Below are 72,089 nucleotides of genomic sequence, written 5' to 3'. Positions count from 1 at the left end.
TGTAATCTGTGGACTATCAGAGGGTTGATGAAACACAGAAATTGCTTCGGGATTGAATACAACAGTCACCATGCGCACTATCCTAGATGGGATTAATGTCTGAAACAGTCTACGCTTTGATCGTTCCCGGGAAGGCCAGTAGTAGTTTCTGATGCACATCTCGTGGCATTCTGTAATCTGTGGACTATCAGAGTGTTGATGAAACACAGAAAATGCCACGGGATTAAATACAACAGTTACCATGCGCACTTTCCTTCATGTGAGTTTTGTCTCAAAGAGTTTACGCTTTGATCGTTCCCTGAAAGACCAGTAGTAGTTTCCGATGCACATCTGGAGGCATTCTGTAATCTGTGGGCTATCAGAGTGTTGATGAAACACAGAAATTGCACCGGGATTGAATACAACAGTCACCATGAGAACTTTCCTCCATGGGAGTAATGTCTCAAACAGTCTACGCTTTGATCTTTCCCTGGAAGACCAGTAGAAGTTTCCAATACACATCTGGAGGCATTCTGCAATCTGTGGACTATCAGTGTGTTGATGAAACACAGAAATTGCATCGGGATTGAATACAGCAGTCACCATGCGCACTTTCCTCCATGGGAGTAATGTCTCTAACAGTCTACGCTTTGATCGTTCCCTGGAAGACCAGTAGTAGTTGCCGATGCACATCTGGAGGCTTTCTGTAACCAGTGGACTATCAGAGTGTTGATGAAACACAGAAATTGCATCGGGATTGAATACAACAGTCACCATGCGCACTTTCCTCCATAGGAGTAATGTCTCAAACAGTCTACGCTTTGATCGTTCCCTGTAAGACCAGTAGTAGTTTCCGATGCACATCTGGAGGCATTCTGTAATCTGTGGGCTATCAGAGTGTTGATGAAACACAGAAATTAGATCGGGATTGAATACAACAGTCACCATGAGAACTTCCCTCCATGGGAGTAATGTCTCAAACAGTCTACGCTTTGATCGTTCCCTGGAAGACCAGTAGAAGTTTCCAATACACATCTGGAGGCATTCTGTAATCTGTGGACTATCAGAGTGTTGATGAAACACAGAAATTGCATCGGGATTGAATACAGCAGTCACCATGCGCACTTTCCTCCATGGGAGTAATGTCTCTAACAGTCTACGCTTTGATCGTTCCCTGGAAGACCAGTAGTAGTTGCCGATGCACATCTGGAGGCTCTCTGTAACCAGTGGACTATCAGAGTGTTGATGAAACACAGAAATTGCATTGGGATTGAATACAACAATCACCATGCGCACTTTCCTCCATAGGAGTGATGTCTCAAACAGTTTACGCTTTGATCGTTCCCTGGAAGACGAGTAGTAGTTTCCGATTAAAATCTGGAGGCATTCTGTAATCTGTGAACTATTAGAGTGTTTATGAATCACAGAAATTGCATCGGGATTGAATACAACAGTCACCATGCGCACTTTCCTCCATGGGAGTAATGTCCCAAACAGTCTACGCTTTGATCGTTCCTTGGAAGACCAGTAGTAGTTTCCGATGCACATCGGGAGGCATTCTGTAATCTGTGGACTATCAGAGTGTTGATGAAACACAGAAATCGCATCGGGATTGAATACAACAGTCACCATCCGCACTTTCCTCCATGGGAGTAATGTCCCAAACAGTCTACGTTTGGATCGTTCCCAGGAAGACCATTAGTAGTTTCCGATGCACATCTCGCGGCATTCTGTAATCTGTGGACTATCAGAGTGTTGATGAAACACAGAAAATGCATCGTGATTGAATACAACAGTCACCATGCGCACTTTCCTCCATGGTAGTAATGTCTCAAGGAGTTTACGCTTTGATCGTTCCCTGGAAGTCCAGTAGTAGTTTCCGATGCACATCTGGATGCATTCTGTAATCTGCGGAGTATCAGAGTGTTGATGAAACACAGAAATTGCATCGGGATTGAATACAACAGTCACCATGCGCCCTTTCCTCAGTGGGAGTAATTCTCAAACAGTCTACGCTTTGATCGTTCCCTGGAAGACCAGTAGTAGTTTGCGATGCACATCTGGAGGCTTTCCGTAATCAGTGGACTATCAGAGTGTTGATGAAACACTGAATTTGCATCGGGATTGAATACAACAGTCACCATGCGCACTTTCCTCCATGGGAGTAATGTCTCTAACAGTCTACGCTTTGATCGTTCCCTGGAAGACCAGTAGTAGTTTCCGATGCACATCTGGAGGCTTTCTGTAATCTGTGGACTATCAGAGTGTTGATGAAACACAGAAATTGCATCGGGATTGAATACAACAGTCACCATGAGCACGTTCCTCCATAAAAGTAATGTCTCAAACGGTCTACGCTTTGATCGTTCCCTGGAAGACCGGTAGTAGTTTCCGATGAACATCTGGAGGCATTCTGTAATCTGTGGACTATTAGAGTGTTGATGAAACACAGATATTTCATCGGGATTGAATACAACAGCCACCATGCGCACTTACCTCCATGGGAGTAATGTCTCAAACAGTCTACGTTTTGATCGTTCTCTGGAAGACCAGTAGTAGTTTCCGATGCACATCTGGAGGCTTTCTGTAATCTGTGGACTACCAGAGTGTTGATGAAACACAGAAATTGCATCGGGATTGAATACAACAGTCACCATGCGCACTTTCCTTCATGGGAGTAATTCTCAAACAGTCTACGCTTTGATCGTTCCCTGGAAGACCAGTAGTAGTTTCCGATGCACATCTGGGGGCATTCTGTAATCTGTGGACTATCAGAGGGTTGATGAAACACAGAAATTGCTTCGGGATTGAATACAACAGTCACCATGCGCACTATCCTAGATGGGATTAATGTCTGAAACAGTCTACGCTTTGATCGTTCCCGGGAAGGCCAGTAGTAGTTTCTGATGCACATCTCGTGGCATTCTGTAATCTGTGGACTATCAGAGTGTTGATGAAACACAGAAAATGCCACGGGATTAAATACAACAGTTACCATGCGCACTTTCCTTCATGTGAGTTTTGTCTCAAAGAGTTTACGCTTTGATCGTTCCCTGAAAGACCAGTAGTAGTTTCCGATGCACATCTGGAGGCATTCTGTAATCTGTGGGCTATCAGAGTGTTGATGAAACACAGAAATTGCACCGGGATTGAATACAACAGTCACCATGAGAACTTTCCTCCATGGGAGTAATGTCTCAAACAGTCTACGCTTTGATCGTTCCCTGGAAGACCAGTAGAAGTTTCCAATACACATCTGGAGGCATTCTGCAATCTGTGGACTATCAGTGTGTTGATGAAACACAGAAATTGCATCGGGATTGAATACAGCAGTCACCATGCGCACTTTCCTCCATGGGAGTAATGTCTCTAACAGTCTACGCTTTGATCGTTCCCTGGAAGACCAGTAGTAGTTGCCGATGCACATCTGGAGGCTTTCTGTAACCAGTGGACTATCAGAGTGTTGATGAAACACAGAAATTGCATCGGGATTGAATACAACAGTCACCATGCGCACTTTCCTCCATAGGAGTAATGTCTCAAACAGTCTACGCTTTGATCGTTCCCTGTAAGACCAGTAATAGTTTCCGATGCACATCTGGAGGCATTCTGTAATCTGTGGGCTATCAGAGTGTTGATGAAACACAGAAATTAGATCGGGATTGAATACAACAGTCACCATGAGAACTTCCCTCCATGGGAGTAATGTCTCAAACAGTCTACGCTTTGATCGTTCCCTGGAAGACCAGTAGAAGTTTCCAATACACATCTGGAGGCATTCTGTAATCTGTGGACTATCAGAGTGTTGATGAAACACAGAAATTGCATCGGGATTGAATACAGCAGTCACCATGCGCACTTTCCTCCATGGGAGTAATGTCCCAAACAGTCTACGCTTTGATCGTTCCCTGGAAGACGAGTAGTAGTTTCCGATTAAAATCTGGAGGCATTCTGTAATCTGTGAACTATTCGAGTGTTTATGAATCACAGAAATTGCATCGGGATTGAATACAACAGTCACCATGCGCACTTTCCTCCATGGGAGTAATGTCCCAAACAGTCTACGCTTTGATCGTTCCCTGGAAGACCAGTAGTAGTTTCCGATGCACATCGGGAGGCATTCTGTAATCTGTGGACTATCAGAGTGTTGATGAAACACAGAAATCGCATCGGGATTGAATACAACAGTCACCATCCGCACTTTCCTCCATGGGAGTAATGTCCCAAACAGTCTACGTTTGGATCGTTCCCAGGAAGACCATTAGTAGTTTCCGATGCACATCTCGCGGCATTCTGTAATCTGTGGACTATCAGAGTGTTGATGAAACACAGAAAATGCATCGTGATTGAATACAACAGTCACCATGCGCACTTTCCTCCATGGTAGTAATGTCTCAAGGAGTTTACGCTTTGATCGTTCCCTGGAAGTCCAGTAGTAGTTTCCGATGCACATCTGGATGCATTCTGTAATCTGCGGAGTATCAGAGTGTTGATGAAACACAGAAATTGCATCGGGATTGAATACAACAGTCACCATGCGCCCTTTCCTCAGTGGGAGTAATTCTCAAACAGTCTACGCTTTGATCGTTCCCTGGAAGACCAATAGTAGTTTCCGATGCACATCTGGTGGCATTCTGTAATCTGTGGTCTATCAGAGTGTTGATGAAACACAGATATTTCATCGGGATTGAATACAACAGTCACCATGAGCGCTTTCCTCCACGGGAGGTATGTCTCCAACAGTCTACGCTTTGATCGTTCCCTGGAAGTCCAGTAGTAGTTTCCGATGCACATCTGGAGGTATTCTGTAATCTGTGGATTATCAGAGTGTTGATGAAACACAGAAATTGCATCGGGATTGAATACAACAGTCACCAAGTGCACATTCCTGCAAAAAAGTAATGTATCTAATAGTCTACGCTTTGATCGTTACCTGGAAGACCAGAATAAAATTTCCGATGACCATCTGGAGGCATTCTGTAATCTGTGGACTATCAGAGTGTTGATGAAACACAGAAATTGCTTCGGGATTGAATACAACAGTCACCCTGCGCACTTTCCTCCACAGCTGTAATGTCTCAAACAGTCTACGCTTTGATCGTTCCCTGGAAGACCAGCAGTAGTTTCCGAAGAACATCTGGAGGCATTCTGTAATCTGTGGACTATCAGAGTGTTGATGAAATACAGAAATTGCATCGGGATTGAATACAACAGTCACCATGCGCACATTCCTCCACGGGAGTAATGTCTCAAACTGTCTACGCTTTGATCGTTCCCTGGAAGACCAGTAGTAGTTTCCGATGCACATCTGGAGGCATTCTGTAATCTGTGGAGTATCAGAGTGTTGATGAAACACAGAAATTGCATCGGGATTGAATACAACAGACACCATGCGCACTTTCCTCCATGGGAGTAATTCTCAAACAGTCTACGCTTTGATCGTTCCCTGGAAGAACAGTAGTAGTCCCCGATGCACATCTGGAGGCTTTCTGTAATCTGTGGACTACCAGAGTGTTGATGAAACACAGAAATTGCATCGGGATTGAATACAACAGTCACCATGCGCACTTTCTTTCATGGGAGTAATTCTCAAACAGTCTACGCTTTGATCGTTCCCTGGAAGACCAGTAGTAGTTTCCGATGCACATCTGGAGGCATTCTGTAATCTGTGGACTATCAGAGTGTTGATGAAACACAGAAATTGCATCGGGATTGAATACAGCAGTCACCTTGCGCACTTTCCTCCATGGGAGTAATGTCTCTAACAGTCTACGCTTTGATCGTTCCCTGGAAGACCAGTAGTAGTTTGCGATGCACATCTGGAGGCTTTCCGTAATCAGAGGACTATCAGAGTGTTGATGAAACACTGAAATTGCATCGGGATTGAATACAATAGTCACCATGCGCACTTTCCTCCATGGGAGTAATGTCTCTAACAGTCTACGCTTTGATCGTTCCCTGGAAGACCATTAGTAGTTTCCGATGCACATCTGGAGGCTTTCTGTAATCTGTGGACTATCAGAGTGTTGATGAAACACAGAAATTGCATCGGGATTGAATACAACAGTCACCATGAGCACGTTCCTCCATAAAAGTAATGTCTCAAACGGTCTACGCTTTGATCGTTCCCTGGAAGACCGGTAGTAGTTTCCGATGAACATCTGGAGGCATTCTGTAATCTGTGGACTATTAGAGTGTTGATGAAACACAGATATTTCATCGGGATTGAATACAACAGCCACCATGCGCACTTTCCTCCATGGGAGTAATGTTTCAAACAGTCTACGTTTTGATCATTCCCTGGAAGACCAGTAGTAGTTTCCGATGCACATCTGGAGTCTTTTTGTAATCTGTGGACTACCAGAGTGTTGATGAAACACAGAAATTGCATCGGGATTGAATACAACAGTCACCATGCGCACTTTCCTTCATGGGAGTAATTCTCAAACAGTCTACGCTTTGATCGTTCCCTGGAAGACCAGTAGTAGTTTCCGATGCACATCTGGGGGCATTCTGTAATCTGTGGACTATCAGAGGTTTGATTAAACACAGAAATTGCTTCGGGATTGAATACAACAGTCACCATGCGCACTTTCCTGGATGGGAGTAATGTCTGAAACAGTCTACGCTTTGATCTTTCCCGGGAAGGCCAGTAGTAGTGTCTGATGCACATCTCGTGGCATTCTGTAATCTGTGGACTATCAGAGTGTTGATGAAACACAGAAAATGCCACGGGATTAAATACAACAGTTACCATGCGCACTTTCCTTCATGTGAGAAATGTCTCAAAGAGTTTACGCTTTGATCGTTCCCTGAAAGACCAGTAGTAGTTTCCGATGCACATCTGGAGGCATTCTGTAATCTGTGGACTATCAGAGTGTTGATGAAACACAGAAATTGCATCGGTATTGAATACAACAGTCACCATGCTCTTATTCCTCCATAAAAGTAATATCTCAAACAGTCTACGCTTTGATCGTTCCCTGTAAGACCAGTAGTAGTTTCCGATGCACATCTGGAGGCATTCTGTAATCTGTGGGCTATCAGAGTGTTGATGAAACACAGAAATTGCATCGGGATTGAATACAACAGTCACCATGAGAACTTTCCTCCATGGAAGTAATGTCTCAAACAGTCTATGCTTTGATCGTTTCCTGGAAGACCAGTAGAAGTTTCCGATACACATCTGGAGGCATTTTGTAATCTGTGGACTATCAGAGTGTTGATGAAACACAGAAATTGCATCGGGATTGAATACAACAGTCACCAAGTGCACATTCCTGCAAAAAAGTAATGTATCAAATAGTCTACGCTTTGATCGTTACCTGGAAGACCAGAATAAAATTTCCGATGACCATCTGGAGGCATTCTGTAATCTGTGGACTATCAGAGTGTTGATGAAACACAGAAAATGCCACGGGATTGAATACAACAGTCACCCTGCGCACTTTCCTCCACAGCTGTAATGTCTCAAACAGTCTACGCTTTGATCGTTCCCTGGAAGACCAGCAGTAGTTTCCGAAGAACATCTGGAGGCATTCTGTAATCTGTGGACTATCAGAGTGTTGATGAAACACAGAAATTGCATCGGGATTGAATACAACAGTCACCATGCGCACATTCCTCCACGGGAGTAATGTCTCAAACTGTCTACGCTTTGATCGTTCCCTGGAAGACCAGTAGTAGTTTCCGATGCACATCTGGAGGCATTCTGTAATCTGTGGAGTATCAGAGTGTTGATGAAACACAGAAATTGCATCGGGATTGAATACAACAGACACCATGCGCACTTTCCTCCATGGGAGTAATTCTCAAACAGTCTACGCTTTGATCGTTCCCTGGAAGAACAGTAGTAGTCCCCGATGCACATCTGGAGGCTTTCTGTAATCTGTGGACTACCAGAGTGTTGATGAAACACAGAAATTGCATCGGGATTGAATACAACAGTCACCATGCGCACTTTCTTTCATGGGAGTAATTCTCAAACAGTCTACGCTTTGATCGTTCCCTGGAAGACCAGTAGTAGTTTCCGATGCACATCTGGAGGCATTCTGTAATCTGTGGACTATCAGAGTGTTGATGAAACACAGAAATTGCATCGGGATTGAATACAGCAGTCACCTTGCGCACTTTCCTCCATGGGAGTAATGTCTCTAACAGTCTACGCTTTGATCGTTCCCTGGAAGACCAGTAGTAGTTTGCGATGCACATCTGGAGGCTTTCCGTAATCAGTGGACTATCAGAGTGTTGATGAAACACTGAAATTGCATCGGGATTGAATACAACAGTCACCATGAGCACGTTCCTCCATAAAAGTAATGTCTCAAACGGTCTACGCTTTGATCGTTCCCTGGAAGACCGGTAGTAGTTTCCGATGAACATCTGGAGGCATTCTGTAATCTGTGGACTATTAGAGTGTTGATGAAACACAGATATTTCATCGGGATTGAATACAACAGCCACCATGCGCACTTTCCTCCATGGGAGTAATGTTTCAAACAGTCTACGTTTTGATCATTCCCTGGAAGACCAGTAGTAGTTTCCGATGCACATCTGGAGTCTTTTTGTAATCTGTGGACTACCAGAGTGTTGATGAAACACAGAAATTGCATCGGGATTGAATACAACAGTCACCATGCGCACTTTCCTTCATGGGAGTAATTCTCAAACAGTCTACGCTTTGATCGTTCCCTGGAAGACCAGTAGTAGTTTCCGATGCACATCTGGGGGCATTCTGTAATCTGTGGACTATCAGAGGTTTGATTAAACACAGAAATTGCTTCGGGATTGAATACAACAGTCACCATGCGCACTTTCCTGGATGGGAGTAATGTCTGAAACAGTCTACGCTTTGATCTTTCCCGGGAATGCCAGTAGTAGTTTCTGATGCACATCTCGTGGCATTCTGTAATCTGTGGACTATCAGAGTGTTGATGAAACACAGAAAATGCCACGGGATTAAATACAACAGTTACCATGCGCACTTTCCTTCATGTGAGAAATGTCTCAAAGAGTTTACGCTTTGATCGTTCCCTGAAAGACCAGTAGTAGTTTCCGATGCACATCTGGAGGCATTCTGTAATCTGTGGACTATCAGAGTGTTGATGAAACACAGAAATTGCATCGGTATTGAATACAACAGTCACCATGCTCTTCTTCCTCCATAAAAGTAATATCTCAAACAGTCTACGCTTTGATCGTTCCCTGTAAGACCAGTAGTAGTTTCCGATGCACATCTGGAGGCATTCTGTAATCTGTGGGCTATCAGAGTGTTGATGAAACACAGAAATTGCATCGGGATTGAATACAACAGTCACCATGAGAACTTTCCTCCATGGAAGTAATGTCTCAAACAGTCTATGCTTTGATCGTTTCCTGGAAGACCAGTAGAAGTTTCCGATACACATCTGGAGGCATTTTGTAATCTGTGGACTATCAGAGTGTTGATGAAACACAGAAATTGCATCGGGATTGAATACAACAGTCACCAAGTGCACATTCCTGCAAAAAAGTAATGTATCAAATAGTCTACGCTTTGATCGTTACCTGGAAGACCAGAATAAAATTTCCGATGACCATCTGGAGGCATTCTGTAATCTGTGGACTATCAGAGTGTTGATGAAACACTGAAAATGCCACGGGATTGAATACAACAGTCACCCTGCGCACTTTCCTCCACAGCTGTAATGTCTCAAACAGTCTACGCTTTGATCGTTCCCTGGAAGACCAGCAGTAGTTTCCGAAGAACATCTGGAGGCATTCTGTAATCTGTGGACTATCAGAGTGTTGATGAAACACAGAAATTGCATCGGGATTGAATACAACAGTCACCATGCGCACATTCCTCCACGGGAGTAATGTCTCAAACTGTCTACGCTTTGATCGTTCCCTGGAAGACCAGTAGTAGTTTCCGATGCACATCTGGAGGCATTCTGTAATCTGTGGAGTATCAGAGAGTTGATGAAACACAGAAATTGCATCGGGATTGAATACAACAGACACCATGCGCACTTTCCTCCATGGGAGTAATTCTCAAACAGTCTACGCTTTGATCGTTCCCTGGAAGAACAGTAGTAGTCCCCGATGCACATCTGGAGGCTTTCTGTAATCTGTGGACTACCAGAGTGTTGATGAAACACAGAAATTGCATCGGGATTGAATACAACAGTCACCATGCGCACTTTCTTTCATGGGAGTAATTCTCAAACAGTCTACGCTTTGATCGTTCCCTGGAAGACCAGTAGTAGTTTCCGATGCACATCTGGAGGCATTCTGTAATCTGTGGACTATCAGAGTGTTGATGAAACACAGAAATTGCATCGGGATTGAATACAGCAGTCACCTTGCGCACTTTCCTCCATGGGAGTAATGTCTCTAACAGTCTACGCTTTGATCGTTCCCTGGAAGACCAGTAGTAGTTTGCGATGCACATCTGGAGGCTTTCCGTAATCAGTGGACTATCAGAGTGTTGATGAAACACTGAAATTGCATCGGGATTGAATACAATAGTCACCATGCGCACTTTCCTCCATGGGAGTAATGTCTCTAACAGTCTACGCTTTGATCGTTCCCTGGAAGACCAGTAGTAGTTTCCGATGCACATCTGGAGGCTTTCTGTAATCTGTGGACTATCAGAGTGTTGATGAAACACAGAAATTGCATCGGGATTGAATACAACAGTCACCATGAGCACGTTCCTCCATAAAAGTAATGTCTCAAACGGTCTACGCTTTGATCGTTCCCTGGAAGACCGGTAGTAGTTTCCGATGAACATCTGGAGGCATTCTGTAATCTGTGGACTATTAGAGTGTTGATGAAACACAGATATTTCATCGGGATTGAATACAACAGCCACCATGCGCACTTTCCTCCATGGGAGTAATGTTTCAAACAGTCTACGTTTTGATCGTTCCCTGGAAGACCAGTAGTAGTTTCCGATGCACATCTGGAGTCTTTCTGTAATCTGTGGACTACCAGAGTGTTGATGAAACACAGAAATTGCATCGGGATTGAATACAACAGTCACCATGCGCACTTTCCTTCATGGGAGTAATTCTCAAACAGTCTACGCTTTGATCGTTCCCTGGAAGACCAGTAGTAGTTTCCGATGCACATCTGGGGGCATTCTGTAATCTGTGGACTATCAGAGGTTTGATTAAACACAGAAATTGCTTCGGGATTGAATACAACAGTCACCATGCGCACTTTCCTGGATGGGAGTAATTCTCAAACAGTCTACGCTTTGATCGTTCCCTGTAAGACCAGTAGTAGTTTCCGATGCACATCTGGAGGCATTCTGTAATCTGTGGGCTATCAGAATGTTGATGAAACACAGAAATTGCATCGGGATTGAATACAACAGTCACCATGAGAACTTTCCTCCATGGAAGTAATGTCTCAAACAGTCTATGCTTTGATAGTTTCCTGGAAGACCAGTAGAAGTTTCCGATACACATCTGGAGGCATTCTGTAATCTGTGGACTATCAGAGTGTTGATGAAACACAGAAATTGCATCGGGATTGAATACAGCAGTCACCATGCGCACTTTCCTCCATGGGAGTAATGTCTCTAACAGTCTACGCTTTGATCGTTCCCTGGAAGACCAGTAGTAGTTGCCGATGCACATCTGGAGGCTTTCTGTAATCAGTGGACTATCAGAGTGTTGATGAAACACAGAAATTGCATCGGGATTGAATACAACAGTCACCATGCGCACTTTCCTCCATAGGAGTAATGTCTCAAACAGTCTACGCTTTGATCGTTCCCTGGAAGACCAGTAGTAGTTTCCGATTAAAATCTGGAGGCATTCTGTAATCTGTGAACTATCAGAGTGTTTATGAATCACAGAAATTGCATCGGGATTGAATACAACAGTCACCATGCGCACTTTCCTCCATGGGAGTAATGTCCCAAACAGTCTACGCTTTGATCGTTCCCTGGAAGACCAGTAGGAGTTTCCGATGCACATCGGGAGGCATTCTGTAATCTGTGGACTATCAGAGTGTTGATGAAACACAGAAATCGCATCGGGATTGAATACAACAGTCACCATCCGCACTTTCCTCCATGGGAGTAATGTCCCAAACAGTCTACGTTAGGATCGTTCCCAGGAAGACCATTAGTAGTTTCCGATGCACATCTCGCGGCATTCTGTAATCTGTGGACTATCAGAGTGTTGATGAAACACAGAATATGCATTGTGATTGAATACAACAGTCACCATGCGCACTTTCCTCCATGGTAGTAATGTCTCAAGGAGTTTACGCTTTGATCGTTCCCTGGAAGTCCAGTAGTAGTTTCCGATGCACATCTGGATGCATTCTGTAATCTGCGGAGTATCAGAGTGTTGATGAAACACAGAAATTGCATCGGGATTGAATACAACAGTCACCATGCGCCCTTTCCTCCGTGGGAGTAATTCTCAAACAGTCTACGCTTTGATCGTTCCCTGGAAGACCAATAGTAGTTTCCGATGCACATCTGGTGGCATTTTGTAATCTGTGGTCTATCAGAGTGTTGATGAAACACAGATATTTCATCGGGATTGAATACAACAGTCACCATGAGCACTTTCCTCCACGGGAGGTATGTCTCCAACAGTCTACGCTTTGATCGTTCCCTGGAAGACCAGTAGTAGTTTCCGATGCACATCTGGAGGTATTCTGTAATCTGTGGATTATCAGAGTGTTGATGAAACACAGAAATTGCATCGGGATTGAATACAACAGTCACCAAGTGCACATTCCTGCATAAAAGTAATGTATCAAATAGTCTACGCTTTGATCGTTACCTGGAAGAACAGTAGAAATTTCCGATGACCATCTGGAGGCATTCTGTAATCTGTGGACTATCAGAGTGTTGATGAAACACAGAAATTGCTTCGGGATTGAATACAACAGTCACCCTGCGCACTTTCCTCCACAGCTGTAATGTCTCAAACAGTCTACGCTTTGATCGTTCCCTGGAAGACCAGCAGTAGTTTCCGAAGAACATCTGGAGGCATTCTGTAATCTGTGGTTTATCAGAGTGTTGATGAATCACAGAAATTGCATCGGGATTGAATACAACAGTCACCATGCGCACATTCCTCCACGGGAGTAATGTCTCACACTGTCTACGCTTTGATCGTTCCCTGGAAGACCAGTAGTAGTTTCCGATGCACATCTGGAGTCTTTCTGTAATCTGTGGACTACCAGAGTGTTGAAGAACACAGAAATTGCATCGGGATTGAATACAACAGTCACCATGCGCACTTTCCTTCATGGGAGTAATTCTCAAACAGTCTACGCTTTGATCGTTCCCTGGAAGACCAGTAGTAGTTTCCGATGCACATCTGGGGGCATTCTGTAATCTGTGGACTATCAGAGGGTTGACTAAACACAGAAATTGCTTCGGGATTGAATACAACAGTCACCATGCGCCCTTTCCTCCGTGGGAGTAATTCTCAAACAGTCTACGCTTTGATCGTTCCCTGGAAGACCAATAGTAGTTTCCGATGCACATCTGGTGGCATTTTGTAATCTGTGGTCTATCAGAGTGTTGATGAAACACAGATATTTCATCGGGATTGAATACAGCAGTCACCATGCGCACTTTCCTCCATGGGAGTAATGTCTCTAACAGTCTACGCTTTGATCGTTCCCTGGAAGACCAGTAGTAGTTGCCGATGCACATCTGGAGGCTTTCTGTAATCAGTGGACTATCAGAGTGTTGATGAAACACAGAAATTGCATCGGGATTGAATACAACAGTCACCATGCGCACTTTCCTCCATAGGAGTAATGTCTCAAACAGTCTACGCTTTGATCGTTCCCTGGAAGACCAGTAGTACTTTCCGATTAAAATCTGGAGGCATTCTGTAATCTGTGAACTATCAGAGTGTTTATGAATCACAGAAATTGCATCGGGATTGAATACAACAGTCACCATGCGCACTTTCCTCCATGGGAGTAATGTCCCAAACAGTCTACGCTTTGATCGTTCCCTGGAAGACCAGTAGGAGTTTCCGATGCACATCGGGAGGCATTCTGTAATATGTGGACTATCAGAGTGTTGATGAAACACAGAAATCGCATCGGGATTGAATACAACAGTCACCATCCGCACTTTCCTCCATGGGAGTAATGTCCCAAACAGTCTACGTTAGGATCGTTCCCAGGAAGACCATTAGTAGTTTCCGATGCACATCTCGCGGCATTCTGTAATCTGTGGACTATCAGAGTGTTGATGAAACACAGAATATGCATTGTGATTGAATACAACAGTCACCATGCGCACTTTCCTCCATGGTAGTAATGTCTCAAGGAGTTTACGCTTTGATCGTTCCCTGGAAGTCCAGTAGTAGTTTCCGATGCACATCTGGATGCATTCTGTAATCTGCGGAGTATCAGAGTGTTGATGAAACACAGAAATTGCATCGGGATTGAATACAACAGTCACCATGCGCCCTTTCCTCCGTGGGAGTAATTCTCAAACAGTCTACGCTTTGATCGTTCCCTGGAAGACCAATAGTAGTTTCCGATGCACATCTGGTGGCATTTTGTAATCTGTGGTCTATCAGAGTGTTGATGAAACACAGATATTTCATCGGGATTGAATACAACAGTCACCATGAGCACTTTCCTCCACGGGAGGTATGTCTCCAACAGTCTACGCTTTGATCGTTCCCTGGAAGACCAGTAGTAGTTTCCGATGCACATCTGGAGGTATTCTGTAATCTGTGGATTATCAGAGTGTTGATGAAACACAGAAATTGCATCGGGATTGAATACAACAGTCACCAAGTGCACATTCCTGCATAAAAGTAATGTATCAAATAGTCTACGCTTTGATCGTTACCTGGAAGAACAGTAGAAATTTCCGATGACCATCTGGAGGCATTCTGTAATCTGTGGACTATCAGAGTGTTGATGAAACACAGAAATTGCTTCGGGATTGAATACAACAGTCACCCTGCGCACTTTCCTCCACAGCTGTAATGTCTCAAACAGTCTACGCTTTGATCGTTCCCTGGAAGACCAGCAGTAGTTTCCGAAGAACATCTGGAGGCATTCTGTAATCTGTGGACTATCAGAGTGTTGATGAATCACAGAAATTGCATCGGGATTGAATACAACAGTCACCATGCGCACATTCCTCCACGGGAGTAATGTCTCACACTGTCTACGCTTTGATCGTTCCCTGGAAGACCAGTAGTAGTTTCCGATGCACATCTAGAGGCATTCTGTAATCTGTGGAGTATCAGAGTGTTGTTGAAACACAGAAATTGCATCGGGATTGAATACAACAGACACCATGCGCACTTTCCTCCATGGGAGTAATTCTCAAACAGTCTACGCTTTGATCGTTCCCTGGAAGACCAGTAGTAGTTTCCGATGCTCATCTCGTGGCATTCTGTAATCTGTGGACTATCAGAATGTTGATGAAACACAGAAAATGCATCGGGATTGAATACAACAGTCACCATGCGCACTTTCCTCCATGGGTGTAATGTCCCAAACAGTCTACGCTTTGATCGTTCCCTGGAAGTCCAGTAGTAGTTTCCGATGCACATCTGGTGGCATTCTGTAATCTGTGGTCTATCAGAGTGTTGATGAAACACAGAAATTACATCGGGATTGAATACAACAGACACCATGCGCACTTTCCTCCATGGGAGTAATGTCTCAAACAGTCTACGCTTTGATCGTTCCCTGGAAGACCAGTAGTAGTTTCCGATTAACATCAGGAGGCATACTGTAATCTGTGTACTATCAGAGTGTTGATGAAACACAGAAATTGCATCGGGATTGAATACAACAGACACCATGCGCACTTTCCTCCATGGGAGTAATGTCTAAAACAGTCTACGCTTTGATCTTTCCCTGGAAGACCAGTAGTAGTCCCCGATGCACATCTGGAGGCTTTCTGTAATCTGTGGACTACCAGAGTGTTGATGAAACACAGAAATTGCATCGGGATTGAATACAACAGTCACCATGCGCACTTTCTTTCATGGGAGTAATTCTCAAACAGTCTACGCTTTGGTCGTTCCCTGGTAGACCAGTAGTAGTTTCCGATGCACATCTGGAGGCATTCTGTAATCTGTGGACTATCAGAGTGTTGATGAAACACAGAAATTGCATCGGGATTGAATACAGCAGTCACCTTGCGCACTTTCCTCCATGGGAGTAATGTCTCTAACAGTCTACGCTTTGATCGTTCCCTGGAAGACCAGTAGTAGTTTTCGATGCACATCTGGAGGTTTTCCGTAATCAGTGGACTATCAGAGTGTTGATGAAACACTGAAATTGCATCGGGATTGAATACAACAGTCACCATGCGCACTTTTCTCCATGGGAGTAATGTCTCTAACAGTCTACGCTTTGATCGTTCCCTGGAAGACCAGTAGTAGTTTCCGATGCACATCTGGAGGCTTTCTGTAATCTGTGGACTATCAGACTGTTGATGAAACACAGAAATCGCATCGGGATTGAATACAACAGTCACCATCCGCACTTTCCTCCATGGGAGTAATGTCCCAAACAGTCTACGTTTGGATCGTTCCCAGGAAGACCATTAGTAGTTTCCGATGCACATCTCGCGGCATTCTGTAATCTGTGGACTATCAGAGTGTTGATGAAACACAGAAATTGCATCGGGATTGAATACAACAGCCACCATGCGCACTTTCCTCCATGGGAGTAATGTCTCAAACAGTCTACGTTTTGATCGTTCCCTGGAAGACCAGTAGTAGTTTCCGATGCACATCTGGAGGCTTTCTGTAATCTCTGGACTACCAGAGTGTTGATGAAACACAGAAATTGCATCGGGATTGAATTCAACAGTCACCATGCGCACTTTCCTTCATGGGAGTAATTCTCAAACAGTCTACGCTTTGATCGTTCACTGGAAGACCAGTAGTAGTTTCCGATGCACATCTGGGGGCATTCTGTAATCTGTGGACTATCAGAGAGTTGATGAAACACAGAAATTGCTTCGGGATTGAATACAACAGTCACCATGCGCACTTTCCTGGATGGGAGTAATGTCTGAAACAGTCTACGCTTTGATCGTTACCGGGAAGGCCAGTAGTAGTTTCTGATGCACATCTCGTGGCATTCTGTAATCTGTGGACTATCAGAGTGTTGATGAAACACAGAAAATGCCACGGGATTAAATACAACAGTTACCATGCGCACTTTCCTTCATGTGAGAAATGTCTCAAAGAGTTTACGCTTTGATCGTTCCCTGAAAGACCAGTAGTAGTTTCCGATGCACATCTGGAGGCATTCTGTAATCTGTGGACTATCAGAGTGTTGATGAAACACAGAAATTGCATCGGTATTGAATACAACAGTCACCATGCTCTTATTCCTCCATAAAATTACTATCTCAAACAGTCTACGCTTTGATCGTTCCCTGTAAGACCAGTAGTAGTTTCCGATGCACATCTGGAGGCATTCTGTAATCTGTGGGCTATCAGAGTGTTGATGAAACACAGAAATTGCATCGGGATTGAATACAACAGTCACCATGAGAACTTTCCTCCATGGAAGTAATGTCTCAAACAGTCTACGCTTTGATCGATTCCTGGAAGACCAGTAGAAGTTTCCGATACTCATCTAGAGGCATTCTGTAATCTGTGGACTATCAGAGTGTTGATGAAACACAGAAATTGCATCGGGATTGAATACAGCAGTCACCATGCGCACTTTCCTCCATGGGAGTAATGTCTCTAACAGTCTACGCTTTGATCGTTCCCTGGAAGACCAGTAGTAGTTGCCGATGCACATCTGGAGGCTTTCTGTAATCAGTGGACTATCAGAGTGTTGATGAAACACAGAAATTGCATCGGGATTGAATACAACAGTCACCATGCGCACTTTCCTCCATAGGAGTAATGTCTCAAACAGTCTACGCTTTCATCGTTCCCTGGAAGACCAGTAGTACTTTCCGATTAAAATCTGGAAGCATTCTGTAATCTGTGAACTATCAGAGTGTTTATGAATCACAGAAATTGCATCGGGATTGAATACAACAGTCACCATGCGCACTTTCCTCCATGGGAGTAATGTCCCAAACAGTCTACGCTTTGATCGTTCCCTGGAAGACCAGTAGGAGTTTCCGATGCACATCGGGAGGCATTCTGTAATCTGTGGACTATCAGAGTGTTGATGAAACACAGAAATCGCATCGGGATTGAATACAACAGTCACCATCCGCACTTTCCTCCATGGGAGTAATGTCCCAAACAGTCTACGTTAGGATCGTTCCCAGGAAGACCATTAGTAGTTTCCGATGCACATCTCGCGGCATTCTGTAATCTGTGGACTATCAGAGTGTTGATGAAACACAGAATATGCATTGTGATTGAATACAACAGTCACCATGCGCACTTTCCTCCATGGTAGTAATGTCTCAAGGAGTTTACGCTTTGATCGTTCCCTGGAAGTCCAGTAGTAGTTTCCGATGCACATCTGGATGCATTCTGTAATCTGCGGAGTATCAGAGTGTTGATGAAACACAGAAATTGCATCGGGATTGAATACAACAGTCACCATGCGCCCTTTCCTCCGTGGGAGTAATTCTCAAACAGTCTACGCTTTGATCGTTCCCTGGAAGACCAATAGTAGTTTCCGATGCACATCTGGTGGCATTTTGTAATCTGTGGTCTATCAGAGTGTTGATGAAACACAGATATTTCATCGGGATTGAATACAACAGTCACCATGAGCACTTTCCTCCACGGGAGGTATGTCTCCAACAGTCTACGCTTTGATCGTTCCCTGGAAGACCAGTAGTAGTTTCCGATGCACATCTGGAGGTATTCTGTAATCTGTGGATTATCAGAGTGTTGATGAAACACAGAAATTGCATCGGGATTGAATACAACAGTCACCAAGTGCACATTCCTGCATAAAAGTAATGTATCAAATAGTCTACGCTTTGATCGTTACCTGGAAGAACAGTAGAAATTTCCGATGACCATCTGGAGGCATTCTGTAATCTGTGGACTATCAGAGTGTTGATGAAACACAGAAATTGCTTCGGGATTGAATACAACAGTCACCCTGCGCACTTTCCTCCACAGCTGTAATGTCTCAAACAGTCTACGCTTTGATCGTTCCCTGGAAGACCAGCAGTAGTTTCCGAAGAACATCTGGAGGCATTCTGTAATCTGTGGACTATCAGAGTGTTGATGAATCACAGAAATTGCATCGGGATTGAATACAACAGTCACCATGCGCACATTCCTCCACGGGAGTAATGTCTCACACTGTCTACGCTTTGATCGTTCCCTGGAAGACCAGTAGTAGTTTCCGAAGCACATCTGGAGGCATTCTGTAATCTGTGGAGTATCAGAGTGTTGTTGAAACACAGAAATTGCATCGGGATTGAATACAACAGACACCATGCGCACTTTCCTGCATGGGAGTAATTCTCAAACAGTCTACGCTTTGATCGTTCCCTGGAAGACCAGTAGTAGTTTCCGATGCTCATCTCGTGGCATTCTGTAATCTGTGGACTATCAGAATGTTGATGAAACACAGAAAATGCATCGGGATTGAATACAACAGTCACCATGCGCACTTTCCTCCATGGGTGTAATGTCCCAAACAGTCTACGCTTTGATCGTTCCCTGGAAGTCCAGTAGTAGTTTCCGATGCACATCTGGTGGCATTCTGTAATCTGTGGTCTATCAGAGTGTTGATGAAACACAGAAATTACATCGGGATTGAATACAACAGACACCATGCGCACTTTCCTCCATGGGAGTAATGTCTCAAACAGTCTACGCTTTGATCGTTCCCTGGAAGACCAGTAGTAGTTTACGATTAACATCAGGAGGCATACTGTAATCTGTGTACTATCAGAGTGTTGATGAAACACAGAAATTGCATCGGGATTGAATACAACAGACACCATGCGCACTTTCCTCCATGGGAGTAATGTCTAAAACAGTCTACGCTTTGATCTTTCCCTGGAAGACCAGTAGTAGTCCCCGATGCACATCTGGAGGCTTTCTGTAATCTGTGGACTACCAGAGTGTTGATGAAACACAGAAATTGCATCGGGATTGAATACAACAGTCACCATGCGCACTTTCTTTCATGGGAGTAATTCTCAAACAGTCTACGCTTTGGTCGTTCCCTGGTAGACCAGTAGTAGTTTCCGATGCACATCTGGAGGCATTCTGTAATCTGTGGACTATCAGAGTGTTGATGAAACACAGAAATTGCATCGGGATTGAATACAGCAGTCACCTTGCGCACTTTCCTCCATGGGAGTAATGTCTCTAACAGTCTACGCTTTGATCGTTCCCTGGAAGACCAGTAGTAGTTTTCGATGCACATCTGGAGGTTTTCCGTAATCAGTGGACTATCAGAGTGTTGATGAAACACTGAAATTGCATCGGGATTGAATACAACAGTCACCATGCGCACTTTTCTCCATGGGAGTAATGTCTCTAACAGTCTACGCTTTGATCGTTCCCTGGAAGACCAGTAGTAGTTTCCGATGCACATCTGGAGGCTTTCTGTAATCTGTGGACTATCAGACTGTTGATGAAACACAGAAATCGCATCGGGATTGAATACAACAGTCACCATCCGCACTTTCCTCCATGGGAGTAATGTCCCAAACAGTCTACGTTTGGATCGTTCCCAGGAAGACCATTAGTAGTTTCCGATGCACATCTCGCGGCATTCTGTAATCTGTGGACTATCAGAGTGTTGATGAAACACAGAAATTGCATCGGGATTGAATACAACAGCCACCATGCGCACTTTCCTCCATGGGAGTAATGTCTCAAACAGTCTACGTTTTGATCGTTCCCTGGAAGACCAGTAGTAGTTTCCGATGCACATCTGGAGGCTTTCTGTAATCTCTGGACTACCAGAGTGTTGATGAAACACAGAAATTGCATCGGGATTGAATCAACAGTCACCATGCGCACTTTCCTTCATGGGAGTAATTCTCAAACAGTCTACGCTTTGATCGTTCACTGGAAGACCAGTAGTAGTTTCCGATGCACATCTGGGGGCATTCTGTAATCTGTGGACTATCAGAGAGTTGATGAAACACAGAAATTGCTTCGGGATTGAATACAACAGTCACCATGCGCACTTTCCTGGATGGGAGTAATGTCTGAAACAGTCTACGCTTTGATCGTTCCCTGGAAGACCAGTAGTAGTTTCCGATGCACATCTGGAGGTATTCTGTAATCTGTGGATTTTCAGAGTGTTGATGAAACACAGAAATTGCATCGGGATTGAATACAACAGTCACCAAGTGCACATTCCTGCATAAAAGTAATGTATCAAACAGTCTACGCTTTGATCGTTACCTGGAAGACCAGTAGAAATTTCCGATGACCATCTGGAGGCATTCTGTAATGTGTGGACTATCAGAATGTTGATGAAACACAGTAATTGCTTCGGGATTGAATACAACAGTCACCCTGCGCACTTTCCTCCACAGCTGTAATGTCTCAAACAGTCTACGCTTTGATCGTTCCCTGGAAGACCAGTAGTAGTTTCCGATGAACATCTGGAGGCATTCTGTAATCTGTGGACTATCAGAGTGTTCATGAAACACAGAAATTGCATCGGGATTGAATACAACAGTCACCATGCGCACATTCCTCCACGGGAGTAATGTCTCAAACTGTCTACGCTTTGATCGTTCCCTGGAAGACCAGTAGTAGTGTCCGATGCACATCTGGAGGCATTCTGTAATCTTTGGACTACCAGAGTGTTGATGAAACACAGAAATTGCATCGGGATTGAATTCAACAGTCACCATGCGCACTTTCCTTCATGGGAGTAATTCTCAAACAGTCTACGCTTTGATCGTTCCCTGGAAGACCAGTAGTAGTTTCCGATTAACATCTGGAGGCATTCTGTAATCTGTGAACTATCAGAGTGTTTATGAATAACAGAAATTGCATCGGGATTGAATACAACAGTCACCATGCGCACTTTCCTCCATGGGAGTAATGTCCCAAACAGTCTACGCTTTGATCGTTCCCTGGAAGACCAGTAGTAGTTTCCGATGCACATCGGGAGGCATTCTGTAATCTGTGGACTATCAGAGTGTTGATGAAACACAGAAATCGCTTTGGGATTGAATACAACAGTCACCATCCGCACTTTCCTCCATGGGAGTAATGTCCCAAACAGTCTACGTTTGGATCGTTCCCAGGAAGACCATTAGTAGTTTCCGATGCACATCTCGCGGCATTCTGTAATCTGTGGACTATCAGAGTGTTGATGAAACACAGAAAATGCAACGTGATTGAATACAACAGTCACCATGCGCACTTTCCTCCATGGTAGTAATGTCTCAAGGAGTTTACGCTTTGATCGTTCCCTGGAAGTTCAGTAGTAGTTTCCGATGCACATCTGGATGCATTCTGTAATCTGCGGAGTATCAGAGTGTTGATGAAACACAGAAATTGCATCGGGATTGAATACAACAGTCACCATGCGCCCTTTCCTCCGTGGGAGTAATTCTCAAACAGTCTACGCTTTGATCGTTCCCTGGAAGACCAATAGTAGTTTCCGATGCACATCTGGTGGCATTCTGTAATCTGTGGTCTATCAGAGCGTTGATGAAACACAGATATTTCATCGGGATTGAATACAACAGTCACCATGAGCACTTTCCTCCACGGGAGGTATGTCTCCAACAGTCGACGCTTTGATCGTTCCCTGGACGACCAGTAGTAGTTTCCGATGCACATCTGGAGGTATTCTGTAATCTGTGGATTATCAGAGTGTTGATGAAACACAGAAATTGCATCGGGATTGAATACAACAGTCACCAAGTGCACATTCCTGCATAAGAGTAATGTATCAAACAGTCTACGCTTTGATCGTTAAATGGAAGACCAGTAGAAATTTCCGATGACCATCTGGAGGCATTCTGTAATCTGTGGACTATCAGAGTGTTGATGAAACACAGAAATTGCTTCGGGATTGAATACAACAGTCACCCTGCGCACTTTCCTCCACAACTGTAATGTCTCAAACAGTCTACGCTTTGATCGTTCTCTGGAAGACCAGTAGTAGTTTCCGATGAACATCTGGAGGCATTCTGTAATCTGTGGACTATCAGAGTGTTTATGAAACACAGAAATTGCATCGGGATTGAATACAACAGTCACCATGCGCACATTCCTCCACGGGAGTAATGTCTCAAACTGTCTACGCTTTGATCGTTCCCTGGAAGACCAGTAGTAGTGTCCGATGCACATCTGGAGGCATTCTGTAATCTGTGGAGTATCAGAGTGTTGATGAAACACAGAAATTGCATCGGGATTGAATACAACAGACACCATGCGCACTTTCCTCCATGGGAGTAATTCTCAAACAGTCTACGCATTGATCGTTCCCTGGAAGACCAGTAGTAGTTTCCGATGCACATCTCGTGGCATTCTGTAATCTGTGGACTATCAGAATGTTGATGAAACACAGAAAATGCATCGGGATTGAATACAACAGTCACCATGCACACTTTCCTCCATGGGAGTAATGTCCCATACAGTCTACGCTTTGATCGTTCCCTGGAAGTCCAGTAGTAGTTTCCGATGCACATATGGTGGCATTCTGTAATCTGTGGTCTATCAGAGTGTTGATGAAACACAGAAATTGCATCGGAATTGAATACAACAGACACCATGCGCACTTTCCTCCATGGGAGTAATGTCTCAAACAGTCTACGCTTTGATCGTTCCCTGGAAGACCAGTAGTAGTTTCCGATTAACATCAGGAGGCATACTGTAATCTGTGTACTATCAGAGTGTTGATGAAACACAGAAATTGCATCGGGATTGAATACAACAGTCACCATGAGCACATTCCTGCATAAAAGTAATGTCTCAAACGGTCTACGCTTTGATCGTTCCCTGGAAGACCGGTAGTAGTTTCCGATGAACATTTGGAGACATTCTGTAATCTGTGGACTATTAGAGTGTTGATGAAACACAGATATTGCATCGGCATTGAATACAACACCAACCATGCGCACTTTCCTTCATGGGAGTAATTCTCAAACAGTCTACGCTTTGATCGTTCCCTGGAAGACCAGTAGTAGTTTCCGATGCACATCTGGGGGCATTCTGTAATCTGTGGACTATCAGAGGTTTGATTAAACACAGAAATTGCTTCGGGATTGAATACAACAGTCACCATGCGCACTTTCCTGGATGGGAGTAATGTCTGAAACAGTCTACGCTTTGATCTTTCCCGGGAAGGCCAGTAGTAGTGTCTGATGCACATCTCGTGGCATTCTGTAATCTGTGGACTATCAGAGTGTTGATGAAACACAGAAAATGCCACGGGATTAAATACAACAGTTACCATGCGCACTTTCCTTCATGTGAGAAATGTCTCAAAGAGTTTACGCTTTGATCGTTCCCTGAAAGACCAGTAGTAGTTTCCGATGCACATCTGGAGGCATTCTGTAATCTGTGGACTATCAGAGTGTTGATGAAACACAGAAATTGCATCGGTATTGAACACAACAGTCACCATGCTCTTATTCCTCCATAAAAGTAATATCTCAAACAGTCTACGCTTTGATCGTTCCCTGTAAGACCAGTAGTAGTTTCCGATGCACATCTGGAGGCATTCTGTAATCTGTGGGCTACCAGAGTGTTGATGAAACACAGAAATTGCATCGGGATTGAATACAACAGTCACCATGAGAACTTTCCTCCATGGAAGTAATGTCTCAAACAGTCTATGCTTTGATCGTTTCCTGGAAGACCAGTAGAAGTTTCCGATACACATCTGGAGGCATTTTGTAATCTGTGGACTATCAGAGTGTTGATGAAACACAGAAATTGCATCGGGATTGAATACAACAGTCACCAAGTGCACATTCCTGCAAAAAAGTAATGTATCAAATAGTCTACGCTTTGATCGTTACCTGGAAGACCAGAATAAAATTTCCGATGACCATCTGGAGGCATTCTGTAATCTGTGGACTATCAGAGTGTTGATGAAACACAGAAAATGCCACGGGATTGAATACAACAGTCACCCTGCGCACTTTCCTCCACAGCTGTAATGTCTCAAACAGTCTACGCTTTGATCGTTCCCTGGAAGACCAGCAGTAGTTTCCGAAGAACATCTGGAGGCATTCTGTAATCTGTGGACTATCAGAGTGTTGATGAAACACAGAAATTGCATCGGGATTGAATACAACAGTCACCATGCGCACATTCCTCCACGGGAGTAATGTCTCAAACTGTCTACGCTTTGATCGTTCCCTGGAAGACCAGTAGTAGTTTCCGATGCACATCTGGAGGCATTCTGTAATCTGTGGAGTATCAGAGTGTTGATGAAACACAGAAATTGCATCGGGATTGAATACAACAGACACCATGCGCACTTTCCTCCATGGGAGTAATTCTCAAACAGTCTACGCTTTGATCGTTCCCTGGAAGAACAGTAGTAGTCCCCGATGCACATCTGGAGGCTTTCTGTAATCTGTGGACTACCAGAGTGTTGATGAAACACAGAAATTGCATCGGGATTGAATACAACAGTCACCATGCGCACTTTCTTTCATGGGAGTAATTCTCAAACAGTCTACGCTTTGATCGTTCCCTGGAAGACCAGTAGTAGTTTCCGATGCACATCTGGAGGCATTCTGTAATCTGTGGACTATCAGAGTGTTGATGAAACACAGAAATTGCATCGGGATTGAATACAGCAGTCACCTTGCGCACTTTCCTCCATAGGAGTAATGTCTCTAACAGTCTACGCTTTGATCGTTCCCTGGAAGACCAGTAGTAGTTTGCGATGCACATCTGGAGGCTTTCCGTAATCAGTGGACTATCAGAGTGTTGATGAAACACTGAAATTGCATCGGGATTGAATACAATAGTCACCATGCGCACTTTCCTCCATGGGAGTAATGTCTCTAACAGTCTACGCTTTGATCGTTCCCTGGAAGACCATTAGTAGTTTCCGATGCACATCTGGAGGCTTTCTGTAATCTGTGGACTATCAGAGTGTTGATGAAACACAGAAATTGCATCGGGATTGAATACAACAGTCACCATGAGCACGTTCCTCCATAAAAGTAATGTCTCAAACGGTCTACGCTTTGATCGTTCCCTGGAAGACCGGTAGTAGTTTCCGATGAACATCTGGAGGCATTCTGTAATCTGTGGACTATTAGAGTGTTGATGAAACACAGATATTTCATCGGGATTGAATACAACAGCCACCATGCGCACTTTCCTCCATGGGAGTAATGTTTCAAACAGTCTACGTTTTGATCATTCCCTGGAAGACCAGTAGTAGTTTCCGATGCACATCTGGAGTCTTTTTGTAATCTGTGGACTACCAGAGTGTTGATGAAACACAGAAATTGCATCGGGATTGAATACAACAGTCACCATGCGCACTTTCCTTCATGGGAGTAATTCTCAAACAGTCTACGCTTTGATCGTTCCCTGGAAGACCAGTAGTAGTTTCCGATGCACATCTGGGGGCATTCTGTAATCTGTGGACTATCAGAGGTTTGATTAAACACAGAAATTGCTTCGGGATTGAATACAACAGTCACCATGCGCACTTTCCTGGATGGGAGTAATGTCTGAAACAGTCTACGCTTTGATCTTTCCCGGGAAGGCCAGTAGTAGTTTCTGATGCACATCTCGTGGCATTCTGTAATCTGTGGACTATCAGAGTGTTGATGAAACACAGAAAATGCCACGGGATTAAATACAACAGTTACCATGCGCACTTTCCTTCATGTGAGAAATGTCTCAAAGAGTTTACGCTTTGATCGTTCCCTGAAAGACCAGTAGTAGTTTCCGATGCACATCTGGAGGCATTCTGTAATCTGTGGACTATCAGAGTGTTGATGAAACACAGAAATTGCATCGGTATTGAATACAACAGTCACCATGCTCTTATTCCTCCATAAAAGTAATATCTCAAACAGTCTACGCTTTGATCGTTCCCTGTAAGACCAGTAGTAGTTTCCGATGCACATCTGGAGGCATTCTGTAATCTGTGGGCTATCAGAGTGTTGATGAAACACAGAAATTGCATCGGGATTGAATACAACAGTCACCATGAGAACTTTCCTCCATGGAAGTAATGTCTCAAACAGTCTATGCTTTGATCGTTTCCTGGAAGACCAGTAGAAGTTTCCGATACACATCTGGAGGCATTTTGTAATCTGTGGACTATCAGAGTGTTGATGAAACACAGAAATTGCATCGGGATTGAATACAACAGTCACCAAGTGCACATTCCTGCAAAAAAGTAATGTATCAAATAGTCTACGCTTTGATCGTTACCTGGAAGACCAGAATAAAATTTCCGATGACCATCTGGAGGCATTCTGTAATCTGTGGACTATCAGAGTGTTGATGAAACACTGAAAATGCCACGGGATTGAATACAACAGTCACCCTGCGCACTTTCCTCCACAGCTGTAATGTCTCAAACAGTCTACGTTTTGATCGTTCCCTGGAAGACCAGCAGTAGTTTCCGAAGAACATCTGGAGGCATTCTGTAATCTGTGGACTATCAGAGTGTTGATGAAACACAGAAATTGCATCGGGATTGAATACAACAGTCACCATGCGCACATTCCTCCACGGGAGTAATGTCTCAAACTGTCTACGCTTTGATCGTTCCCTGGAAGACCAGTAGTAGTTTCCGATGCACATCTGGAGGCATTCTGTAATCTGTGGAGTATCAGAGAGTTGATGAAACACAGAAATTGCATCGGGATTGAATACAACAGACACCATGCGCACTTTCCTCCATGGGAGTAATTCTCAAACAGTCTACGCTTTGATCGTTCCCTGGAAGAACAGTAGTAGTCCCCGATGCACATCTGGAGGCTTTCTGTAATCTGTGGACTACCAGAGTGTTGATGAAACACAGAAATTGCATCGGGATTGAATACAACAGTCACCATGCGCACTTTCTTTCATGGGAGTAATTCTCAAACAGTCTACGCTTTGATCGTTCCCTGGAAGACCAGTAGTAGTTTCCGATGCACATCTGGAGGCATTCTGTAATCTGTGGACTATCAGAGTGTTGATGAAACACAGAAATTGCATCGGGATTGAATACAGCAGTCACCTTGCGCACTTTCCTCCATGGGAGTAATGTCTCTAACAGTCTACGCTTTGATCGTTCCCTGGAAGACCAGTAGTAGTTTGCGATGCACATCTGGAGGCTTTCCGTAATCAGTGGACTATCAGAGTGTTGATGAAACACTGAAATTGCATCGGGATTGAATACAATAGTCACCATGCGCACTTTCCTCCATGGGAGTAATGTCTCTAACAGTCTACGCTTTGATCGTTCCCTGGAAGACCAGTAGTAGTTTCCGATGCACATCTGGAGGCTTTCTGTAATCTGTGGACTATCAGAGTGTTGATGAAACACAGAAATTGCATCGGGATTGAATACAACAGTCACCATGAGCACGTTCCTCCATAAAAGTAATGTCTCAAACGGTCTACGCTTTGATCGTTCCCTGGAAGACCGGTAGTAGTTTCCGATGAACATCTGGAGGCATTCTGTAATCTGTGGACTATTAGAGTGTTGATGAAACACAGATATTTCATCGGGATTGAATACAACAGCCACCATGCGCACTTTCCTCCATGGGAGTAATGTTTCAAACAGTCTACGTTTTGATCGTTCCCTGGAAGACCAGTAGTAGTTTCCGATGCACATCTGGAGTCTTTCTGTAATCTGTGGACTACCAGAGTGTTGATGAAACACAGAAATTGCATCGGGATTGAATACAACAGTCACCATGCGCACTTTCCTTCATGGGAGTAATTCTCAAACAGTCTACGCTTTGATCGTTCCCTGGAAGACCAGTAGTAGTTTCCGATGCACATCTGGGGGCATTCTGTAATCTGTGGACTATCAGAGGTTTGATTAAACACAGAAATTGCTTCGGGATTGAATACAACAGTCACCATGCGCACTTTCCTGGATGGGAGTAATTCTCAAACAGTCTACGCTTTGATCGTTCCCTGTAAGACCAGTAGTAGTTTCCGATGCACATCTGGAGGCATTCTGTAATCTGTGGGCTATCAGAATGTTGATGAAACACAGAAATTGCATCGGGATTGAATACAACAGTCACCATGAGAACTTTCCTCCATGGAAGTAATGTCTCAAACAGTCTATGCTTTGATAGTTTCCTGGAAGACCAGTAGAAGTTTCCGATACACATCTGGAGGCATTCTGTAATCTGTGGACTATCAGAGTGTTGATGAAACACAGAAATTGCATCGGGATTGAATACAGCAGTCACCATGCGCACTTTCCTCCATGGGAGTAATGTCTCTAACAGTCTACGCTTTGATCGTTCCCTGGAAGACCAGTAGTAGTTGCCGATGCACATCTGGAGGCTTTCTGTAATCAGTGGACTATCAGAGTGTTGATGAAACACAGAAATTGCATCGGGATTGAATACAACAGTCACCATGCGCACTTTCCTCCATAGGAGTAATGTCTCAAACAGTCTACGCTTTGATCGTTCCCTGGAAGACCAGTAGTAGTTTCCGATTAAAATCTGGAGGCATTCTGTAATCTGTGAACTATCAGAGTGTTTATGAATCACAGAAATTGCATCGGGATTGAATACAACAGTCACCATGCGCACTTTCCTCCATGGGAGTAATGTCCCAAACAGTCTACGCTTTGATCGTTCCCTGGAAGACCAGTAGGAGTTTCCGATGCACATCGGGAGGCATTCTGTAATCTGTGGACTATCAGAGTGTTGATGAAACACAGAAATCGCATCGGGATTGAATACAACAGTCACCATCCGCACTTTCCTCCATGGGAGTAATGTCCCAAACAGTCTACGTTAGGATCGTTCCCAGGAAGACCATTAGTAGTTTCCGATGCACATCTCGCGGCATTCTGTAATCTGTGGACTATCAGAGTGTTGATGAAACACAGAATATGCATTGTGATTGAATACAACAGTCACCATGCGCACTTTCCTCCATGGTAGTAATGTCTCAAGGAGTTTACGCTTTGATCGTTCCCTGGAAGTCCAGTAGTAGTTTCCGATGCACATCTGGATGCATTCTGTAATCTGCGGAGTATCAGAGTGTTGATGAAACACAGAAATTGCATCGGGATTGAATACAACAGTCACCATGCGCCCTTTCCTCCGTGGGAGTAATTCTCAAACAGTCTACACTTTGATCGTTCCCTGGAAGACCAATAGTAGTTTCCGATGCACATCTGGTGGCATTTTGTAATCTGTGGTCTATCAGAGTGTTGATGAAACACAGATATTTCATCGGGATTGAATACAACAGTCACCATGAGCACTTTCCTCCACGGGAGGTATGTCTCCAACAGTCTACGCTTTGATCGTTCCCTGGAAGACCAGTAGTAGTTTCCGATGCACATCTGGAGGTATTCTGTAATCTGTGGATTATCAGAGTGTTGATGAAACACAGAAATTGCATCGGGATTGAATACAACAGTCACCAAGTGCACATTCCTGCATAAAAGTAATGTATCAAATAGTCTACGCTTTGATCGTTACCTGGAAGAACAGTAGAAATTTCCGATGACCATCTGGAGGCATTCTGTAATCTGTGGACTATCAGAGTGTTGATGAAACACAGAAATTGCTTCGGGATTGAATACAACAGTCACCCTGCGCACTTTCCTCCACAGCTGTAATGTCTCAAACAGTCTACGCTTTGATCGTTGCCTGGAAGACCAGCAGTAGTTTCCGAAGAACATCTGGAGGCATTCTGTAATCTGTGGTTTATCAGAGTGTTGATGAATCACAGAAATTGCATCGGGATTGAATACAACAGTCACCATGCGCACATTCCTCCACGGGAGTAATGTCTCACACTGTCTACGCTTTGATCGTTCCCTGGAAGACCAGTAGTAGTTTCCGATGCACTTCTGGAGTCTTTCTGTAATCTGTGGACTACCAGAGTGTTGAAGAACACAGAAATTGCATCGGGATTGAATACAACAGTCACCATGCGCACTTTCCTTCATGGGAGTAATTCTCAAACAGTCTACGCTTTGATCGTTCCCTGGAAGACCAGTAGTAGTTTCCGATGCACATCTGGGGGCATTCTGTAATCTGTGGACTATCAGAGGGTTGACTAAACACAGAAATTGCTTCGGGATTGAATACAACAGTCACCATGCGCCCTTTCCTCCGTGGGAGTAATTCTCAAACAGTCTACGCTTTGATCGTTCCCTGGAAGACCAATAGTAGTTTCCGATGCACATCTGGTGGCATTTTGTAATCTGTGGTCTATCAGAGTGTTGATGAAACACAGATATTTCATCGGGATTGAATACAGCAGTCACCATGCGCACTTTCCTCCATGGGAGTAATGTCTCTAACAGTCTACGCTTTGATCGTTCCCTGGAAGACCAGTAGTAGTTGCCGATGCACATCTGGAGGCTTTCTGTAATCAGTGGACTATCAGAGTGTTGATGAAACACAGAAATTGCATCGGGATTGAATACAACATTCACCATGCGCACTTTCCTCCATAGGAGTAATGTCTCAAACAGTCTACGCTTTGATCGTTCCCTGGAAGACCAGTAGTACTTTCCGATTAAAATCTGGAGGCATTCTGTAATCTGTGAACTATCAGAGTGTTTATGAATCACAGAAATTGCATCGGGATTGAATACAACAGTCACCATGCGCACTTTCCTCCATGGGAGTAATGTCCCAAACAGTCTACGCTTTGATCGTTCCCTGGAAGACCAGTAGGAGTTTCCGATGCACATCGGGAGGCATTCTGTAATATGTGGACTATCAGAGTGTTGATGAAACACAGAAATCGCATCGGGATTGAATACAACAGTCACCATCCGCACTTTCCTCCATGGGAGTAATGTCCCAAACAGTCTACGTTAGGATCGTTCCCAGGAAGACCATTAGTAGTTTCCGATGCACATCTCGCGGCATTCTGTAATCTGTGGACTATCAGAGTGTTGATGAAACACAGAATATGCATTGTGATTGAATACAACAGTCACCATGCGCACTTTCCTCCATGGTAGTAATGTCTCAAGGAGTTTACGCTTTGATCGTTCCCTGGAAGTCCAGTAGTAGTTTCCGATGCACATCTGGATGCATTCTGTAATCTGCGGAGTATCAGAGTGTTGATGAAACACAGAAATTGCATCGGGATTGAATACAACAGTCACCATGCGCCCTTTCCTCCGTGGGAGTAATTCTCAAACAGTCTACGCTTTGATCGTTCCCTGGAAGACCAATAGTAGTTTCCGATGCACATCTGGTGGCATTTTGTAATCTGTGGTCTATCAGAGTGTTGATGAAACACAGATATTTCATCGGGATTGAATACAACAGTCACCATGAGCACTTTCCTCCACGGGAGGTATGTCTCCAACAGTCTACGCTTTGATCGTTCCCTGGAAGACCAGTAGTAGTTTCCGATGCACATCTGGAGGTATTCTGTAATCTGTGGATTATCAGAGTGTTGATGAAACACAGAAATTGCATCGGGATTGAATACAACAGTCACCAAGTGCACATTCCTGCATAAAAGTAATGTATCAAATAGTCTACGCTTTGATCGTTACCTGGAAGAACAGTAGAAATTTCCGATGACCATCTGGAGGCATTCTGTAATCTGTGGACTATCAGAGTGTTGATGAAACACAGAAATTGCTTCGGGATTGAATACAACAGTCACCCTGCGCACTTTCCTCCACAGCTGTAATGTCTCAAACAGTCTACGCTTTGATCGTTCCCTGGAAGACCAGCAGTAGTTTCCGAAGAACATCTGGAGGCATTCTGTAATCTGTGGACTATCAGAGTGTTGATGAATCACAGAAATTGCATCGGGATTGAATACAACAGTCACCATGCGCACATTCCTCCACGGGAGTAATGTCTCACACTGTCTACGCTTTGATCGTTCCCTGGAAGACCAGTAGTAGTTTCCGATGCACATCTGGAGGCATTCTGTAATCTGTGGAGTATCAGAGTGTTGTTGAAACACAGAAATTGCATCGGGATTGAATACAACAGACACCATGCGCACTTTCCTCCATGGGAGTAATTCTCAAACAGTCTACGCTTTGATCGTTCCCTGGAAGACCAGTAGTAGTTTCCGATGCTCATCTCGTGGCATTCTGTAATCTGTGGACTATCAGAATGTTGATGAAACACAGAAAATGCATCGGGATTGAATACAACAGTCACCATGCGCACTTTCCTCCATGGGTGTAATGTCCCAAACAGTCTACGCTTTGATCGTTCCCTGGAAGTCCAGTAGTAGTTTCCGATGCACAACTGGTGGCATTCTGTAATCTGTGGTCTATCAGAGTGTTGATGAAACACAGAAATTACATCGGGATTGAATACAACAGACACCATGCGCACTTTCCTCCATGGGAGTAATGTCTCAAACAGTCTACGCTTTGATCGTTCCCTGGAAGACCAGTAGTAGTTTCCGATTAACATCAGGAGGCATACTGTAATCTGTGTACTATCAGAGTGTTGATGAAACACAGAAATTGCATCGGGATTGAATACAACAGACACCATGCGCACTTTCCTCCATGGGAGTAATGTCTAAAACAGTCTACGCTTTGATCTTTCCCTGGAAGACCAGTAGTAGTCCCCGATGCACATCTGGAGGCTTTCTGTAATCTGTGGACTACCAGAGTGTTGATGAAACACAGAAATTGCATCGGGATTGAATACAACAGTCACCATGCGCACTTTCTTTCATGGGAGTAATTCTCAAACAGTCTACGCTTTGGTCGTTCCCTGGTAGACCAGTAGTAGTTTCCGATGCACATCTGGAGGCATTCTGTAATCTGTGGACTATCAGAGTGTTGATGAAACACAGAAATTGCATCGGGATTGAATACAGCAGTCACCTTGCGCACTTTCCTCCATGGGAGTAATGTCTCTAACAGTCTACGCTTTGATCGTTCCCTGGAAGACCAGTAGTAGTTTTCGATGCACATCTGGAGGTTTTCCGTAATCAGTGGACTATCAGAGTGTTGATGAAACACTGAAATTGCATCGGGATTGAATACAACAGTCACCATGCGCACTTTTCTCCATGGGAGGATTGTCTCTAACAGTCTACGCTTTGAACGTTCCCTGGAAGACCAGTAGTAGTTTCCGATGCACATCTGGAGGCTTTCTGTAATCTGTGGACTATCAGACTGTTGATGAAACACAGAAATCGCATCGGGATTGAATACAACAGTCACCATCCGCACTTTCCTCCATGGGAGTAATGTCCCAAACAGTCTACGTTTGGATCGTTCCCAGGAAGACCATTAGTAGTTTCCGATGCACATCTCGCGGCATTCTGTAATCTGTGGACTATCAGAGTGTTGATGAAACACAGAAATTGCATCGGGATTGAATACAACAGCCACCATGCGCACTTTCCTCCATGGGAGTAATGTCTCAAACAGTCTACGTTTTGATCGTTCCCTGGAAGACCAGTAGTAGTTTCCGATGCACATCTGGAGGCTTTCTGTAATCTCTGGACTACCAGAGTGTTGATGAAACACAGAAATTGCATCGGGATTGAATTCAACAGTCACCATGCGCACTTTCCTTCATGGGAGTAATTCTCAAACAGTCTACGCTTTGATCGTTCACTGGAAGACCAGTAGTAGTTTCCGATGCACATCTGGGGGCATTCTGTAATCTGTGGACTATCAGAGAGTTGATGAAACACAGAAATTGCTTCGGGATTGAATACAACAGTCACCATGCGCACTTTCCTGGATGGGAGTAATGTCTGAAACAGTCTACGCTTTGATCGTTACCGGGAAGGCCAGTAGTAGTTTCTGATGCACATCTCGTGGCATTCTGTAATCTGTGGACTATCAGAGTGTTGATGAAACACAGAAAATGCCACGGGATTAAATACAACAGTTACCATGCGCACTTTCCTTCATGTGAGAAATGTCTCAAAGAGTTTACGCTTTGATCGTTCCCTGAAAGACCAGTAGTAGTTTCCGATGCACATCTGGAGGCATTCTGTAATCTGTGGACTATCAGAGTGTTGATGAAACACAGAAATTGCATCGGTATTGAATACAACAGTCACCATGCTCTTATTCCTCCATAAAATTACTATCTCAAACAGTCTACGCTTTGATCGTTCCCTGTAAGACCAGTAGTAGTTTCCGATGCACATCTGGAGGCATTCTGTAATCTGTGGGCTATCAGAGTGTTGATGAAACACAGAAATTGCATCGGGATTGAATACAACAGTCACCATGAGAACTTTCCTCCATGGAAGTAATGTCTCAAACAGTCTACGCTTTGATCGATTCCTGGAAGACCAGTAGAAGTTTCCGATACTCATCTAGAGGCATTCTGTAATCTGTGGACTATCAGAGTGTTGATGAAACACAGAAATTGCATCGGGATTGAATACAGCAGTCACCATGCGCACTTTCCTCCATGGGAGTAATGTCTCTAACAGTCTACGCTTTGATCGTTCCCTGGAAGACCAGTAGTAGTTGCCGATGCACATCTGGAGGCTTTCTGTAATCAGTGGACTATCAGAGTGTTGATGAAACACAGAAATTGCATCGGGATTGAATACAACAGTCACCATGCGCACTTTCCTCCATAGGAGTAATGTCTCAAACAGTCTACGCTTTCATCGTTCCCTGGAAGACCAGTAGTACTTTCCGATTAAAATCTGGAAGCATTCTGTAATCTGTGAACTATCAGAGTGTTTATGAATCACAGAAATTGCATCGGGATTGAATACAACAGTCACCATGCGCACTTTCCTCCATGGGAGTAATGTCCCAAACAGTCTACGCTTTGATCGTTCCCTGGAAGACCAGTAGGAGTTTCCGATGCACATCGGGAGGCATTCTGTAATCTGTGGACTATCAGAGTGTTGATGAAACACAGAAATCGCATCGGGATTGAATACAACAGTCACCATCCGCACTTTCCTCCATGGGAGTAATGTCCCAAACAGTCTACGTTAGGATCGTTCCCAGGAAGACCATTAGTAGTTTCCGATGCACATCTCGCGGCATTCTGTAATCTGTGGACTATCAGAGTGTTGATGAAACACAGAATATGCATTGTGATTGAATACAACAGTCACCATGCGCACTTTCCTCCATGGTAGTAATGTCTCAAGGAGTTTACGCTTTGATCGTTCCCTGGAAGTCCAGTAGTAGTTTCCGATGCACATCTGGATGCATTCTGTAATCTGCGGAGTATCAGAGTGTTGATGAAACACAGAAATTGCATCGGGATTGAATACAACAGTCACCATGCGCCCTTTCCTCCGTGGGAGTAATTCTCAAACAGTCTACGCTTTGATCGTTCCCTGGAAGACCAATAGTAGTTTCCGATGCACATCTGGTGGCATTTTGTAATCTGTGGTCTATCAGAGTGTTGATGAAACACAGATATTTCATCGGGATTGAATACAACAGTCACCATGAGCACTTTCCTCCACGGGAGGTATGTCTCCAACAGTCTACGCTTTGATCGTTCCCTGGAAGACCAGTAGTAGTTTCCGATGCACATCTGGAGGTATTCTGTAATCTGTGGATTATCAGAGTGTTGATGAAACACAGAAATTGCATCGGGATTGAATACAACAGTCACCAAGTGCACATTCCTGCATAAAAGTAATGTATCAAATAGTCTACGCTTTGATCGTTACCTGGAAGAACAGTAGAAATTTCCGATGACCATCTGGAGGCATTCTGTAATCTGTGGACTATCAGAGTGTTGATGAAACACAGAAATTGCTTCGGGATTGAATACAACAGTCACCCTGCGCACTTTCCTCCACAGCTGTAATGTCTCAAACAGTCTACGCTTTGATCGTTCCCTGGAAGACCAGCAGTAGTTTCCGAAGAACATCTGGAGGCATTCTGTAATCTGTGGACTATCAGAGTGTTGATGAATCACAGAAATTGCATCGGGATTGAATACAACAGTCACCATGCGCACATTCCTCCACGGGAGTAATGTCTCACACTGTCTACGCTTTGATCGTTCCCTGGAAGACCAGTAGTAGTTTCCGAAGCACATCTGGAGGCATTCTGTAATCTGTGGAGTATCAGAGTGTTGTTGAAACACAGAAATTGCATCGGGATTGAATACAACAGACACCATGCGCACTTTCCTGCATGGGAGTAATTCTCAAACAGTCTACGCTTTGATCGTTCCCTGGAAGACCAGTAGTAGTTTCCGATGCTCATCTCGTGGCATTCTGTAATCTGTGGACTATCAGAATGTTGATGAAACACAGAAAATGCATCGGGATTGAATACAACAGTCACCATGCGCACTTTCCTCCATGGGTGTAATGTCCCAAACAGTCTACGCTTTGATCGTTCCCTGGAAGTCCAGTAGTAGTTTCCGATGCACATCTGGTGGCATTCTGTAATCTGTGGTCTATCAGAGTGTTGATGAAACACAGAAATTACATCGGGATTGAATACAACAGACACCATGCGCACTTTCCTCCATGGGAGTAATGTCTCAAACAGTCTACGCTTTGATCGTTCCCTGGAAGACCAGTAGTAGTTTCCGATTAACATCAGGAGGCATACTGTAATCTGTGTACTATCAGAGTGTTGATGAAACACAGAAATTGCATCGGGATTGAATACAACAGACACCATGCGCACTTTCCTCCATGGGAGTAATGTCTAAAACAGTCTACGCTTTGATCTTTCCCTGGAAGACCAGTAGTAGTCCCCGATGCACATCTGGAGGCTTTCTGTAATCTGTGGACTACCAGAGTGTTGATGAAACACAGAAATTGCATCGGGATTGAATACAACAGTCACCATGCGCACTTTCTTTCATGGGAGTAATTCTCAAACAGTCTACGCTTTGGTCGTTCCCTGGTAGACCAGTAGTAGTTTCCGATGCACATCTGGAGGCATTCTGTAATCTGTGGACTATCAGAGTGTTGATGAAACACAGAAATTGCATCGGGATTGAATACAGCAGTCACCTTGCGCACTTTCCTCCATGGGAGTAATGTCTCTAACAGTCTACGCTTTGATCGTTCCCTGGAAGACCAGTAGTAGTTTTCGATGCACATCTGGAGGTTTTCCGTAATCAGTGGACTATCAGAGTGTTGATGAAACACTGAAATTGCATCGGGATTGAATACAACAGTCACCATGCGCACTTTTCTCCATGGGAGTAATGTCTCTAACAGTCTACGCTTTGATCGTTCCCTGGAAGACCAGTAGTAGTTTCCGATGCACATCTGGAGGCTTTCTGTAATCTGTGGACTATCAGACTGTTGATGAAACACAGAAATCGCATCGGGATTGAATACAACAGTCACCATCCGCACTTTCCTCCATGGGAGTAATGTCCCAAACAGTCTACGTTTGGATCGTTCCCAGGAAGACCATTAGTAGTTTCCGATGCACATCTCGCGGCATTCTGTAATCTGTGGACTATCAGAGTGTTGATGAAACACAGAAATTGCATCGGGATTGAATACAACAGCCACCATGCGCACTTTCCTCCATGGGAGTAATGTCTCAAACAGTCTACGTTTTGATCGTTCCCTGGAAGACCAGTAGTAGTTTCCGATGCACATCTGGAGGCTTTCTGTAATCTCTGGACTACCAGAGTGTTGATGAAACACAGAAATTGCATCGGGATTGAATTCAACAGTCACCATGCGCACTTTCCTTCATGGGAGTAATTCTCAAACAGTCTACGCTTTGATCGTTCACTGGAAGACCAGTAGTAGTTTCCGATGCACATCTGGGGGCATTCTGTAATCTGTGGACTATCAGAGAGTTGATGAAACACAGAAATTGCTTCGGGATTGAATACAACAGTCACCATGCGCACTTTCCTGGATGGGAGTAATGTCTGAAACAGTCTACGCTTTGATCGTTCCCAGGAAAACCAGTAGTAGTTTCTGATGCACATCCCGTGGCATTCTGTAATCTGTGGACTATCAGAGTGTTGATGAAACACAGAAAATGCCACGGGATTAAATACAACAGTTACCATGCGCACTTTCCTTCATGTGAGTAATGTCTCCAACAGTCTACGCTTTGATCGTTCCCTGGAAGACCAGTAGTAGTTTCCGATGCACATCTGGAGGTATTCTGTAATCTGTGGATTTTCAGAGTGTTGATGAAACACAGAAATTGCATCGGGATTGAATACAACAGTCACCAAGTGCACATTCCTGCATAAAAGTAATGTATCAAACAGTCTACGCTTTGATCGTTACCTGGAAGACCAGTAGAAATTTCCGATGACCATCTGGAGGCATTCTGTAATGTGTGGACTATCAGAATGTTGATGAAACACAGTAATTGCTTCGGGATTGAATACAACAGTCACCCTGCGCACTTTCCTCCACAGCTGTAATGTCTCAAACAGTCTACGCTTTGATCGTTCCCTGGAAGACCAGTAGTAGTTTCCGATGAACATCTGGAGGCATTCTGTAATCTGTGGACTATCAGAGTGTTCATGAAACACAGAAATTGCATCGGGATTGAATACAACAGTCACCATGCGCACATTCCTCCACGGGAGTAATGTCTCAAACTGTCTACGCTTTGATCGTTCCCTGGAAGACCAGTAGTAGTGTCCGATGCACATCTGGAGGCATTCTGTAATCTTTGGACTACCAGAGTGTTGATGAAACACAGAAATTGCATCGGGATTGAATTCAACAGTCACCATGCGCACTTTCCTTCATGGGAGTAATTCTCAAACAGTCTACGCTTTGATCGTTCCCTGGAAGACCAGTAGTAGTTTCCGATTAACATCTGGAGGCATTCTGTAATCTGTGAACTATCAGAGTGTTTATGAATAACAGAAATTGCATCGGGATTGAATACAACAGTCACCATGCGCACTTTCCTCCATGGGAGTAATGTCCCAAACAGTCTACGCTTTGATCGTTCCCTGGAAGACCAGTAGTAGTTTCCGATGCACATCGGGAGGCATTCTGTAATCTGTGGACTATCAGAGTGTTGATGAAACACAGAAATCGCTTTGGGATTGAATACAACAGTCACCATCCGCACTTTCCTCCATGGGAGTAATGTCCCAAACAGTCTACGTTTGGATCGTTCCCAGGAAGACCATTAGTAGTTTCCGATGCACATCTCGCGGCATTCTGTAATCTGTGGACTATCAGAGTGTTGATGAAACACAGAAAATGCAACGTGATTGAATACAACAGTCACCATGCGCACTTTCCTCCATGGTAGTAATGTCTCAAGGAGTTTACGCTTTGATCGTTCCCTGGAAGTTCAGTAGTAGTTTCCGATGCACATCTGGATGCATTCTGTAATCTGCGGAGTATCAGAGTGTTGATGAAACACAGAAATTGCATCGGGATTGAATACAACAGTCACCATGCGCCCTTTCCTCCGTGGGAGTAATTCTCAAACAGTCTACGCTTTGATCGTTCCCTGGAAGACCAATAGTAGTTTCCGATGCACATCTGGTGGCATTCTGTAATCTGTGGTCTATCAGAGCGTTGATGAAACACAGATATTTCATCGGGATTGAATACAACAGTCACCATGAGCACTTTCCTCCACGGGAGGTATGTCTCCAACAGTCGACGCTTTGATCGTTCCCTGGAAGACCAGTAGTAGTTTCCGATGCACATCTGGAGGTATTCTGTAATCTGTGGATTATCAGAGTGTTGATGAAACACAGAAATTGCATCGGGATTGAATACAACAGTCACCAAGTGCACATTCCTGCATAAGAGTAATGTATCAAACAGTCTACGCTTTGATCGTTAAATGGAAGACCAGTAGAAATTTCCGATGACCATCTGGAGGCATTCTGTAATCTGTGGACTATCAGAGTGTTGATGAAACACAGAAATTGCTTCGGGATTGAATACAACAGTCACCCTGCGCACTTTCCTCCACAACTGTAATGTCTCAAACAGTCTACGCTTTGATCGTTCTCTGGAAGACCAGTAGTAGTTTCCGATGAACATCTGGAGGCATTCTGTAATCTGTGGACTATCAGAGTGTTTATGAAACACAGAAATTGCATCGGGATTGAATACAACAGTCACCATGCGCACATTCCTCCACGGGAGTAATGTCTCAAACTGTCTACGCTTTGATCGTTCCCTGGAAGACCAGTAGTAGTGTCCGATGCACATCTGGAGGCATTCTGTAATCTGTGGAGTATCAGAGTGTTGATGAAACACAGAAATTGCATCGGGATTGAATACAACAGACACCATGCGCACTTTCCTCCATGGGAGTAATTCTCAAACAGTCTACGCATTGATCGTTCCCTGGAAGACCAGTAGTAGTTTCCGATGCACATCTCGTGGCATTCTGTAATCTGTGGACTATCAGAATGTTGATGAAACACAGAAAATGCATCGGGATTGAATACAACAGTCACCATGCACACTTTCCTCCATGGGAGTAATGTCCCATACAGTCTACGCTTTGATCGTTCCCTGGAAGTCCAGTAGTAGTTTCCGATGCACATATGGTGGCATTCTGTAATCTGTGGTCTATCAGAGTGTTGATGAAACACAGAAATTGCATCGGAATTGAATACAACAGACACCATGCGCACTTTCCTCCATGGGAGTAATGTCTCAAACAGTCTACGCTTTGATCGTTCCCTGGAAGACCAGTAGTAGTTTCCGATTAACATCAGGAGGCATACTGTAATCTGTGTACTATCAGAGTGTTGATGAAACACAGAAATTGCATCGGGATTGAATACAACAGTCACCATGAGCACATTCCTGCATAAAAGTAATGTCTCAAACGGTCTACGCTTTGATCGTTCCCTGGAAGACCGGTAGTAGTTTCCGATGAACATTTGGAGACATTCTGTAATCTGTGGACTATTAGAGTGTTGATGAAACACAGATATTGCATCGGCATTGAATACAACACCAACCATGCGCACTTTCCTCCATGGGAGTAATGTCTCAAACTGTCTACGCTTTGATCGTTCCCTGGAAGACCAGTAGTAGTTTCCGATGCACATCTGGAGGCTTTCTGTAATCTGTGGACTACCAGAGTGTTGATGAAACACAGAAATTGCATCGGGATTGAATACAACAGTCACCATGCGCACTTTCCTTCATGGGAGTAATTCTCAAACAGTCTACGCATTGATCGTTCCCAGGAAGACCAGTAGTAGTTTCCGATGCACATCTGGGGGCATTCTGTAATCTGTGGACTATCAGAGAGTTGATGACACACAGAAATTGCTTCGGGATTGAATACAACAGTCACCATGCGCACTTTCCTCCACGGGAGGTATGTCTCAAACAGTCGACGCTTTGATCGTTCCCTGGAAGACCAGTAGTGGTTTCCGATGCACATCTGGTGGCATTCTGTAATCTGTGGACTATCAGAGTGTTGATGAAACACAGAAATTGCATCGGGATTGAATACAATAGTCACAATCAGCACTTTCCTGCATGGGAGTAATGTCTGAAACAGTCTACGCTTTGATCGTTCCCGGGAAGAAAACTAATTGTTTCTGATGGACATCTCGTGGCATTCTGTAATCTGTGGACTATCAGAGTGTTGATGAAACACACAAAATGCCACGGGATTGAATGCATCAGTTACCATGCGCAATTCCCTTCATGGGAGTAATGTCACAAAGAGTTTACGCTATGATCGTTCCCTGAAACACCAGTAGTAGTAGTTTCCGATGCACATCTGGAGGCATTCTGTAATCTGTGGACTATCAGAGTGTTGATGAAACATAGAAATTGCATCGGGATTGAATACAACAGTCACCATGCGCATATTCCTCCATAAAAGTAATATCTCATACAGTCTACGCTTTGATCGTACCCTGTAAGACCAGTAGTAGTTTCCGATGCACATCTGGAGGCATTCTGTAATCAGTAGACTATCAGAGTGTTGATGAAACACAGAAATTGCATCGGGATTGAATACAACAGTCACCATGCGCACTTTCCTCCACGGGAGTAATGTCTCTAACAGTCTACGCTTTGATCGTTCAATGGAAGACCAGTAGTAGTTTCCGATTAACATCAGGAGGCATACTGTAATCTGTGTACTATCAGAGTGTTGATGAAACACAGAAATTGCATCGGGATTGAATACAACAGTCACCATGAGCACATTCCTGCATAAAAGTAATGTCTCAAACGGTCTACGCTTTGATCGTTCCCTGGAAGACCGGTAGTAGTTTCCGATGAACATCTGGAGACATTCTGTAATCTGTGGACTATTAGAGTGTTGATGAAACACAGATATTGCATCGGCATTGAATACAACACCAACCATGCGCACTTTCCTCCATGGGAGTAATGTCTCAAACAGTCTACGCTTTGATCGTTCCCTGGAAGACCAGTAGTAGTTTCCGATGCACATCTGGAGGCTTTCTGTAATCTGTGGACTACCAGAGTGTTGATGAAACACAGAAATTGCATCGGGATTGAATACAAGAGTCACCATGCGCACTTTCCTTCATGGGAGTAATTCTCAAACAGTCTACGCTTTGATCGTTCCCTGGAAGACCAGTAGTAGTTTCCGATGCACATCTGGGGAATTCTGTAATCTGTGGACTATCAGAGAGTTGATGAAACACAGAAATTGCTTCGGGATTGAATACAACAGTCACCATGCGCACTCTCCTCCACGGGAGGTATGTCTCAAACAGTCGACGCTTTGATCGTTCCCTGGAAGACCAGTAGTGGTTTCCGATGCACATCTGGTGGCATTCTGTAATCTGTGGACTATCAGAGTGTTGATGAAACACAGAAATTGCATCGGGATTGAATACAATAGTCACAATCCGCACTTTCCTGCATGGGAGTAATGTCTGAAACAGTCTACGCTTTGATCGTTCCCGGAAAGAAAACTAGTAGTTTCTGATGCACATCTCGTGGCATTCTTTAATCTGTGGACTATCAGAGTGTTGATGAAACACAGAAAATGCCACGGGATTGAATGCAACAGTTACCATGCGCATATTCCTCCATAAAAGTAATATCTCATACAGTCTACGCTCTGATCGTTCCCTGGAAGACCAGTAGTAGTTTCCGATGCACATCGGGAGGCATTCTGTAATCTGTGGACTATCAGAGTGTTTATGAAACACAGAAATTGCATCGGGATTGAATACAACAGTCACCATCCGCACTTTCCTCCATGGGAGTAATGTCCCAAACAGTCTACGCTTGGATCGTTCCCAGGAAGACCAGTAGTAGTTTCCGATGCACATCTCGTGGCATTCTGTAATCTGTGGACTATCAGAGTGTTGATGAAACACAGAAAATGCATCGTGATTCAATACAACAGTCACCATGCGCACTTTCCTCAATGGGAGTAATGTCTCAAGGAGTTTACGCTTTGATCGTTCCCTGGAAGTCCAGTAGTAGTTTCCGATGCACATCTGGATGCATTCTGTAATCTGCGGAGTATCAGAGTGTTGATGAAACACAGAAATTGCATCGGGATTGAATACAACAGTCACCATGCGCACTTTCCTCCGTGGGAGTAATTCTCAAACAGTCTACGCTTTGATCGTTCCCTGGAAGACCAATAGTAGTTTCCGATGCACATCTGGTGGCATTCTGTAATCTGTGGTCTATCAGGGTGTTGATGAAACACAGAAATTTCATCGGGATTGAATACAACAGTCACCATGCGCACTTTCCTCCACAGGAGGTATGTCTCCAACAGTCTACGCTTTGATCGTTCCCTGGAAGACCAGTAGTAGTTTCCGATGCACATCTGGAGGTATTCTGTAATCTGTGGATTATCAGAGTGTTGATGAAACACAGAAATTGCATCGGGATTGAATACAACAGTCACCACGCGCACATTCCTGCATAAATGTAATGTCTCAAACAGTCTACGCTTTGATCGTTCCCTGGAAGACCAGTAGTAGTTTCCGATGAACATCTGGAGGGATTCTCTAATCTGTGGACTATCAGAGTGTTGATGAAACACAGAAATTGCATCGGGATTGAATACAACAGTCACCATGCGCACATTCCTCCAGGGGAGTAATGTCTCAAACTGTCTGCGCTTTGATCGTTCCCTGGAAGACCAGTAGTAGTTTCCGATGCACATCGGGAGGCATTCTGTAATCTGTGGATTATCAGAGTGTTGATGAATCACAGAAATTGCATCGGGATTGAATACAATAGACACCATGAGCACTTTCCTCCATGGGAGAAATTCTCAAACAGTCTACGCTTTGATCGTTCCCTGGAAGACCAGTAGTAGATTCCGATGCGCATCTCGCGGCATTCTGGAATCTGTGGACTATCAAAATGTTGATGAAACACAGAAAATGCATCGGAATTGAATACAACAGTCACCATGCGCACTTTCCTCCATGGGAGTAATGTCTCAAACAGTCTACGTTTTGATCGTTCCCTGGAAGACCAGTAGTAGTTTCCGATGCACATCTGGAGGCTTTCTGTAATCTCTGGACTACCAGAGTGTTGATGAAACACAGAAATTGCATCGGGATTGAATTCAACAGTCACCATGCGCACTTTCCTTCATGGGAGTAATTCTCAAACAGTCTACGCTTTGATCGTTCACTGGAAGACCAGTAGTAGTTTCCGATGCACATCTGGGGGCATTCTGTAATCTGTGGACTATCAGAGAGTTGATGAAACACAGAAATTGCTTCGGGATTGAATACAACAGTCACCATGCGCACTTTCCTGGATGGGAGTAATGTCTGAAACAGTCTACGCTTTGATCGTTCCCGGGAAGGCCAGTAGTAGTTTCTGATGCATATCTCGTGGCATTCTGTAATCTGTGGACTATCAGAGTGTTGATGAAACACAGAAAATGCCACGGGATTAAATACAACAGTTACCATGCGCACTTTCCTTCATGTGAGAAATGTCTCAAAGAGTTTACGCTTTGATCGTTCCCTGAAAGACCAGTAGTAGTTTCCGATGCACATCTGGAGGCATTCTGTAATCTGTGGACTATCAGAGTGTTGATGAAACACAGAAATTGCATCGGGATTGAATACAACAGTCACCATGAGAACTTTCCTCCATGGAAGTAATGTCTCAAACAGTCTACGCTTTGATCGATTCCTGGAAGACCAGTAGAAGTTTCCGATACTCATCTAGAGGCATTCTGTAATCTGTGGACTATCAGAGTGTTGATGAAACACAGAAATTGCATCGGGATTGAATACAGCAGTCACCATGCGCACTTTCCTCCATGGGAGTAATGTCTCTAACAGTCTACGCTTTGATCGTTCCCTGGAAGACCAGTAGTAGTTGCCGATGCACATCTGGAGGCTTTCTGTAATCAGTGGACTATCAGAGTGTTGATGAAACACAGAAATTGCATCGGGATTGAATACAACAGTCACCATGCGCACTTTCCTCCATAGGAGTAATGTCTCAAACAGTCTACGCTTTCATCGTTCCCTGGAAGACCAGTAGTACTTTCCGATTAAAATCTGGAGGCATTCTGTAATCTGTGAACTATCAGAGTGTTTACGAATCACAGAAATTGCATCGGGATTGAATACAACAGTCACCATGCGCACTTTCCTCCATGGGAGTAATGTCCCAAACAGTCTACGCTTTGATCGTTCCCTGGAAGACCAGTAGGAGTTTCCGATGCACATCGGGAGGCATTCTGTAATCTGTGGACTATCAGAGTGTTGATGAAACACAGAAATCGCATCGGGATTGAATACAACAGTCACCATCCGCACTTTCCTCCATGGGAGTAATGTCCCAAACAGTCTACGTTAGGATCGTTCCCAGGAAGACCATTAGTAGTTTCCGATGCACATCTCGCGGCATTCTGTAATCTGTGGACTATCAGAGTGTTGATGAAACACAGAATATGCATTGTGATTGAATACAACAGTCACCATGCGCACTTTCCTCCATGGTAGTAATGTCTCAAGGAGTTTACGCTTTGATCGTTCCCTGGAAGTCCAGTAGTAGTTTCCGATGCACATCTGGATGCATTCTGTAATCTGCGGAGTATCAGAGTGTTGATGAAACACAGAAATTGCATCGGGATTGAATACAACAGTCACCATGCGCCCTTTCCTCCGTGGGAGTAATTCTCAAAAAGTCTACGCTTTGATCGTTCCCTGGAAGACCAATAGTAGTTTCCGATGCACATCTGGTGGCATTTTGTAATCTGTGGTCTATCAGAGTGTTGATGAAACACAGATATTTCATCGGGATTGAATACAACAGTCACCATGAGCACTTTCCTCCACGGGAGGTATGTCTCCAACAGTCTACGCTTTGATCGTTCCCTGGAAGACCAGTAGTAGTTTCCGATGCACATCTGGAGGTATTCTGTAATCTGTGGATTATCAGAGTGTTGATGAAGCACAGAAATTGCATCGGGATTGAATACAACAGTCACCCTGCGCACTTTCCTCCACAGCTGTAATGTCTCAAACAGTCTACGCTTTGATCGTTCCCTGGAAGACCAGCAGTAGTTTCCGAAGAACATCTGGAGGCATTCTGTAATCTGTGGACTATCAGAGTGTTGATGAATCACAGAAATTGCATCGGAATTGAATACAACAGTCACCATGCGCACATTCCTCCACGGGAGTAATGTCTCACACTGTCTACGCTTTGATCGTTCCCTGGAAGACCAGTAGTAGTTTCCGAAGCACATCTGGAGGCATTCTGTAATCTGTGGAGTATCAGAGTGTTGTTGAAACACAGAAATTGCATCGGGATTGAATACAACAGACACCATGCGCACTTTCCTGCATGGGAGTAATTCTCAAACAGTCTACGCTTTGATCGTTCCCTGGAAGACCAGTAGTAGTTTCCGATGCTCATCTCGTGGCATTCTGTAATCTGTGGACTATCAGAATGTTGATGAAACACAGAAAATGCATCGGGATTGAATACAACAGTCACCATGCGCACTTTCCTCCATGGGTGTAATGTCCCAAACAGTCTACGCTTTGATCGTTCCCTGGAAGTCCAGTAGTAGTTTCCGATGCACATCTGGTGGCATTCTGTAATCTGTGGTCTATCAGAGTGTTGATGAAACACAGAAATTACATCGGGATTGAATACAACAGACACCATGCGCACTTTCCTCCATGGGAGTAATGTCTCAAACAGTCGACGCTTTGATCGTTCCCTGGAAGACCAGTAGTGGTTTCCGATGCACATCTGGTGGCATTCTGTAATCTGTGGACTATCAGAGTGTTGATGAAACACAGAAATTGCATCGGGATTGAATACAATAGTCACAATCCGCACTTTCCTGCATGGGAGTAATGTCTGAAACAGTCTACGCTTTGATCGTTCCCGGAAAGAAAACTAGTAGTTTCTGATGCACATCTCGTGGCATTCTTTAATCTGTGGACTATCAGAGTGTTGATGAAACACAGAAAATGCCACGGGATTGAATGCAACAGTTACCATGCGCATATTCCTCCATAAAAGTAATATCTCATACAGTCTACGCTCTGATCGTTCCCTGGAAGACCAGTAGTAGTTTCCGATGCACATCGGGAGGCATTCTGTAATCTGTGGACTATCAGAGTGTTTATGAAACACAGAAATTGCATCGGGATTGAATACAACAGTCACCATGAGAACTTTCCTCCATGGAAGTAATGTCTCAAACAGTCTACGCTTTGATCGATTCCTGGAAGACCAGTAGAAGTTTCCGATACTCATCTAGAGGCATTCTGTAATCTGTGGACTATCAGAGTGTTGATGAAACACAGAAATTGCATCGGGATTGAATACAGCAGTCACCATGCGCACTTTCCTCCATGGGAGTAATGTCTCTAACAGTCTACGCTTTGATCGTTCCCTGGAAGACCAGTAGTAGTTGCCGATGCACATCTGGAGGCTTTCTGTAATCAGTGGACTATCAGGGTGTTGATGAAACACAGAAATTGCATCGGGATTGAATACAACAGTCACCATGCGCACTTTCCTCCATAGGAGTAATGTCTCAAACAGTCTACGCTTTCATCGTTCCCTGGAAGACCAGTAGTACTTTCCGATTAAAATCTGGAGGCATTCTGTAATCTGTGAACTATCAGAGTGTTTACGAATCACAGAAATTGCATCGGGATTGAATACAACAGTCACCATGCGCACTTTCCTCCATGGGAGTAATGTCCCAAACAGTCTACGCTTTGATCGTTCCCTGGAAGACCAGTAGGAGTTTCCGATGCACATCGGGAGGCATTCTGTAATCTGTGGACTATCAGAGTGTTGATGAAACACAGAAATCGCATCGGGATTGAATACAACAGTCACCATCCGCACTTTCCTCCATGGGAGTAATGTCCCAAACAGTCTACGTTAGGATCGTTCCCAGGAAGACCATTAGTAGTTTCCGATGCACATCTCGCGGCATTCTGTAATCTGTGGACTATCAGAGTGTTGATGAAACACAGAATATGCATTGTGATTGAATACAACAGTCACCATGCGCACTTTCCTCCATGGTAGTAATGTCTCAAGGAGTTTACGCTTTGATCGTTCCCTGGAAGTCCAGTAGTAGTTTCCGATGCACATCTGGATGCATTCTGTAATCTGCGGAGTATCAGAGTGTTGATGAAACACAGAAATTGCATCGGGATTGAATACAACAGTCACCATGCGCCCTTTCCTCCGTGGGAGTAATTCTCAAAAAGTCTACGCTTTGATCGTTCCCTGGAAGACCAATAGTAGTTTCCGATGCACATCTGGTGGCATTTTGTAATCTGTGGTCTATCAGAGTGTTGATGAAACACAGATATTTCATCGGGATTGAATACAACAGTCACCATGAGCACTTTCCTCCACGGGAGGTATGTCTCCAACAGTCTACGCTTTGATCGTTCCCTGGAAGACCAGTAGTAGTTTCCGATGCACATCTGGAGGTATTCTGTAATCTGTGGATTATCAGAGTGTTGATGAAGCACAGAAATTGCATCGGGATTGAATACAACAGTCACCCTGCGCACTTTCCTCCACAGCTGTAATGTCTCAAACAGTCTACGCTTTGATCGTTCCCTGGAAGACCAGCAGTAGTTTCCGAAGAACATCTGGAGGCATTCTGTAATCTGTGGACTATCAGAGTGTTGATGAATCACAGAAATTGCATCGGAATTGAATACAACAGTCACCATGCGCACATTCCTCCACGGGAGTAATGTCTCACACTGTCTACGCTTTGATCGTTCCCTGGAAGACCAGTAGTAGTTTCCGAAGCACATCTGGAGGCATTCTGTAATCTGTGGAGTATCAGAGTGTTGTTGAAACACAGAAATTGCATCGGGATTGAATACAACAGACACCATGCGCACTTTCCTGCATGGGAGTAATTCTCAAACAGTCTACGCTTTGATCGTTCCCTGGAAGACCAGTAGTAGTTTCCGATGCTCATCTCGTGGCATTCTGTAATCTGTGGACTATCAGAATGTTGATGAAACACAGAAAATGCATCGGGATTGAATACAACAGTCACCATGCGCACTTTCCTCCATGGGTGTAATGTCCCAAACAGTCTACGCTTTGATCGTTCCCTGGAAGTCCAGTAGTAGTTTCCGATGCACATCTGGTGGCATTCTGTAATCTGTGGTCTATCAGAGTGTTGATGAAACACAGAAATTACATCGGGATTGAATACAACAGACACCATGCGCACTTTCCTCCATGGGAGTAATGTCTCAAACAGTCTACGCTTTGATCGTTCCCTGGAAGACCAGTAGTAGTTTCCGATTAACATCAGGAGGCATACTGTAATCTGTGTACTATCAGAGTGTTGATGAAACACAGAAATTGCATCGGGATTGAATACAACAGACACCATGCGCACTTTCCTCCATGGGAGTAATGTCTAAAACAGTCTACGTTTTGATCTTTCCCTGGAAGACCAGTAGTAGTCCCCGATGCACATCTGTAGGCTTTCTGTAATCTGTGGACTACCAGAGTGTTGATGAAACACAGAAATTGCATCGGGATTGAATACAACAGTCACCATGCGCACTTTCTTTCATGGGAGTAATTCTCAAACAGTCTACGCTTTGGTCGTTCCCTGGTAGACCAGTAGTAGTTTCCGATGCACATCTGGAGGCATTCTGTAATCTGTGGACTATCAGAGTGTTGATGAAACACAGAAATTGCATCGGGATTGAATACAGCAGTCACCTTGCGCACTTTCCTCCATGGGAGTAATGTCTCTAACAGTCTACGCTTTGATCGTTCCCTGGAAGACCAGTAGTAGTTTTCGATGCACATCTGGAGGTTTTCCGTAATCAGTGGACTATCAGAGTGTTGATGAAACACTGAAATTGCATCGGGATTGAATACAACAGTCACCATGCGCACTTTTCTCCATGGGAGTAATGTCTCTAACAGTCTACGCTTTGATCGTTCCCTGGAAGACCAGTAGTAGTTTCCGATGCACATCTGGAGGCTTTCTGTAATCTGTGGACTATCAGACTGTTGATGAAACACAGAAATCGCATCGGGATTGAATACAACAGTCACCATCCGCACTTTCCTCCATGGGAGTAATGTCCCAAACAGTCTACGTTTGGATCGTTCCCAGGAAGACCATTAGTAGTTTCCGATGCACATCTCGCGGCATTCTGTAATCTGTGGACTATCAGAGTGTTGATGAAACACAGATATTGCATCGGGATTGAATACAACAGCCACCATGCGCACTTTCCTCCATGGGAGTAATGTCTCAAACAGTCTACGTTTTGATCGTTCCCTGGAAGACCAGTAGTAGTTTCCGATGCACATCTGGAGGCTTTCTGTAATCTCTGGACTACCAGAGTGTTGATGAAACACAGAAATTGCATCGGGATTGAATTCAACAGTCACCATGCGCACTTTCCTTCATGGGAGTAATTCTCAAACAGTCTACGCTTTGATCGTTCACTGGAAGACCAGTAGTAGTTTCCGATGCACATCTGGGGGCATTCTGTAATCTGTGGACTATCAGAGAGTTGATGAAACACAGAAATTGCTTCGGGATTGAATACAACAGTCACCATGCGCACTTTCCTGGATGGGAGTAATGTCTGAAACAGTCTACGCTTTGATCGTTCCCAGGAAAACCAGTAGTAGTTTCTGATGCACATCCCGTGGCATTCTGTAATCTGTGGACTATCAGAGTGTTGATGAAACACAGAAAATGCCACGGGATTAAATACAACAGTTACCATGCGCACTTTCCTTCATGTGAGTAATGTCTCCAACAGTCTACGCTTTGATCGTTCCCTGGAAGACCAGTAGTAGTTTCCGATGCACATCTGGAGGTATTCTGTAATCTGTGGATTTTCAGAGTGTTGATGAAACACAGAAATTGCATCGGGATTGAATACAACAGTCACCAAGTGCACATTCCTGCATAAAAGTAATGTATCAAACAGTCTACGCTTTGATCGTTACCTGGAAGACCAGTAGAAATTTCCGATGACCATCTGGAGGCATTCTGTAATGTGTGGACTATCAGAATGTTGATGAAACACAGTAATTGCTTCGGGATTGAATACAACAGTCACCCTGCGCACTTTCCTCCACAGCTGTAATGTCTCAAACAGTCTACGCTTTGATCGTTCCCTGGAAGACCAGTAGTAGTTTCCGATGAACATCTGGAGGCATTCTGTAATCTGTGGACTATCAGAGTGTTCATGAAACACAGAAATTGCATCGGGATTGAATACAACAGTCACCATGCGCACATTCCTCCACTGGAGTAATGTCTCAAACTGTCTACGCTTTGATCGTTCCCTGGAAGACCAGTAGTAGTGTCCGATGCACATCTGGAGGCATTCTGTAATCTTTGGACTACCAGAGTGTTGATGAAACACAGAAATTGCATCGGGATTGAATTCAACAGTCACCATGCGCACTTTCCTTCATGGGAGTAATTCTCAAACAGTCTACGCTTTGATCGTTCCCTGGAAGACCAGTAGTAGTTTCCGATTAACATCTGGAGGCATTCTGTAATCTGTGAACTATCAGAGTGTTTATGAATAACAGAAATTGCATCGGGATTGAATACAACAGTCACCATGCGCACTTTCCTCCATGGGAGTAATGTCCCAAACAGTCTACGCTTTGATCGTTCCCTGGAAGACCAGTAGTAGTTTCCGATGCACATCGGGAGGCATTCTGTAATCTGTGGACTATCAGAGTGTTGATGAAACACAGAAATCGCTTCGGGATTGAATACAACAGTCACCATCCGCACTTTCCTCCATGGGAGTAATGTCCCAAACAGTCTACGTTTGGATCGTTCCCAGGAAGACCATTAGTAGTTTCCGATGCACATCTCGCGGCATTCTGTAATCTGTGGACTATCAGAGTGTTGATGAAACACAGAAAATGCATCGTGATTGAATACAACAGTCACCATGCGCACTTTCCTCCATGGTAGTAATGTCTCAAGGAGTTTACGCTTTGATCGTTCCCTGGAAGTCCAGTAGTAGTTTCCGATGCACATCTGGATGCATTCTGTAATCTGCGGAGTATCAGAGTGTTGATGAAACACAGAAATTGCATCGGGATTGAATACAACAGTCACCATGCGCCCTTTCCTCCGTGGGAGTAATTCTCAAACAGTCTACGCTTTGATCGTTCCCTGGAAGACCAATAGTAGTTTCCGATGCACATCTGGTGGCATTCTGTAATCTGTGGTCTATCAGAGCGTTGATGAAACACAGATATTTCATCGGGATTGAATACAACAGTCACCATGAGCACTTTCCTCCACGGGAGGTATGTCTCCAACAGTCTAAGCTTTGATCGTTCCCTGGAAGACCAGTAGTAGTTTCCGATGCACATCTGGAGGTATTCTGTAATCTGTGGATTATCAGAGTGTTGATGAAACACAGAAATTGCATCGGGATTGAATACAACAGTCACCAAGTGCACATTCCTGCATAAGAGTAATGTATCAAACAGTCTACGCTTTGATCGTTAAATGGAAGACCAGTAGAAATTTCCGATGACCATCTGGAGGCATTCTGTAATCTGTGGACTATCAGAGTGTTGATGAAACACAGAAATTGCTTCGGGATTGAATACAACAGTCACCCTGCGCACTTTCCTCCACAACTGTAATGTCTCAAAGAGTCTACGCTTTGATCGTTCTCTGGAAGACCAGTAGTAGTTTCCGATGAACATCTGGAGGCATTCTGTAATCTGTGGACTATCAGAGTGTTTATGAAACACAGAAATTGCATCGGGATTGAATACAACAGTCACCATGCGCACATTCCTCCACGGGAGTAATGTCTCAAACTGTCTACGCTTTGATCGTTCCCTGGAAGACCAGTAGTAGTGTCCGATGCACATCTGGAGGCATTCTGTAATCTGTGGAGTATCAGAGTGTTGATGAAACACAGAAATTGCATCGGGATTGAATACAACAGACACCATGCGCACTTTCCTCCATGGGAGTAATTCTCAAACAGTCTACGTATTGATCGTTCCCTGGAAGACCAGTAGTAGTTTCCGATGCACATCTCGTGGCATTCTGTAATCTGTGGACTATCAGAATGTTGATGAAACACAGAAAATGCATCGGGATTGAATACAACAGTCACCATGCACACTTTCCTCCATGGGAGTAATGTCCCATACAGTCTACGCTTTGATCGTTCCCTGGAAGTCCAGTAGTAGTTTCCGATGCACATCTGGTGGCATTCTGTAATCTGTGGTCTATCAGAGTGTTGATGAAACACAGAAATTGCATCGGAATTGAATACAACAGACACCATGCGCACTTTCCTCCATGGGAGTAATGTCTCAAACAGTCTACGCTTTGATCGTTCCCTGGAAGACCAGTAGTAGTTTCCGATTAACATCAGGAGGCATACTGTAATCTGTGTACTATCAGAGTGTTGATGAAACACAGAAATTGCATCGGGATTGAATACAACAGTCACCATGAGCACATTCCTGCATAAAAGTAATGTCTCAAACGGTCTACGCTTTGATCGTTCCCTGGAAGACCGGTAGTAGTTTCCGATGAACATTTGGAGACATTCTGTAATCTGTGGACTATTAGAGTGTTGATGAAACACAGATATTGCATCGGCATTGAATACAACACCAACCATGCGCACTTTCCTCCATGGGAGTAATGTCTCAAACAGTCTACGCTTTGATCGTTCCCTGGAAGACCAGTAGTAGTTTCCGATGCACATCTGGAGGCTTTCTGTAATCTGTGGACTACCAGAGTGTTGATGAAACACAGAAATTGCATCGGGATTGAATACAACAGTCACCATGCGCACTTTCCTTCATGGGAGTAATTCTCAAACAGTCTACGCATTGATCGTTCCCAGGAAGACCAGTAGTAGTTTCTGATGCACATCTGGGGGCATTCTGTAATCTGTGGACTATCAGAGAGTTGATGACACACAGAAATTGCTTCGGGATTGAATACAACAGTCACCATGCGCATATTCCTCCATAAAAGTAATATCTCATACAGTCTACGCTTTGATCGTACCCTGTAAGACCAGTAGTAGTTTCCGATGCACATCTGGAGGCATTCTGTAATCAGTAGACTATCAGAGTGTTGATGAAACACAGAAATTGCATCGGGATTGAATACAACAGTCACCATGCGCACTTTCCTCCACGGGAGTAATGTCTCTAACAGTCTACGCTTTGATCGTTCAATGGAAGACCAGTAGTAGTTTCCGATTAACATCAGGAGGCATACTGTAATCTGTGTACTATCAGAGTGTTGATGAAACACAGAAATTGCATCGGGATTGAATACAACAGTCACCATGAGCACATTCCTGCATAAAAGTAATGTCTCAAACGGTCTACGCTTTGATCGTTCCCTGGAAGACCGATAGTAGTTTCCGATGAACATCTGGAGACATTCTGTAATCTGTGGACTATTAGAGTGTTGATGAAACACAGATATTGCATCGGCATTGAATACAACACCAACCATGCGCACTTTCCTCCATGGGAGTAATGTCTCAAACAGTCTACGCTTTGATCGTTCCCTGGAAGACCAGTAGTAGTTTCCGATGCACATCTGGAGGTATTCTGTAATCTGTGGATTTTCAGAGTGTTGATGAAACACAGAAATTGCATCGGGATTGAATACAACAGTCACCAAGTGCACATTCCTGCATAAAAGTAATGTATCAAACAGTCTACGCTTTGATCGTTACCTGGAAGACCAGTAGAAATTTCCGATGACCATCTGGAGGCATTCTGTAATGTGTGGACTATCAGAATGTTGATGAAACACAGTAATTGCTTCGGGATTGAATACAACAGTCACCCTGCGCACTTTCCTCCACAGCTGTAATGTCTCAAACAGTCTACGCTTTGATCGTTCCCTGGAAGACCAGTAGTAGTTTCCGATGAACATCTGGAGGCATTCTGTAATCTGTGGACTATCAGAGTGTTCATGAAACACAGAAATTGCATCGGGATTGAATACAACAGTCACCATGCGCACTTTCCTGGATGGGAGTAATGTCTGAAACAGTCTACGCTTTGATCGTTCCCAGGAAAACCAGTAGTAGTTTCTGATGCACATCCCGTGGCATTCTGTAATCTGTGGACTATCAGAGTGTTGATGAAACACAGAAAATGCCACGGGATTAAATACAACAGTTACCATGCGCACTTTCCTTCATGTGAGTAATGTCTCCAACAGTCTACGCTTTGATCGTTCCCTGGAAGACCAGTAGTAGTTTCCGATGCACATCTGGAGGTATTCTGTAATCTGTGGATTTTCAGAGTGTTGATGAAACACAGAAATTGCATCGGGATTGAATACAACAGTCACCAAGTGCACATTCCTGCATAAAAGTAATGTATCAAACAGTCTACGCTTTGATCGTTACCTGGAAGACCAGTAGAAATTTCCGATGACCATCTGGAGGCATTCTGTAATGTGTGGACTATCAGAATGTTGATGAAACACAGTAATTGCTTCGGGATTGAATACAACAGTCACCCTGCGCACTTTCCTCCACAGCTGTAATGTCTCAAACAGTCTACGCTTTGATCGTTCCCTGGAAGACCAGTAGTAGTTTCCGATGAACATCTGGAGGCATTCTGTAATCTGTGGACTATCAGAGTGTTCATGAAACACAGAAATTGCATCGGGATTGAATACAACAGTCACCATGCGCACATTCCTCCACTGGAGTAATGTCTCAAACTGTCTACGCTTTGATCGTTCCCTGGAAGACCAGTAGTAGTGTCCGATGCACATCTGGAGGCATTCTGTAATCTTTGGACTACCAGAGTGTTGATGAAACACAGAAATTGCATCGGGATTGAATTCAACAGTCACCATGCGCACTTTCCTTCATGGGAGTAATTCTCAAACAGTCTACGCTTTGATCGTTCCCTGGAAGACAAGTAGTAGTTTCCGATTAACATCTGGAGGCATTCTGTAATCTGTGAACTATCAGAGTGTTTATGAATAACAGAAATTGCATCGGGATTGAATACAACAGTCACCATGCGCACTTTCCTCCATGGGAGTAATGTCCCAAACAGTCTACGCTTTGATCGTTCCCTGGAAGACCAGTAGTAGTTTCCGATGCACATCGGGAGGCATTCTGTAATCTGTGGACTATCAGAGTGTTGATGAAACACAGAAATCGCTTCGGGATTGAATACAACAGTCACCATCCGCACTTTCCTCCATGGGAGTAATGTCCCAAACAGTCTACGTTTGGATCGTTCCCAGGAAGACCATTAGTAGTTTCCGATGCACATCTCGCGGCATTCTGTAATCTGTGGACTATCAGAGTGTTGATGAAACACAGAAAATGCATCGTGATTGAATACAACAGTCACCATGCGCACTTTCCTCCATGGTAGTAATGTCTCAAGGAGTTTACGCTTTGATCGTTCCCTGGAAGTCCAGTAGTAGTTTCCGATGCACATCTGGATGCATTCTGTAATCTGCGGAGTATCAGAGTGTTGATGAAACACAGAAATTGCATCGGGATTGAATACAACAGTCACCATGCGCCCTTTCCTCCGTGGGAGTAATTCTCAAACAGTCTACGCTTTGATCGTTCCCTGGAAGACCAATAGTAGTTTCCGATGCACATCTGGTGGCATTCTGTAATCTGTGGTCTATCAGAGCGTTGATGAAACACAGATATTTCATCGGGATTGAATACAACAGTCACCATGAGCACTTTCCTCCACGGGAGGTATGTCTCCAACAGTCTAAGCTTTGATCGTTCCCTGGAAGACCAGTAGTAGTTTCCGATGCACATCTGGAGGTATTCTGTAATCTGTGGATTATCAGAGTGTTGATGAAACACAGAAATTGCATCGGGATTGAATACAACAGTCACCAAGTGCACATTCCTGCATAAGAGTAATGTATCAAACAGTCTACGCTTTGATCGTTAAATGGAAGACCAGTAGAAATTTCCGATGACCATCTGGAGGCATTCTGTAATCTGTGGACTATCAGAGTGTTGATGAAACACAGAAATTGCTTCGGGATTGAATACAACAGTCACCCTGCGCACTTTCCTCCACAACTGTAATGTCTCAAAGAGTCTACGCTTTGATCGTTCTCTGGAAGACCAGTAGTAGTTTCCGATGAACATCTGGAGGCATTCTGTAATCTGTGGACTATCAGAGTGTTTATGAAACACAGAAATTGCATCGGGATTGAATACAACAGTCACCATGCGCACATTCCTCCACGGGAGTAATGTCTCAAACTGTCTACGCTTTGATCGTTCCCTGGAAGACCAGTAGTAGTGTCCGATGCACATCTGGAGGCATTCTGTAATCTGTGGAGTATCAGAGTGTTGATGAAACACAGAAATTGCATCGGGATTGAATACAACAGACACCATGCGCACTTTCCTCCATGGGAGTAATTCTCAAACAGTCTACGTATTGATCGTTCCCTGGAAGACCAGTAGTAGTTTCCGATGCACATCTCGTGGCATTCTGTAATCTGTGGACTATCAGAATGTTGATGAAACACAGAAAATGCATCGGGATTGAATACAACAGTCACCATGCACACTTTCCTCCATGGGAGTAATGTCCCATACAGTCTACGCTTTGATCGTTCCCTGGAAGTCCAGTAGTAGTTTCCGATGCACATCTGGTGGCATTCTGTAATCTGTGGTCTATCAGAGTGTTGATGAAACACAGAAATTGCATCGGAATTGAATACAACAGACACCATGCGCACTTTCCTCCATGGGAGTAATGTCTCAAACAGTCTACGCTTTGATCGTTCCCTGGAAGACCAGTAGTAGTTTCCGATTAACATCAGGAGGCATACTGTAATCTGTGTACTATCAGAGTGTTGATGAAACACAGAAATTGCATCGGGATTGAATACAACAGTCACCATGAGCACATTCCTGCATAAAAGTAATGTCTCAAACGGTCTACGCTTTGATCGTTCCCTGGAAGACCGGTAGTAGTTTCCGATGAACATTTGGAGACATTCTGTAATCTGTGGACTATTAGAGTGTTGATGAAACACAGATATTGCATCGGCATTGAATACAACACCAACCATGCGCACTTTCCTCCATGGGAGTAATGTCTCAAACAGTCTACGCTTTGATCGTTCCCTGGAAGACCAGTAGTAGTTTCCGATGCACATCTGGAGGCTTTCTGTAATCTGTGGACTACCAGAGTGTTGATGAAACACAGAAATTGCATCGGGATTGAATACAACAGTCACCATGCGCACTTTCCTTCATGGGAGTAATTCTCAAACAGTCTACGCATTGATCGTTCCCAGGAAGACCAGTAGTAGTTTCCGATGCACATCTGGGGGCATTCTGTAATCTGTGGACTATCAGAGAGTTGATGACACACAGAAATTGCTTCGGGATTGAATACAACAGTCACCATGCGCATATTCCTCCATAAAAGTAATATCTCATACAGTCTACGCTTTGATCGTACCCTGTAAGACCAGTAGTAGTTTCCGATGCACATCTGGAGGCATTCTGTAATCAGTAGACTATCAGAGTGTTGATGAAACACAGAAATTGCATCGGGATTGAATACAACAGTCACCATGCGCACTTTCCTCCACGGGAGTAATGTCTCTAACAGTCTACGCTTTGATCGTTCAATGGAAGACCAGTAGTAGTTTCCGATTAACATCAGGAGGCATACTGTAATCTGTGTACTATCAGAGTGTTGATGAAACACAGAAATTGCATCGGGATTGAATACAACAGTCACCATGAGCACATTCCTGCATAAAAGTAATGTCTCAAACGGTCTACGCTTTGATCGTTCCCTGGAAGACCGATAGTAGTTTCCGATGAACATCTGGAGACATTCTGTAATCTGTGGACTATTAGAGTGTTGATGAAACACAGATATTGCATCGGCATTGAATACAACACCAACCATGCGCACTTTCCTCCATGGGAGTAATGTCTCAAACAGTCTACGCTTTGATCGTTCCCTGGAAGACCAGTAGTAGTTTCCGATGCACATCTGGAGGCTTTCTGTAATCTGTGGACTACCAGAGTGTTGATGAAACACAGAAATTGCATCGGGATTGAATACAAGAGTCACCATGCGCACTTTCCTTCATGGGAGTAATTCTCAAACAGTCTACGCTTTGATCGTTCCCTGGAAGACCAGTAGTAGTTTCCGATGCACATCTGGGGAATTCTGTAATCTGTGGACTATCAGAGAGTTGATGAAACACAGAAATTGCTTCGGGATTGAATACAACAGTCACCATGCGCACTCTCCTCCACGGGAGGTATGTCTCAAACAGTCGACGCTTTGATCGTTCCCTGGAAGACCAGTAGTGGTTTCCGATGCACATCTGGTGGCATTCTGTAATCTGTGGACTATCAGAGTGTTGATGAAACACAGAAATTGCATCGGGATTGAATACAATAGTCACAATCCGCACTTTCCTGCATGGGAGTAATGTCTGAAACAGTCTACGCTTTGATCGTTCCCGGAAAGAAAACTAGTAGTTTCTGATGCACATCTCGTGGCATTCTTTAATCTGTGGACTATCAGAGTGTTGATGAAACACAGAAAATGCCACGGGATTGAATGCAACAGTTACCATGCGCATATTCCTCCATAAAAGTAATATCTCATACAGTCTACGCTCTGATCGTTCCCTGGAAGACCAGTAGTAGTTTCCGATGCACATCGGGAGGCATTCTGTAATCTGTGGACTATCAGAGTGTTTATGAAACACAGAAATTGCATCGGGATTGAATACAACAGTCACCATCCGCACTTTCCTCCATGGGAGTAATGTCCCAAACAGTCTACGCTTGGATCGTTCCCAGGAAGACCAGTAGTAGTTTCCGATGCACATCTCGTGGCATTCTGTAATCTGTGGACTATCAGAGTGTTGATGAAACACAGAAAATGCATCGTGATTCAATACAACAGTCACCATGCGCACTTTCCTCCATGGGAGTAATGTCTCAAGGAGTTTACGCTTTGATCGTTCCCTGGAAGTCCAGTAGTAGTTTCCGATGCACATCTGGATGCATTCTGTAATCTGCGGAGTATCAGAGTGTTGATGAAACACAGAAATTGCATCGGGATTGAATACAACAGTCACCATGCGCACTTTCCTCCGTGGGAGTAATTCTCAAACAGTCTACGCTTTGATCGTTCCCTGGAAGACCAATAGTAGTTTCCGATGCACATCTGGTGGCATTCTGTAATCTGTGGTCTATCAGAGTGTTGATGAAACACAGAAATTTCATCGGGATTGAATACAACTGTCACCATGCGCACTTTCCTCCACGGGAGGTATGTCTCCAACAGTCTACGCTTTGATCGTTCCCTGGAGGACCAGTAGTAGTTTCCGATGCACATCTGGAGGTATCCTGTAATCTGTGGATTATCAGAGTGTTGATGAAACACATAAATTGCATCGGGATTGAATACAACAGTCACCACGCGCACATTCCTGCATAAAAGTAATGTCACAAACAGTCTACGCTTTGCTCGTTACCTGGAAGACCAGTAGAAATTTCCGATGAACATCTGAGGCATTCTGTTTCTGTGGACTATCAGAGTGTTGATGAACACAGAAATTGCATCGGGATTGAATACAACATTCACCATGTGCACTTTCCTCCATGGGAGTAATGTCTCAAACAGTCTACGCTTTTATCGTTCCCTGGAAGACCAGTAGTAGTCTCCGATGCACATCTGGAGGCATTCTGTAATCTGTGGAGTATCAGAGTGTTGATGAAACACAGAAATTGCATCGGGATTGAATACAACAGACATCATGCGCACTTTCCTCCATGGGAGTAATTCTCAAACAGTCTACGCTTTGATCGTTCCCTGGAAGACCAGTAGTAGTTTCCGATGCACATCTCGTGGCATTCTGTAATCTGTGGACTATGAGAATGTTGATGAAACACAGAAATTGCATCGGGATTGAATACAACAGTCACCATGCGCACTTTCCTCCATGGGAGTAATGTCTCAAGGAGTTTACGCTTTGATCGTTCCCTGGAAGACCAGTAGTAGTTTCCGATGCACATCTGGTGGCATTCTGTAATCTGTGGTCTATCAGAGTGTTGATGAAACACAGAAATTTCATCCTGATTGAATACAACAGTCACCATGCGCACTTTCCTCCACGGGAGGTATGTCTCCAACAGTCTACGCTTTGATCGTTCCCTGGAAGACCAGTAGTAGTTTCCGATGCACATCTGGAGGTATTCTGTAATCTGTGGATTATCAGAGTGTTGATGAAACACAGAAATTGCATCGGGATTGAATACAACAGTCACCACGCGCACATTCCTTCATAAAAGTAATGTCTCAAACTGTCTACGATTTGAATGTTACCTGGAAGACCAGTAGAAATTTCCGATGACCATCTGGAGGCATTCTGTAATCTGTGGACTATCAGAGTGTTGATGAACTCAGAAATTGCATCGGGATTGAATGCAACAGTTACCATGCGCACTTTCCTCCACAGCAGTAATGTCTCAAACAGTCTACGCTTTGATCGTTCCCTGGAAGACCAGTAGTAGTTTCCGATGAACATCTGGACTCATTCTGTAATCTGTGGACTATCAGAGTGTTGATGAAACACAGAAATTGCATCGGGATTGAATACAACAGTCACCATGCGCACATTCCTCCACGGGAGTAATGTCTCAAACAGTCTACGCTTAGATCGTTCCCTGGATGTCCAGTAGTAGTTTCCGATGCACATCATGTGGCATTCTGTAATCTGTGACAATCAGAGTGTTGATGAAACACAGAAATTGCATCGGGATTGAATACAACAGTCACCATGCGCACTTTCCTCCATGGGAGTAAAGTCCCTAACAGTCTTCGCTTTGATCTTTCCCTGGAAGACCAGTAGTAGTTTCCGATGCACATCTGGAGGCTTTCTGTAATCTGTGGACTATCAGAGTTTTGATGAAACACAGAAATTGCATCGGGATTGAATACAACAGTCACCATGCCCACTTTCCTCCATGGGAGTAATTCTCAAACAGTCTATGCTTTGATCGTTCCCTGGAAGACCAGTAGTAGTTTCCGATGCACATCTCTTGGCATTCTGTAATCTGTGGACTATCAGAGTGTTGATGAAACAAAGAAAATGCATCGGGATTGAATACAACAGTCACCATGCGCACTTTCCTCCATGGGAGTAATGTCTCAAAGAGTTAGCGCTTTGATCGATCCCTGGAAGACTAGTAGTAGTTTAAGATGCACATCTGGAGGCATTCTGTAATCTGTGGACTATCAGAGTGCTGATGAAACACAGAAATTGCAATTGGATTGAGTACTACAGTCATCATGCGCACTTTCCTCCATGGGAGTAATGTCTCAAACAGTCTACGCTTTGATCGTTAGCTGGAAGACCAGTAGTAGTTTCCGATGCACATCTTGAAACATTCTGTAATCTGTGGACTATCAGATCGTTGATGAAACACAGAAATTGCATCGGGATTGAATACAACAGTCACCATCCGCACTTTCCTCCATGGGAATAATGTCAGAAACTGTCTATGCTTTGGTCGTTCCCTGGAAGACCAGTAGTAGATTCCGATGCACATCTCATGGCATTCTGTAATCTGTGGACTATCAGAGTGTTGATGAAACACAGAAAATGCATTGGGATTGAATACAACCGTCACCATGCGCACTTTCCTCCATGGGAGTAATGTCTCAAACAGTCTACGCTTTGATCGTTCCCTGGAAGACCAGTAGTACTTTCCGATGCACATCTCTAGGCATTCTGTAATCTGTGGACTATCAGAGTGTTGATGAAACACAGAAAATGCATCGGGATTGAATACAACTGTCACCATGCGCACTTTGCTCCATTGGAGTAATGTCTCAAGGAGTTTACGCTTTGATCGTTCCCTGGAAGTCCAGTAGTAGTTTCCGATGCACATCTGGATGCATTCTGTAATCTGCGGAGTATCAGAGTGTTGATGAAACACAGAAATTGCATCGGGATAGAATACAACAGTCACCATGCGCACTTTCCTCCACGGGAGGTATGTCTCAAACAGTCTTCGTTTTGATCCTTCCCTGGAAGACCAGTAGTAGTTTCCGATGAACATCTGGAGGCATTCTGTAATCTGTGGACTATCAGAGTGTTGATGAAACACAGAAATTGCATCGGGATTGAATACAACAGTCACCATGCGCATATTCCTCCACGGGAGTAATGTCTCAAACGTTCTACGTTTTGATCGTTCCCTGGAAGACCAGTAGTAGTTTCCGATGCACATCGGGAGGCATTCTGTAATCTGTGGATTATCAGAGTGTTGATGAAACACAGATATTGCATCGGGATTGAATACAACAGTCACCAAGTGCACATTCCTGCATAAAAGTAATGTATCAAACAGTCTACGCTTTGATCGTTACCTGGAAGACCAGTAGAAATTTCCGATGAACATCTGGAGGCATCTGTAATCTGTGGACTATCAGAGTGTTGATGAAACACAGAAATTGCATCGGGATTGAATACAACAGTCACCATGCGCACTTTCCTCCACAGCTGTAATGTCTCAAAGAGTCTACGCTTTGATCGTTCCCTGGAAGACCAGTAGTAGTTTCCGATGAACATCTGGAGGCATTCTGTAATCTGTGGTCTATCAGAGTGTTGATGAAACACAGAAATTGCATCGGAATTGAATACAACAGACACCATGCGCACTTTCCTCCATGGGAGTAATGTCTCAAACAGTCTACGCTTTGATCGTTCCCTGGAAGACCAGTAGTAGTTTCCGATTAACATCAGGAGGCATACTGTAATCTGTGTACTATCAGAGTGTTGATGAAACACAGAAATTGCATCGGGATTGAATACAACAGTCACCATGAGCACATTCCTGCATAAAAGTAATGTCTCAAACGGTCTACGCTTTGATCGTTCCCTGGAAGACCGGTAGTAGTTTCCGATGAACATTTGGAGACATTCTGTAATCTGTGGACTATTAGAGTGTTGATGAAACACAGATATTGCATTGGCATTGAATACAACACCAACCATGCGCACTTTCCTCCATGGGAGTAATGTCTCAAACAGTCTACGCTTTGATCGTTCCCTGGAAGACCAGTAGTAGTTTCCGATGCACATCTGGAGGCTTTCTGTAATCTGTGGACTACCAGAGTGTTGATGAAACACAGAAATTGCATCGGGATTGAATACAACAGTCACCATGCGCACTTTCCTTCATGGGAGTAATTCTCAAACAGTCTACGCATTGATCGTTCCCAGGAAGACCAGTAGTAGTTTCCGATGCACATCTGGGGGCATTCTGTAATCTGTGGACTATCAGAGAGTTGATGACACACAGAAATTGCTTCGGGATTGAATACAACAGTCACCATGCGCATATTCCTCCATAAAAGTAATATCTCATACAGTCTACGCTTTGATCGTACCCTGTAAGACCAGTAGTAGTTTCCGATGCACATCTGAAGGCATTCTGTAATCAGTAGACTATCAGAGTGTTGATGAAACACAGAAATTGCATCGGGATTGAATACAACAGTCACCATGCGCACTTTCCTCCACGGGAGTAATGTCTCTAACAGTCTACGCTTTGATCGTTCAATGGAAGACCAGTAGTAGTTTCCGATTAACATCAGGAGGCATACTGTAATCTGTGTACTATCAGAGTGTTGATGAAACACAGAAATTGCATCGGGATTGAATACAACAGTCACCATGAGCACATTCCTGCATAAAAGTAATGTCTCAAACGGTCTACGCTTTGATCGTTCCCTGGAAGACCGATAGTAGTTTCCGATGAACATCTGGAGACATTCTGTAATCTGTGGACTATTAGAGTGTTGATGAAACACAGATATTGCATCGGCATTGAATACAACACCAACCATGCGCACTTTCCTCCATGGGAGTAATGTCTCAAACAGTCTACGCTTTGATCGTTCCCTGGAAGACCAGTAGTAGTTTCCGATGCACATCTGGAGGCTTTCTGTAATCTGTGGACTACCAGAGTGTTGATGAAACACAGAAATTGCATCGGGATTGAATACAAGAGTCACCATGCGCACTTTCCTTCATGGGAGTAATTCTCAAACAGTCTACGCTTTGATCGTTCCCTGGAAGACCAGTAGTAGTTTCCGATGCACATCTGGGGAATTCTGTAATCTGTGGACTATCAGAGAGTTGATGAAACACAGAAATTGCTTCGGGATTGAATACAACAGTCACCATGCGCACTCTCCTCCACGGGAGGTATGTCTCAAACAGTCGACGCTTTGATCGTTCCCTGGAAGACCAGTAGTGGTTTCCGATGCACATCTGGTGGCATTCTGTAATCTGTGGACTATCAGAGTGTTGATGAAACACAGAAATTGCATCGGGATTGAATACAATAGTCACAATCCGCACTTTCCTGCATGGGAGTAATGTCTGAAACAGTCTACGCTTTGATCGTTCCCGGAAAGAAAACTAGTAGTTTCTGATGCACATCTCGTGGCATTCTTTAATCTGTGGACTATCAGAGTGTTGATGAAACACAGAAAATGCCACGGGATTGAATGCAACAGTTACCATGCGCATATTCCTCCATAAAAGTAATATCTCATACAGTCTACGCTCTGATCGTTCCCTGGAAGACCAGTAGTAGTTTCCGATGCACATCGGGAGGCATTCTGTAATCTGTGGACTATCAGAGTGTTTATGAAACACAGAAATTGCATCGGGATTGAATACAACAGTCACCATCCGCACTTTCCTCCATGGGAGTAATGTCCCAAACAGTCTACGCTTGGATCGTTCCCAGGAAGACCAGTAGTAGTTTCCGATGCACATCTCGTGGCATTCTGTAATCTGTGGACTATCAGAGTGTTGATGAAACACAGAAAATGCATCGTGATTCAATACAACAGTCACCATGCGCACTTTCCTCCATGGGAGTAATGTCTCAAGGAGTTTACGCTTTGATCGTTCCCTGGAAGTCCAGTAGTAGTTTCCGATGCACATCTGGATGCATTCTGTAATCTGCGTTGTATCAGAGAGTTGATGAAACACAGAAATTGCATCGGGATTGAATACAACAGTCACCATGCGCACTTTCCTCCGTGGGAGTAATTCTCAAACAGTCTACGCTTTGATCGTTCCCTGGAAGACCAATAGTAGTTTCCGATGCACATCTGGTGGCATTCTGTAATCTGTGGTCTATCAGAGTGTTGATGAAACACAGAAATTTCATCGGGATTGAATACAACTGTCACCATGCGCACTTTCCTCCACGGGAGGTATGTCTCCAACAGTGTACGCTTTGATCGTTCCCTGGAGGACCAGTAGTAGTTTCCGATGCACATCTGGAGGTATCCTGTAATCTGTGGATTATCAGAGTGTTGATGAAACACATAAATTGCATCGGGATTGAATACAACAGTCACCACGCGCACATTCCTGCATAAAAGTAATGTCACAAACAGTCTACGCTTTGCTCGTTACCTGGAAGACCAGTAGAAATTTCCGATGAACATCTGAGGCATTCTGTTTCTGTGGACTATCAGAGTGTTGATGAACACAGAAATTGCATCGGGATTGAATACAACATTCACCATGTGCACTTTCCTCCATGGGAGTAATGTCTCAAACAGTCTACGCTTTTATCGTTCCCTGGAAGACCAGTAGTAGTCTCCGATGCACATCTGGAGGCATTCTGTAATCTGTGGAGTATCAGAGTGTTGATGAAACACAGAAATTGCATCGGGATTGAATACAACAGACATCATGCGCACTTTCCTCCATGGGAGTAATTCTCAAACAGTCTACGCTTTGATCGTTCCCTGGAAGACCAGTAGTAGTTTCCGATGCACATCTCGTGGCATTCTGTAATCTGTGGACTATGAGAATGTTGATGAAACACAGAAATTGCATCGGGATTGAATACAACAGTCACCATGCGCACTTTCCTCCATGGGAGTAATGTCTCAAGGAGTTTACGCTTTGATCGTTCCCTGGAAGACCAGTAGTAGTTTCCGATGCACATCTGGTGGCATTCTGTAATCTGTGGTCTATCAGAGTGTTGATGAAACACAGAAATTTCATCCTGATTGAATACAACAGTCACCATGCGCACTTTCCTCCACGGGAGGTATGTCTCCAACAGTCTACGCTTTGATCGTTCCCTGGAAGACCAGTAGTAGTTTCCGATGCACATCTGGAGGTATTCTGTAATCTGTGGACTATCAGAGTGTTGATGAACACAGAAATTGCATCGGGATTGAATGCAACAGTTACCATGCGCACTTTCCTCCACAGCAGTAATGTCTCAAACAGTCTACGCTTTGATCGTTCCCTGGAAGACCAGTAGTAGTTTCCGATGAACATCTGGACTCATTCTGTAATCTGTGGACTATCAGAGTGTTGATGAAACACAGAAATTGCATCGGGATTGAATACTACAGTCACCATGCGCACATTCCTCCACGGGAGTAATGTCTCAAACAGTCTACGCTTAGATCGTTCCCTGGATGTCCAGTAGTAGTTTCCGATGCACATCATGTGGCATTCTGTAATCTGTGACAATCAGAGTGTTGATGAAACACAGAAATTGCATCGGGATTGAATACAACAGTCACCATGCGCACTTTCCTCCATGGGAGTAAAGTCCCTAACAGTCTTCGCTTTGATCTTTCCCTGGAAGACCAGTAGTAGTTTCCGATGCACATCTGGAGGCTTTCTGTAATCTGTGGACTATCAGAGTTTTGATGAAACACAGAAATTGCATCGGGATTGAATACAACAGTCACCATGCCCACTTTCCTCCATGGGAGTAATTCTCAAACAGTCTATGCTTTGATCGTTCCCTGGAAGACCAGTAGTAGTTTCCGATGCACATCTCTTGGCATTCTGTAATCTGTGGACTATCAGAGTGTTGATGAAACAAAGAAAATGCATCGGGATTGAATACAACAGTCACCATGCGCACTTTCCTCCATGGGAGTAATGTCTCAAAGAGTTAGCGCTTTGATCGATCCCTGGAAGACTAGTAGTAGTTTAAGATGCACATCTGGAGGCATTCTGTAATCTGTGGACTATCAGAGTGCTGATGAAACACAGAAATTGCAATTGGATTGAGTACTACAGTCATCATGCGCACTTTCCTCCATGGGAGTAATGTCTCAAACAGTCTACGCTTTGATCGTTAGCTGGAAGACCAGTAGTAGTTTCCGATGCACATCTTGAACATTCTGTAATCTGTGGACTATCAGATCGTTGATGAAACACAGAAATTGCATCGGGATTGAATACAACAGTCACCATCCGCACTTTCCTCCATGGGAATAATGTCAGAAACTGTCTATGCTTTGGTCGTTCCCTGGAAGACCAGTAGTAGATTCCGATGCACATCTCATGGCATTCTGTAATCTGTGGACTATCAGAGTGTTGATGAAACACAGAAAATGCATTGGGATTGAATACAACCGTCACCATGCGCACTTTCCTCCATGGGAGTAATGTCTCAAACAGTCTACGCTTTGATCGTTCCCTGGAAGACCAGTAGTACTTTCCGATGCACATCTCTAGGCATTCTGTAATCTGTGGACTATCAGAGTGTTGATGAAACACAGAAAATGCATCGGGATTGAATACAACTGTCACCATGCGCACTTTGCTCCATTGGAGTAATGTCTCAAGGAGTTTACGCTTTGATCGTTCCCTGGAAGTCCAGTAGTAGTTTCCGATGCACATCTGGATGCATTCTGTAATCTGCGGAGTATCAGAGTGTTGATGAAACACAGAAATTGCATCGGGATAGAATACAACAGTCACCATGCGCACTTTCCTCCACGGGAGTAATGTCTCAATCAGTCTACGCTTTGATCGCTCAATGGAAGACCAGTAGTAGTTTCCGATGCACAACGGGAGGCATTCTGTAATCTGTGGATTATCAGAGTGTTGATGAAACACAGAAATTGCATCGGGATTGAATACAACAGTCACCATGCGCACATTCCTCCACGGGAGTAATGTCTCAAACAGTCTACGCTTAGATCGTTCCCTGGATGTCCAGTAGTAGTTTCCGATGCACATCATGTGGCATTCTGTAATCTGTGACAATCAGAGTGTTGATGAAACACAGAAATTGCATCGGGATTGAATACAACAGTCACCATGCGCACTTTCCTCCATGGGAGTAAAGTCCCTAACAGTCTTCGCTTTGATCTTTCCCTGGAAGACCAGTAGTAGTTTCCGATGCACATCTGGAGGCTTTCTGTAATCTGTGGACTATCAGAGTTTTGATGAAACACAGAAATTGCATCGGGATTGAATACAACAGTCACCATGCCCACTTTCCTCCATAGGAGTAATTCTCAAACAGTCTATGCTTTGATCGTTCCCTGGAAGACCAGTAGTAGTTTCCGATGCACATCTCTTGGCATTCTGTAATCTGTGGACTATCAGAGTGTTGATGAAACAAAGAAAATGCATCGGGATTGAATACAACAGTCACCATGCGCACTTTCCTCCATGGGAGTAATGTCTCAAAGAGTTAGCGCTTTGATCGATCCCTGGAAGACTAGTAGTAGTTTAAGATGCACATCTGGAGGCATTCTGTAATCTGTGGACTATCAGAGTGCTGATGAAACACAGAAATTGCAATTGGATTGAGTACTACAGTCATCATGCGCACTTTCCTCCATGGGAGTAATGTCTCAAACAGTCTACGCTTTGATCGTTAGCTGGAAGACCAGTAGTAGTTTCCGATGCACATCTTGAAACATTCTGTAATCTGTGGACTATCAGATCGTTGATGAAACACAGAAATTGCATCGGGATTGAATACAACAGTCACCATCCGCACTTTCCTCCATGGGAATAATGTCAGAAACTGTCTATGCTTTGGTCGTTCCCTGGAAGACCAGTAGTAGATTCCGATGCACATCTCATGGCATTCTGTAATCTGTGGACTATCAGAGTGTTGATGAAACACAGAAAATGCATTGGGATTGAATACAACCGTCACCATGCGCACTTTCCTCCATGGGAGTAATGTCTCAAACAGTCTACGCTTTGATCGTTCCCTGGAAGACCAGTAGTACTTTCCGATGCACATCTCTAGGCATTCTGTAATCTGTGGACTATCAGAGTGTTGATGAAACACAGAAAATGCATCGGGATTGAATACAACTGTCACCATGCGCACTTTGCTCCATTGGAGTAATGTCTCAAGGAGTTTACGCTTTGATCGTTCCCTGGAAGTCCAGTAGTAGTTTCCGATGCACATCTGGATGCATTCTGTAATCTGCGGAGTATCAGAGTGTTGATGAAACACAGAAATTGCATCGGGATAGAATACAACAGTCACCATGCGCACTTTCCTCCACGGGAGGTATGTCTCAAACAGTCTTCGTTTTGATCCTTCCCTGGAAGACCAGTAGTAGTTTCCGATGAACATCTGGAGGCATTCTGTAATCTGTGGACTATCAGAGTGTTGATGAAACACAGAAATTGCATCGGGATTGAATACAACAGTCACCATGCGCATATTCCTCCACGGGAGTAATGTCTCAAACGTTCTACGTTTTGATCGTTCCCTGGAAGACCAGTAGTAGTTTCCGATGCACATCGGGAGGCATTCTGTAATCTGTGGATTA

The sequence above is a fragment of the Schistocerca gregaria genome, chromosome 3, assembly GCF_023897955.1.
Source record: "Schistocerca gregaria isolate iqSchGreg1 chromosome 3, iqSchGreg1.2, whole genome shotgun sequence".
Lineage (NCBI taxonomy): Eukaryota > Metazoa > Arthropoda > Insecta > Orthoptera > Acrididae > Schistocerca > Schistocerca gregaria.
This window is presented reverse-complemented; position numbering follows the sequence as displayed.